This window comes from Ochotona curzoniae, unplaced genomic scaffold, assembly GCF_017591425.1.
Source record: "Ochotona curzoniae isolate NIBS_2020 unplaced genomic scaffold, NIBS_Ocur_1.0 contig_3819, whole genome shotgun sequence".
Lineage (NCBI taxonomy): Eukaryota > Metazoa > Chordata > Mammalia > Lagomorpha > Ochotonidae > Ochotona > Ochotona curzoniae.
Genome location: NW_024466004.1, coordinates 6,874,805 through 6,944,650, shown reverse-complemented (window position 1 = coordinate 6,944,650; position 69,846 = coordinate 6,874,805). Strand labels below are relative to the sequence as shown.

The 69,846-nt window shown below is 55.4% G+C and overlaps 1 protein-coding gene across 1 annotated transcript; it reads right to left on the bottom strand.

Moving 5' to 3' along the window:
- Positions 1–10,180: 10,180 nt before the first annotated feature.
- FOXP4 (forkhead box P4) lies at positions 10,181–60,078 on the bottom strand. The gene is made up of 17 exons (XM_040983351.1): positions 60,000–60,078; positions 39,876–40,108; positions 28,059–28,154; positions 22,710–22,832; positions 22,201–22,287; positions 20,756–20,903; positions 20,411–20,624; positions 20,121–20,225; positions 19,266–19,353; positions 18,423–18,506; positions 18,122–18,326; positions 17,884–17,960; positions 16,769–16,870; positions 13,431–13,552; positions 12,692–12,758; positions 12,173–12,342; positions 10,181–11,931 (listed from the first exon to the last, which is right to left on the bottom strand). The coding sequence occupies exons 2-17, from the start codon at positions 40,089–40,091 to the stop codon at positions 11,784–11,786; spliced, it is 2,052 nt and encodes a 683-aa protein (XP_040839285.1). The 5' UTR covers positions 40,092–40,108; positions 60,000–60,078; the 3' UTR covers positions 10,181–11,783.
- Positions 60,079–69,846: the final 9,768 nt, after the last annotated feature.

Here is a 69,846-nt window from a genome sequence, read left to right as displayed (position 1 = left end):
GGCTCTATTTTCCTTCTTTCTGCGATCTTGTTTTGTTAAGTTTCTGAGCTCTCACTCTGTCCTCAGGACGCTCACTGGTACAGCAACTTGTTTCAAGGAGGCAGGATCACACTGTTGAGGTGGCATCCTCCGAGTTGCTTACTGTCTGTTGGTTGGTTTTGATCCGGGGGGTGAGGGAGAAATGGCAATTTTTGTCCCAGTTTGCTTTATTTATTTTTCATTTGGTTTGAAAGGCAGAGTGACACAGGTCTTCCATTTGCTGGTTTGCTGTCCCAAGTGCCCTGTGCAGCAGTGCTCCGGCCAGGAGTCGAAAACTCCAGTGAGATCTCAAGGACTTGGTCTCCTCTCCCCCAACCTCCCGGCTGCCCAGCGGAGTGCTTCAGCAGGAAGCTGGGTCAGAAATGGAGGTGGGCCTCATCATGGTCTCGTGATGCGGTGTCCAGGTGGCAGCTTCACCTGCTGGGCCACTATCCCTGCCACCATCCCTGCTTTTCTTGCTTTCCTTATCTGTCTGGGGAGCCGTGTGTGTGTGTGTGTGTGTGTGTGTGTGTGTGTGTTAGCAAAGCACGATTTATTGTAAGTCAGAAAACCCATGCCGCAGCAGCCCGGGGTGGGGTTTCCAGGAGAGGATGGCAGGCTCCACGCAAGAGTGAGACTAACAGCTCTGAGTCCGCAGGGCCAGCCTCTGGGAACCCCTGCTCCCACTGGTGCTCAGTGCCCTCCAACACTTGCAGCCCAGGACCCTCTGCTCACTTCTCCAGCATGGCCACCTCTTGTCACCAGGTGGGCTAGTGACAGGGTCAGCAGGGGTGGGAGGAAGTGGGGCAGAGCCTGACCGGGCATAGTGGAGGAGGCTGCTTCAGCTGACCTCCACTTGTGTGCCTGACTTCTTTTTGCAGACTGGACTTTGGGTTCTTCAAGCAGCTTTCGGTGAAATTGGCAGGAAGCAGAGACAGCTCGCACGTAGCCCCTGCCCTCTCTCCACTGTCCGCTCCCTGCCTGCCCCAGACCCGAGCAGCACGTTTGTGACAGTAGCTGATCCTGGCAATCCTAAAGAACACATGATTGTCACCCACATGCATGGTTCACGCTGGGGAGCCCTTGATGTGGCACTGTCCTGGGTTTGGGCCAAGGAGTAACAACAGTCAGTAACAACACAGGAGTGTGTTACAGGAGTAACAACCACAGTCACAGTCTCACAGAGGAGTGTGCATCTTCTTCCTTGCTACAGATGCACCTGCGCCCCCATCCCCCACACACCTCTCAGCTCTCCTCACTGCTGGGCCAGGACCCAGCTCCAGGCTCAGCCCCTCTCCAGCTTCTGAAACTCGCTGCTTTTGTCAGCTGTTGGGTTCTGCTTGTGGACAAGTAAAACTCCCTCCATTGCAGCTCAGCGGGACTTAAGGAGGCAGTGAGCTCAAGCCACCATCTTTAATTAGAAGTTGCTCCAATTGGGCTCTCTGTTGTCACCTCAAGTTCAACGTGACCCAGGCCAATCCTCTCATCTTCAACCTCAAAATAAGCTCCTTCTCCATATAACCCCACAGCTGCCCGTGACTTCCGCCCCCTCTGCTTGCTGGGATTTAAAGCCATAGGGTCCCTTGGTGCCTTGTTTTCTTGGCTCCTGTTCGTGCAGCGCTAGCCAGTGTGTTCTGCTTCTCGCCTTACCGTGTACATGTTCCCTCCCCTCCGCTCTCGGCTGCCACCCAGAGCTGGCCTGACGCAATGTCCAGTTTCTGAGCTCTGAGCTTTCCTTCCCCATGTCTACAACAATTCTGTTTCCAAGGAAAACGCTGCCATCAGGTTTTTCCCAACTCAAAAATATTTTGAGAATTGGTGCTGTGCTGCTGTGGGTAAAGCTGCCACCTGTTACAGCCTGCATCTTATATAGTCACCAGTTCGAGTCCCTGCTGCTCCACTTCCCACTCAGCTCCTATTCACTAGCCTAGGAAAGCAGGAGAGGATGGCTCAAGTTTGAGATCCTGTGCTCATGTGGGAGACCCAGAAAAAGCTCCTGGTTCCTGTTTTCAGATCGGCCCAGCTCTGGCCGTTGTGACCATTTGGGGAGTGAATCAATGAGTGGAATATATCTGTGTCTTTCCCTTTCTGTAACACTTGCGAAAATAAATCAATCTTTAAAAAGTATTTCCTCTAGAATGAAAAGTCCACATTGCTGAGTTGGGCAGGCACCTTTCCATAGTCCGGCTCCAGCTGCTGCCTGCACTGGACTCGCCTCACCCCTGCTGGTCAGATGAGCACGCTGCCCTGCAGGTCTTCACGTGCCCGTGCTGCCCTCGGCGACTCTTCACAGGTTGATTATTTATTTATTTGAAGGTGAGTGAACAGCAGAACTCTCATCTACTGGGTGGTCCACTCTTCAAGTGCGTGCAACAGGCGTCAAAGCTAGGAGCCTGGTGCTCCATGTGGGCCTCCCCCAGGGATGGCAGGGGCTCAGCTCCTTGAGCCATCACTGTCACCTCCCGGGAGGCCACAGTCAGGAGCCAGATCTGGGGACTGAACGCAGGGAATCCAGTGTGGGACACAGACTTCTTAACCAGTGTCTTACCTGCCTGGCAGGCTGCGCACCTGCCCCAACCTCATTACTTTTCTATTTCTATTCTTTTCTCCACTTCTGCCTCCACTGCACCATATTAATAATCATTTCTGCAGGAGGCCTTCTGAATAATTGAACTCCCTGTAGGCTCATAAGCAGCAGCTTCGCTATATTGAAGAGTACTTGGAGTGCACAGGAAGTGGAGTAGGTTCTGCACGTGGCTGTCCCTTGGCTTGTTCCCTCACTCCTTCACCCATCAATGCTCTCAATCCTGAACCATTCTCTTAGCCCTAGGGGGCAGGGCCTGTGCCAACCTACTGCTTTCAGGATCCCCCACTGCACCCTTCGCCAGCCTGGGCGTGCATGAGATGCTGATAGATTGGTAGTTTGTGTGCTCCACGGGCACATTTGGGATGGCTTGTTGGTGTGGCAGCAAAATCAGAAAGCCAAGCCAGGCCTGGGTGAGGCCAAGGTGTGACGGTTGGACAGCCAGAGACCACAGTGGATGGTGGGAGAGGGGTCTTGTGTTCTTTGGGAAGCAGGAAGCAAGAGAGAAGGAAGCGGGTGGGTGGAGAGAAATGCGTGTGGATGGGGAAGCAGCCCAGTGGGGGTGGCAGGTACAGTGGGGGAGCAGTGCGGGAGGTGGGCCAGCCTCCTGGGCTGATGTCTTAGGAGCAGCTTCCTTGTGCTAAGCCCACCAGCCTGTCCTCTCTCCTGGTCTCTGGCCTTCCAACCCCCTGGAGCATCTCCAGCCCCTTCGTGCTATGGTTTGCATGTTGAAACTGCTCCCCGCCAGCCCCCATCTTGTTCTTATAGTCTTCGCCCAGCCCCTGCCCTGGTCTGAAGGTCCAGGCCCAGACCTGTGCTTCTGCTTGCAATTCCCAACCCCTCCTTGTTCCCCGCCGCCAACCCCAAGTCCCATGGCTGTGTCCCGGTCCTCCTAGCAGAGGGGGTCCCCAGCCCTCTTTCTGAGTACCTTGGATGGAGTTAGCTGCTGAGTAGCGAGCGCTCTGTTCTGTCTGCTGCAGGAGGGGCTGGTTCACACACACCCCTAAGTCTCATGCAATGCCCTCCCCATGCTTGTGGAAGGTGCATGGCATCACCACAGGGGGCATTTCAACAATACAAACCTCTGCCCCTGCGCTAGGGCTGAACTCATGGAGACAGCTCTCCCCTCCACTCTCTCCCCACACCGCAACACCTCAGGAACCCTTCTTGCGCCTTCCTGGTTCTTACACATCACTCAGGCCCAGGAGGTCAGAAGCCCGCAGCTGCTGTATCCACAGGGTTGTCTCCCAGGCCTACCTGCCTTTGCCTTGGCCACTGTCCTCCTAGTTCTTCTTCCTATTCACCCCCTGACCACCTCTGCCAGCCTCCAGAGCCAGAGGTGGGACTAGATGGGTCACCAGTGTCTTTCTCTCTACCTTCTGTACAGGGGACAGCTGATGCCCCCTGCAAGCCTGGGTTAATATTTTATTCTCTCCTTTGCCCTGGCTGCAGTTGGGGGAAACCTGAAAGTCTCAGAATTTTCCCTGTGTTTGTGAAGCATTTGGGGCAAGCCCATGACACAAAGGGCAGCAGGATGAACCTGCACGCCCACAACACGTGCCTGATGCCTCCTGGGCAGCCGCTTCTCACCACATGCCCACTGCCTCTGACAGGTGGCCATGGGCTTTACCATTCTGATGTGTTCTTCAGATGCTATGTTTACAATGGTGCTTCCAAGCACTCCTAGGAAAATGGGGTTCAAAGGTAAGTTTATTTGGGGACTAAAAGGATGGTGAAGTCTGAGGCCAGTGTTGTATGGTGCAGTTGACTAAGGTCCCTGCCCAGGTGCCTGGGAAGGCGGTGGTGGATGATCCAAGTACTGGAGCCCTGGTTACACACAGGGCTTCATCCTGGTCCAGCCCTGGGTGCTGCAGCCTTCTGGGGAGCGAATCAGCGGGTGGAAGATCTGTCTTTGATTCTCCTCTCTCTGCCTTTCAAGTAAATTAATTTGGGGCTTGGCACCGTAGCTCAACTGGCTAATCCAGCCTTCATGCCCCAGAATCCCATATGTACACTGCTTCATATCCCAATTGTTCCCTTTCTGATCCAGCTCCTTGCTCTTGAGCTGAGAGAACAGCAGAGGATGGCCCAAATCTTGCGGCCCTGCACCTGCCTAAGAGACCCAGAAGAGGCTCCCGGCTCTGGATCAGCTCAGTTCCAGCCATCGTGATCTTTTGGGGAGTGAACCAGCAGATGAAAGGTTTTTCTCTGTCTCTCCCTAAATCTGCCATTTAAACAAAAGGGACAAAACTTGAAATAAGTCAGTTGTGAGATTAAAGACCCTGTGTTTATATGCCTGTGACATATAACATCTGCACACTCTTAGACAATACAGGTTTGGGAATGGAGACACTATTTATTCCTCTTCCTTTTTTTCCCCTCCTTTTTGCTCTTCTATTAGGAGTGCCTATGTATTTGCTTTCATTGCTGCACAGTATTCCACTACAAGCCGTGTTGTGCTTGGCTGCCCGCCTGCTGGGAACAGATGCTCTGCTCACAGTAGTGGAGCTTATTCTGGGCCTTCCTTCACAGCTGCAGCCACCCATGCTCTCAATGCCACCTGTTTAGAACTTCATTGTCGCCTGGACCACTCCCAGGAGCCCCTTAACCACTCTTACAGCCAGTAGCACCCCATCAGCCCAGGTTGCAGTGGGCTCCATGCCCCCCAGCCCCGGCTCCCCTGCCTGGCCTGCAGGGCCCTCACCAGCTGACCTCCTGCACTCCTTCCGGGGGCTCCAGCTTCTCTAGTCCTTCCTGCTTCTCCCCAGATGTCCTGTTTAGTTCCCCTAAGCTGTCCTGCCTTCTCTTGGTTGCTCCCTCACCTTGTCAAGCTCTTCTGCTAAGCCTGACCTTTCTGTCCAGGCCTGCTTGGAGCACCCCTCAAGCCCTCAGCCTGTGGCACTGGCCCTGGCCTTGACTATGGCTGCACCCATGCTGTACGTATTCAAGTTCAGGCACCTGACCAGATGCTGGCACCTGTTCCTCACAGCCAAGCAGCCTTGGCTTCTCCCTCTTAAACAGCAGTTACAGCTCTCACGGGCACAGACAGACTGGGCAGCTCCTGGCACTGTCTTATGTCAGCCTCCTGCTCAGGGCCCTGTGCCGGGGACCGAGGAGGGATGGGTTGGTGACAGTCATGCTGCCTTCCCTTCTCATTGCCCTGAGCCTGACCTCAGCCCTCTGCAGGCCGGGAGCCTTTCTGTCTACTCCTTCCTTCCCAGGGCTCTCCTACAGAATCCTCAGGCACATGGTTTCCCCATGACCAATCCGGTCCTCCCGACTGGCTGCGGGTAGCTGGCACCCAAGCCCACATTTGATCGGCACCAGCTTTCCATGTGCCAGGCATCATTTTGTACATCACAGCACTGATGTGCACAAGCTAAACCACGCCGGGGTGATCATGCCAGCCCACTCTGCAGATGAGAAAACCGAGCCCCCAGCTAGGTCAGCAAGCTTGGCCGGAGGCAGGACGCAGGAGTGACAGAGGCAGGGTGCTGACACTGCTGGGGCTGACTCCCTGACACCCCCGAGCACTTGGCCCCCTCATCGGCCCCCATCTGTCACCTGGTGGAGAGCCGGCTCTCTGGTCACCACCCCTCTTTGAGCCCAAGCAGCCGGAGGACACAGCGTGGCTTCCTAACCATGCCATCACCTCTGCACTGTCCATCAGCCCATTTCTTCTCCCTTGTGGGTGGCCAGCTCAGCATACTTGCCCCAAATCCTCTTGACTACAACAGGAGTCTTCCTGTCTCAGCCTTCCTCACTGCCACAATCTCTTTTCAAGGGGGGATCTTTTGCTAAACTTCTCATCTTGCAGGTCCAGGACCATCTTGCAGGTCTCCTCTGGCAGGATCCAGTGCTTGTGTGATGGGATGTCTCTGTGATCATGGTGAGGCTCAAATCCCTGACCTGGGATCCCACAGGCAAGTTGCCTAAAGATGAGTTAAAATGAACTTGGCTGAGTGGCAGTGTGTGTGTGCAGGTACACCTGCGGCTGTGCAGATGTGTTCACGCGTGCCTCTGCCCATGCAGCGTGGATGTGTCTGCCGTGCTCAGTATTATGTGCAACACACTTGAGCTATGCAAACGTTGTACACAAGGTTGCTGAATGCATGCACGCATGAGCAATGTTCAGTGCATCTTCATGTGTACTTGTGCACCTGCTGTGTGCATGAGCTTCCCAGCCCACACAAGGGCCTCCCTGATTTGGCTTTCCATTAGAAGGGCCTGCCTGGTGAATTTTTACATTTTGGATCTTTCTCCTCGGGCTCCCTCTGTCCTTCCGTGACTGTCCTGAGTCCCCGCTTACCTCCTTCTACCTAAAGGAAAAGCAGCAGCCGGCAACCCTGGAGCCAAGTCCACAGCTCCTGGCTCTGAGGTGCTGGGCACCTGCTCCGCACTCAGAGTCGCCGCGGAAGCACTGGGGGCTGAGGGGCCTCAGAACTAAACGCAGGGAAGCTAGGAGCCCCTGAGCTGCCTCTCCCACCCCACCCCACCCCAGCTGAGTTGCAGATGCCGGAGCGCCAGCAGAGGGCGCTCCTGTCCAGAGCTCACTCCCCCAGTGCCATGATCCTCCCCTGCTCCCCAACGCCCCACCCCTACCCGTGGGAACTCCCCACGCAGGTGGCAGGAGCTCAGTCCCTCAAGCCGTCAGGACTACCTCTCAGGGCTTGCAATGGAGGAAGTGGGAGTCAGGGGCCAGTCTGAGTTTCAGACCCAGCAGGGGACTGCAGTGAGGGATGCGAGTCTCTTAACCACTAAGCCAAACCCTGTGCCACATCCTAATTCTTAGTGCTTTTTTTTCCTGTTAACCACTTTTGGTTCTCTGCACCTGTTTCCTGGTAAGAAGAGGATAATGATATCCAGCTCAGAGTTGCTGTAATGGTGAAATAAGAAGCTTCTAGAACAGTGCTGCACACAGAACTTAATAATAATGAATTCCTACTGTTGATGGTGGGCACACGGCATGGTGGATTGCAGCTTGGAACACCAGGACTGCCTGGCTGGAGTCCTGTCTCCACATCCAAGCCAGTTTCCACCTTGTGTGCATCCTGGGAAGTGGCACGAAAGGGCTGAAGTCATGGCTCCCTGCCGCCCACATGAGAGATCTGGATTGAAATCCAGGCTCAGCCCTGGTTGTTGTGGGCTTAGTTAAGGAGGCGAGCCAGTAAACAAAGATCTGTGTCTTCCTGCCTTCCAATGAAATGCAAACAATAAAAATTTGTGAAAAATAATTATTACAATGGAGAATGGCTGCCTAGCCCTGCCTCAGGCCCACTAACTATGCCGTAAGGTACCACCTCGGCACTCAGGCCCTTGCCCTGTGTCACTTTAGGGTGCTTCACAGGTCACACATGGGAAGGGCCCATGACCAGGTTCTGCCCAGGCTAGAGACAGAGAGAAGTGTGGCTGGAGTCCACACCGCAGGCGCACACAGCAGTTTGTCCAGAGGAGCGGAAAGTTTGCTTTGTCTAAAGCGCCCTCTGCTGGCCATTGGCAGAAGGCCTAGGGCAAGGCTGGCTACTGAACGGCAGAGTAGAGACCTTCCCTGGCCAGGGTCAGGGGCTTCTGCCAGTCCCCCACCCCCTCCAGAGCCCAGAGGGCCACTTCTACTCTCAAAGTGTCCATCTAGAAGTAGTGCTCATTCTTTCTCTCTCAGCCTGATAATAACTTCCAAAGATAGCTTCCCCGTTGGGGTCGACAGGCGAGTACAAGTTAACAGGCAGCAGGCTGCTCTCAGAAGCTACTGAGTAAAAGTGGGCAGGGGGGAAGTTAGCACGCAGGACAGCCCTATGCAGTGTCCAGAGCCGGGGGCGGGTGGTGGTGTTTTCTTCCTTAGGCTAGGGGGAGGGGAAGGGCACCCCAGGCGGGCTCTGTCACACTGGGAAGCACATTAGCCATGTTGCGGAGAGCTCAGTGCACGCGCACAGATGGGCACAACCGTCTCCCCTATCCTCCATCACTCAACTCCACAAATGCACAGAGCAGACAAATGCCATCACCCAGTGAGAGACTGGAGCAAAACTGCTGGGAGGACTGTCCCCAGAGTGAGGCTAGGGGCCACCGTGGCCTCTCTGGGTCTCTGGCGCGGGAAGGAGGGCGGAGCAAGGTCGCTGGGAGCCTGGCACTTTCTGGGCCCTTCTAGAGGGCTGGGAGATGAGAGCAGAACCACGGGTCATTGTACTGTAGAGGCTGACAGTGCCCAACAGCAACATTCCAGGGCACGGGGCTCCAGCAGCGTCCGCAGAGGCCCAGGAGGGAACAGGATGACGCTCAGTGCCTGGTGGGTCAGGCTGGCAGCAAGAAGGTGGGGACACTCACCTCCTTCGGGTGAATGCTCACCCCAGGTTCTGCACGAGCGTCCACAGGCTTGGGCAGGGAGGGCGGAAGTCAGCGCTGGTACTAAGGGTCAGAACCTGAAGCCATGGATCCCACCTGCAGATCCTGCCCATCTCTCCCTACAACCTGGCCTTGGAAAGTTGCAGCACTTCGGCACTCTTCTCTCAACATCATGCTCCCTGCCACCAGCCTCTGCCACATTCCATCCTGGCATCTACCCCCAAGGAAGCCTGGGAACAAAGCAGCACTGAGTGGATGCCAGGAGGTTCCCTGTCCGGGAAAGCAAGGGTGGGCGCCCAGAATGGGTCTCGTGTGGGCTGGCGGTGCACAGCTAAGGAAGGGGTAGGGCTCAGCTTTGGTTTACTAGCTCGAGGGCCTGCTGCCTCCCTTCCCTCCCCAGATCCTCTTGGCACATGGAACCTGTCGGTAGCAGGGTTGCAGCACACACGCATGGCCCAAGGGTGACATTGTCACCCAGGAATGGCCTTGGCGCAAGTGCTAGGATGCCACCCCCATTTGTGTACACAGGCACACGCTCCCTTCCCTGTCCAAGTATCTCCCAGGACAACATGCATGATACACACCCAGGTTTGGGGGAAGGTGTCTCCCAGGGCCACAGGCAAGGCACGTACGAGTTTACTCCATCTGTGAACAACCCAGACCTGAACCCCATGAAGGATTTGGGGTGAGGGACTGAGACACAAGGAAGAAGTAGGATCACAGAGACCTGGTTTACCAGTGGAGGAGGAGGAGTGGGCAGGCTCATGGGGATGCCCACCTCATACCTGGGAGTGCCTGGTTCTAGTCCTGGTTATTCCACTTCCAACCCACATTCCTAACCTTGTGCCTGGGAGGCAGCTGGTCAGGACCCAAGTACCTGTGTCCCTGCCAGGCCCATGCGGGCAGGCCCAGATGGTTTCTGTCTCACCTCAGCAAATGGGGGCATTTGGGCATATGAACCAGTGGATGGGAGATCCGTTATTGTGTATATCAAGAAAATTAAGAAAAGAGTGGAGGGGACAGAGCGATTGGAGGGAGACCCAGTCCCAATCTTGGGCATAGCACCTAAGGACCTGGCATCTATGGTGCCCATTCAGTGTATCCACGCATGCAGCAAAGCCACCCCCGCAGGAACCCGGCTGTTCCCTGCCCTGGCTCAGAGCAGAAAGAGGGAGTCATGCGCTTTGGGGCCCAAGCCCCTGGTGAGAGACACAGGGCCGGGTGAATAGAGGACGTTTAATATTTCTGTGCTGGTCAAACGAACACAGGTGGGGGGTACACGGGGTGGGGCGGAGGCCCCGCCTCTCAGGAGGGGTGCATGGGGGTGGGGAGGGTCTCGGGCAGTGTCCAGGAGCCTTCTCGGTCAAGGGGCCTGGCCGGGTGTTCCGAGCACCTGATAAACCCCGTCTCAGCCTGAAGTCGGGGAACGGGGGTCCCCCATAGGGGGTCTGGGGAGACTCACTTCCTCTTCCAGCCCTTTCTGCTGGAATCCACATTCCCAGCACAATGGGGGACTTGTTCCTGGAGAGTCCCCTCGGGAAGCAGTCCAGGGCGTGTGGGACCACCGTACCCCAACCCTCTCTTTTTTCCTTAACCAACCCACCCAAAGCTGGACAAGAGCCCAGAGGAACAAGGCCTCTCCACCCCTACTGAGTCCTACGGGGGGGGAGGGTCCCTGGGTCAGGTGGAGGAAGGATGGAGGGAGAGGGTCTTGCCACCAACAGACACTGTAAACTTTGGTTTAAAACAATAACTTAAGTGGAGGGAGGGCTTCCAGCCGGCGGGCAAGGGGTGGGGGGATGTCTGGGGTGGGGGACAGGTGTCTGGGCAGGGACGGGGGAGTCTGGGAGGCGACAAAGGAAAAGAGCCAACAGAAAGTTTTGGTTTTTGCTTCCGGCATAAGAAAGGTCTTTGGTCATCCGTTTAACTGGGGGACAGGGAGGACGCCGGGAACCTGCAGGCTGGAGCAGCCAAGCTGGGTCTTGGCCCTCTTTCCCTGGGCGCATCCCCACCATCCAGGCACTGCCCCGGCCCCAACCCCGGCCCCAACCCCGGCCTCCTGGGCATTGGTCCACCTGGCACGGGTTTCTCTGTGCAGAAGATGGGCATGGAGCCTCCTTGGTGCCCAGCGTGTGGGGGTGTGAGGAGGGGGTGGCCCAGCTCAGCCTGGGTCCCATCTCAAGTTGGGGAGATGTCTGCAGGGCACACAGCTAATCCCACCCCAACAGCCATGGAGTTGATTTCTTCCAGGGCTGGTCTGAAGTCCCCATCTCCCGTACCTTCTGGCTCCCCCCTCTCCACCCTGTCCCTCTGCAAGGTCGGGCAGGGGTAGTAGTTGGGAGGGCCGGGGGCAGAGTTCTCTCTTCACAGTACGGAAAAGGCGGTGGAAGGGGGCACACATCAGGGAAGTCGGGGGGCCTCTGGCCAGAAAGCACTGCTGGAGCCAGGTGCCAGGGGCTGGGGTGTGAGGGTGACTTAGCCCCGCCTGCGGGTCTCCATGGCGCTTGAGGGGCCCTGTTGGGGGGAGAGCTGGTGGGGGAGGAGGGCCCTGCTACTGCTGGTGGTTGGGGGCGGGGGCAGGGATCAGACGTGGGGGAAGGTCTGAGAGGGGTTCTGGACCCTCCGTGTCCTCGGTGTCCCCTCGGGGGTGGGGGCTTTGGGCAGGGTCATGCCTGTCCCAAGTGTGTTCCTCTGTCAGGTCACACCCTGGCCGGGATCTCCCCCAACTCAGTTCTGGAAGTGCCTTGAGGTTCGGGAGGGGCTGAGGAGTGGGGGGTGGGTGGCCTGGGTCCCGGGTGGGAAGGGTCTCACCCCTGCCCTGCCCGTGCCTGACGACAGGCCCTTAGGACAGCTCCTCTCCCGGCAGCTCCTCCTCCAGGTCCCTGTCTTCTGGAGGCCCCACTGGACTGGGGTTGGGAGGTACGAGGGGGGGCCCAGGCCGTCTGTCCTCCTCCGCCTCGGCTGGCTCCTCCTTCACCTGTACCTGGTGGCTGTGGCAAGAGGGAAGATGATGACCTAGTTCCCTGGGTGCCTTCCTTGGACTTCCTGTGAGCCCCTGGAGTGGGCCAGAGCTCTAGGCAGAGCCCAGCACCCATGCCTCCCCGCCCCATCCTAAGGAGCAAGGACACAGCACAGGAACTGGTCAGCAATGAAAGGGATTGAGGGCAGGGAGGAGGCAGGGAGGACCAGGAAGAGGAGGACCTGTAGGGCTGGGGGTGCTGGCGTGCTCACCTGTACTGGGGAGGGGAGAGGCGAGGGGGACTGCTGTTGCCATTGCTGGGCAGCGGCTCCACCGGGGCACCCATGTCCTCGTGGCTGAGGGGCAAGAGGCTGCTGGCCGAGCCGGGGTTCAGCACACCCGGGCTGTTCAGGAGGGGGAAGCTGCTCTCGGCCAGGGCGGCCTGTGGGGCACAGGATTGGGCACACCACCCCTCTGTCAGCAGGCCCCATATGGGGTGGGTACACCTGGTGCCACTGTGTTCCTGGTCCCATCCCTGGGTGACCTCCACTGGGTCCCGGACCCAGCCTTTTGGATGTGCACCCCTTCACCCCTCCCAAGGCTAGAATGCTGAGTCCTAAGCACCGTCCCTGTCCCTCCCCTCTCCCCTGGAGGACTAGGCCCTGGCTGATTGCACCTTGGGCAGCCAAGGACAGGCTGGGGGTCTGGACACCCAGAGAGGTGTCTCCCTCCCTCCCGCTTCGTGCTCCCCTCCCACAGGGACCTGGGGGAGGCTCTGGGGGTGCAGTCACCTGGTAGCTGGCATTAAGTGCTCCATAACTGAGGCCTGACAGCATGTTCTTCACCAGGGTGGGACTCCTGGGGAAAGATGGGGCACTCTGGCTCTCTCACCCTTTCCTAAGCTCACCCCTGGCCTGTGTTGGGGACTTTGTTGATCTGGGTTGGAGGGGAAGAGGTCCACAGAGCCGTGACTTCGTCCAGCGGGTGCAACAGCCCCTTCCCAGGAAAGGGTGCTGAGCCTTGCGGCTGACCCCAAGCCTCAGGTCAGGATGGAGGGAGCGGGATCCTGCCCTCTCTATCTTCCTGCTGGACTGGGGGTGGGGACAGCTGGAGAACCTTCGCGCTTTCTGGTCTAGCATCCTGTGTGCAGTAAGGTCTCTGCTGAGATGACAAGAGAAGCCGGCAGGACAGGGCATCGAAGCCACGGATCTGGCTCGACTCCACCCACCCGCTATGTGGCATCCCACCAGCCACCTGCCCTGTATGGGCCCACTCCCCAGCCCCCTGTAACGCTGGCATCTGTCCCTCTCTGCTTCTGGGTCTCTCTCAGCTCCTTCTCTCAGTCAGCAAGGACAGAAACCTGACTCCGAGCACTGGGTTCCTGTCCCCTGAGGCTCCTCCTGCGAAGGAACTGGTGGGTAGCACCCAGCACCCAGCAGAGGTATGGGCTAGGCCACAACTCTCACGCTGAGGGGGTGGACGGGGTAGGGGTGTGAACCCACCCCCTCCCCCAGGTCTGGACCTGCATACCCCGTCATCTTTGGCGGTCTCCGCTTCTGATACTCTCGCTCATCCACGGTCCACACAGCACCCTTGACGTTTTCCACACGGACAAAGCACTTGTGCAGGCTGAGGTTGTGGCGCACAGCATTCTGGGGGGGTGCAGTGGAGACAGACTCAGAGGCGGTGGCTGGGGCCTCTCTCTGCACCCAGGCATGTCTCTGTCCAGTCCCATTTCCTGGGCAGCAAGTACATTGGCCTTGTCCCTACCCAGGGCCAAACTGAGGCAGAGAACCCCCCTGCCCGGCCCTGGGAGTCAGGGGCTGTTGGCCTCCTGCGTGCCCATAGCCCACTTGACTCTTCACCTCTGGCTGGCGCTGATACCCTCAGGGAAACAGCCCATCAATGAAACACCATGGGGTTGGTGACCACTGGCTTCCCCATCATCACATATCAATGCTACAAGCAGCTGCAAGGCTGGGCTTCTGTTGGGCTTGGGGTCACACGTGGGACATGCAGCCTGGGCATATTCCCACTAAGCTTCTTCAAGTTCACAGCCCCCACGGCCATCTTCTCCAACCCCTGGGGATTCTGACATTGGCTTAGAGCCGACAGCGAGATGCTCCAAGTTGAGGGAGGGAGGATGGCAGAGCCATAATACCTATGTGCTACAACACATAACCCGGGAGAAAGAAGATGAAGGAAGGGTTTGGTGGGAGAGCGGGAGAGCGAGAGAGCGGGAGAGAGAGAGAGAGAGAGAGAGAGAGAGAAGCTGAGTTACCTTGTCATTCTCCCTCCTCCCAGCAGGGGAGCATCAGGAATCGAGGTTGGCTGGTTTGTAGGACACTGGGTGAGGGCGGGGTGCTCGGCCCCACCCACCCATGGGAGCCTAGTAGGGGCCCTAAACGAGTCCTTAGCCACAGTCCTGCCCCTGTCTGCTCCTCTCTCGGTTTCCCAGTTCTGCCCTCCCTGCTGGCCCCAGCTGCCTCAGTCCCTGTCCCTCTTACCTGTCCTGCCTCAGCCTCCCCTCCACTGCCCCCCAACCCTGTCCTCATCCTTGCCTCCTCTTTACATTTCTAAACGGGAAAGAAAGCGGCCAGGGCGGGCAGCCCGTGCCCCTGGAGATCCCCTCTCCCTCTCTCCCTTCCGACTCTTGCCACTTGCAACTGGCCCGATTTCATTACCAATTTTAATTTGCCTCTAATTAAATCCTGTGTATTTTTCCGACTCGCTTGCTAATCCACGAGGGAGGCGGGCGGCTGGAGTGGAATCTCTTGGAGCGATAATTACAAAGGGCCTAATCACGCCGGGGCTCCTGCCTCGGAATAAATTTGCCCGCATTACGGGGCTCCGATCCTCCGCTTTGCAAATGAGAATGACCCCAATTTCCGAAGATGGCCTCACCGGGGCTTTTTTCCCTCGTTTCGAAGCCTGATTCGTGATGAGAGACTAATTCGTTACGCTGAAACATTAACGGCAATTTAAGGGGTCTGGCTGGGGCCGCGTAAACAAAAGGATGGGCCCACAACACAGGCCCTGGGAGGGGACGGACACAGGGGGAGGGCCAGCGAGGACCATGGGCTTGGCAGATGGCGGTGCTGTCCCTGGATGAGCGGCAGCTGGCCTGGCCCACCCACACCCACTCTTGGCCCTTCTGTCCCAGACCAGTGGCGCTGGTGCTGGCGTCTCCTGGTGGGAGGTGGGACAGGACAGAAGCCAACTGTGATCCAGCGAACTCGGGATGGACGGTGCAGGTGGTAGAAAAGTGTTAGATGGAGACGGGGCAGAAAGAGTAAGAAGCACAAAAACATTCCAAAGGTCCAAGTGGCCCTCAAGTCGAGACAGATTGTGCCTCGGCTTCAGATGGCGGAGATGGCAGGCAGCAAAGATCCGCTCATGGACAAGGTCACACACCCACTCACCCACTCTCCCCCAGCCCCACCAGCTTCTTCCTTGGACCCAGACTAGGAGAGGGAGATGGAACAATTAGGAGGGAAAGGCATAGATAACCAAGGTCTAGAGGGAGGGATAGAGTGGCTTCAGGATGACTCAGAGAGAGAAGAGGTAGGAGGTGGGCAGGGGGGTACGGGGTGCTCGGTGGGAAGTTCTGCACTGCCACCCCTTAAGGTCAGGGTGTATCTGCAAAGTCAGACTTTTTGCTGTAATAGCGACAATCCCTTAGGCTTGCACAGATTCTTAATTATCAGTTAGAAAATTCAGTCCAGGAGGTGGGAGACATGGCCAGGTGGCCACAGATCGGCCTTGCGAGCTCAGCAAAGGGGCAGAGCTGTGCTTGGCAGGAAGTGACATCACTCAGAGCCAATCAGAACAGCTGTTCTAGCCTCACAGGGTCTCTCTGCCAAGTTTTGGTGAATGGGCATGAGGACACAGAAGGTCATGGAACCATCCCTCCTCTTGCATCCAACACACAGCCCAGGCAGAAGACGCCAGGCCCTGTGGGGACCCTATCCAGTCCGGGCCGCTGGCGGGAGTGGCACTCAGCGCCACTTGTTGAAATCTGATGGAAGCGGTCAGCCCTTTGAACGGCAGTTTTCATACTGGCCAGTAGGGGGACTCGAGAGCCAGAGATCCAATTAAGTTTCTAATACGGACCCCCTCGTTATGTCTAACCTTCCCACTGGGGCCAACACTCCCTCCTCCTTTCTCCTACCCCTTTCCCAATTTAGATGTCACCTTCCCATCTTGCCGCACGCATGCGTAACCCAGCTCAGCTATGCAAAGATACACGGCTCAGTTTCCCAGCCCATTTGCCTGTGTCCCACTTTCCTGGGGTCCCCCTCTTGCCTGTCTAGTCTCCCAGGAAAATGCTTTATGGCTGAAGGTGCTGAAATGACTAATTGGATAGAGACAATTATCTTCCCCATCACTGACAGCAAGCCAGGGCAAACCTGCGCGTACCCGTGTGTGGGACTCTGTGCAGGGGTCCCTTCAGTCTGTCCATGTGTGCACCCCAGCACACCCCCTACAGCCACCGCGGGCTTTGGAACATACACCGTTGGCCACAAGAGCCTTGGGGTCTCTGCATGAAGCCCATACCTCCTATGTGGTACCCCCGACCTCAGGCATCACCTGTCAGAACCTGGAGCACTGCCAGAACCTGGGACAGCCCCTTCATGGGGCTAGAGCCTTTGGGGTCAGAGGGGAGCAAGCGTCTCATGGCAGGAGAGCAGGTGTCATGGAAAGGCCATCATAGACACTCTGGAGTACATGCTCGGGTGGGGGACGGGAGGGGGCAGCACGAGGTCCCCCAGAGCCGTGGCCTGCTTCTCTAGAGCTAACCGTTCAGGAGGCGAGTTGGTAGGCAGGGCTGCCTGGGGCCAGGACGAGGGCCAAGCAGCCAAGCTCACCTTCCAGGTGGCAGTGTTCCTGCGGAAGTAGGCAAACATCCTGGTGAACCAGTTGTAGATCTCGTTCAGGGTCAGCTGCCTGTCGGGGGTTTCCAGAATGGCCTGTGGGCAAAAGCAACCAAGTCCACACTCCAGGTGTGCGTTCTCACCGTTCTCCCTGCCTCCCCACTCCCAGCTAGGGAGCTCTCCCTTCTGCCTCGCTGGGAGCAGAGACCCCACTGCAAAATGAGAGGGGAGAGCGGCCCTGCAGAGGCTGGGAGCTGTGCGCTGAGCATGGGAGCCTCCTCTAGGGGGGAAATGCCTCTGAGAGCTCCTCAGCCCCTGGGCTGCCGCTATAAGCAGATGGCCGGAAGAGAGCTGTCTTCACAGGACACAGGCTGACCTTGGCCAAGGACATCTGAAACATGAGACAGGTTGTGTGTGTCTGTGGGGTACCAGAAAGGACATATGTGTGAACAGATGTTCGTGTGTGAGACAGGGGGAGGAAACACAGAGGGGAGAGAGAGAATGTGGGTGGTATGAGAACGGAGACTGACTTGAATCAGTTCATTGAAGTACAAGTGCACAGAAATGAGCACACAGTAGATTGTGAGTCATGAAAAACAGTCACAGGGGCAGGCATGGTAGCATAAGCCACTGTCTGTAGTGCTGGCGTTCTATATGGATACTGGCCGGAGTCCCGCTCACTCCATTCTGATCCTGCTCGCTGCCAACGTGCCAAAGAAAGGAGCAGAGGATGACCCAAGCGCTTGGGCCCCCGCACCCATACGGGGGACCTGGATTAACTACTGGATCCTGGTTCTGGCCTGACCCAGCCCTGGCCATTGTGGCCACTTGGGGGGTGAAATCAGCAAATGGAAGATCTCTCTCTCCCTCTGCCTGCTCACTCCAAAACCCTGCCTTTCCAATAAAAGATTCATAAACAAACAGGGACACACATACACAAATGTGCTGAAATGTGATGGAGATCAGATGCTGAGAATGGAGGCAGGACAAGAGAAAGAGGACCATGATAACGTGGTGGGGGGACTATACCCCAGGTCCCATGACCCTCTTAGGGGCCAGGACCTGGTATATGAGGGGCACCACCGGAGGGCCATCCCTCTTGCACTCACCTGGCGGATGAGGGAAGCATAGGTGAAAGGTGGCCTGACGTCAGCATTCTTATAGAACTCGTGATTCTGGGCCAGCTCTGGGGGAAGACAGGAGGTGGTTCAGGCAGCAAGATGGGGAGTGGAGAAACAGAGGTGGGGGGATTGGGAGGGTTGGGGGGGTGGGGGGTGGGCCCAGTCCCAGCCCAGCAACAAGCTGCCCCTCCCTCCTTACACCAGGCTGCTGACCCCCTGCCCTGACCTGAGGAGATGGGGGAGCAGAACTTGTCGCTGCTTCTCCGGCGGGCAGGGCCCCCGCTGTGCAGGGAAGCAGAACCCAGGCCTGGAGGTCGTAGGGGGGTAACAGGGGCGGCGGCTGAGGTCGGGGGGTGCACAAGACCATCAGGGAAGGAGTCTGTTGCAGAGACGGTCACCTTGGAGAACGAGGAGCCAGGGACCGGGTTCAGCTATGGGCAACAGAGTGAGGGGGCGGAGGGAGGGGGGGGCTGGAGGCTGAGACCTGCGCCCAAAGGGGTGAGGTGTTCCGAGGGGCAGTCACTCACCGGCTGGCTGAAGGCCTTGGGTTCCGAGGGCCGCATGTGCAAATGGGCCATCATGGCCTGTAGCCGCTCACTCTCCTTGGCAAGCTGCGGATGGAGGGGCAGGTGGTGGGCAGGAGGTAGGGGATCTTAGGGACCCCCTGCTCCCATCCTGCTTTGCCTCCATACATCAGCATCCTGGCCTCTCTGTTCTGCCCTCTGGCCCTCGATATCCTGGAGGCCAGCACTGGGGGGTGAGGGGGAGGCTGCTGGAAGGGGTATTTCTCTTTCTGGCTAGTGCCTGGCTCCTTCTCCTCCTCCCTGGGGGCCTCTCTCTCTCAACTTGACCTCATCCCCATCCTCTGTGTCCCCGTGGAGGGCACAAGCTGCAGCTGCACAATAGCCTTGTGGCGTGTGTACGCAGGGGGGTCTGTCGTCGCCGGCTGAATGGAGATGTGGGAGGGGATGAATGATTCATTTCTCCCCCATTCATGAATTCCAGGGCTTTCCCGCCACCACCCTCCCAGGCCAGGCCACTCTACTGGGAGCACAGGGAAATGAGGAAACAGCCTCAGGGCCAATTGGAGTGGCCTCTTGGGTGCCCCGTGGCAAGCCCGGGAGCTGGACTGCCTGGGTTCTGGCTCCAGTTCTGAGAGGCCACAGGCAAGCTAGTTTTCTTCTGTGCCTCCACGTTCCCCATCTGTCAAATGGGGTAGCAAGCACAGCCTAAAGCAAGAGGACTCCCGTCGCTGCGACCCACCCCCTAGCATCTGGCTATCCTAATTACCACACGAAGCTAAGGTGGTGGGCGTGAGGTCCTCCCCCAAAGACAGCCCGTGCTCTGCCCCCACATCCTGCAGGCCACACCTGGATCTCCAGCTGCTGCACCACCTGCATCTGAACCCTGCACTGGGCCGTGCTCCGGTCGTCCAGGGCGTGCTCGGTGTTGAGGTGTCTTGGGGGAGAGGAAAGGCAAGAACCAAGACAGTCAGTGTCAGCCAGGGCTGTTCTCGTTGCCACCACCAGCCTCCCATCCCAGCCCCTCAGCCCGGCTGTGGCCTAACTGGCATAGAGAAAGACAAAGACGAGGGAGAGGTGGGGGAAAATGGGGCGAGGCAGGAAGCCTTCTCTAGGCCTCCCAGTTTGATGTCTTTGCTAAGATCCCCGCTACAGAGAGATCTAATTGCAAATGAACTAATTAAGTAAACCTCTGACGAAGCGTGAAAACAATTTGTTTGACCCTGATGCTGCAAGGGTCTGGGAGACAGCGGAGTTAATCAGTCAGTGACAGAGCCTGGCACGGCGGTGGCAGCTGGCCGCCTGCTGCCAGCCGCCTGTCCGCCTCCCACCCTGCCTGCCAGCGGCCTTCAGCGGCCCTCAGCCCGTCACGGGGCCGTCACTCCGGTGGCTGAGTGGGAAGGGACGGCGCAGCGGGCTGAGAGGCGAGCGGAGACGCTGGTCCCACTGCTCCTTCTCCTTGCCCTCTATCCTCTGCCCCTGTGTTGGGGGTTGGGGAGGTGAGAGGAGTTGATGGGAGAGCCCCCCTAGAGTAAGGAGAGTGGGACAGCTGGTGACAGAAGGCCCCAGAAGCGACAAGCTGGGTGGCTGGCTGAGGGCAGAGGAGGGGAGGGGCGGGACTCTTGGGGGAAAAGGCTGCTGGGAGAAGCAGCTAGGCAGGGATTGGCGGGGGGAGTGGCAGGGAAGGCAGGGTGTGACACCTACTTGATAAACTGGCCCAGATCTTCACACAGGGTCTCACAGCCTGGCCACTTGCACTCTCCGTGTCCATAGAGGGGGTGGGAGCCAGGGGTCTCCTCGTGGGAGGAGCTGGGAGGGCAGGAGGGAAATGCTGGTCAAAGACTAAAGGACTTCAGCAGCCCCGGGGCCAGTTCCCCTGCTGGCAGCACTTCTCTGTTCCTTACAGAGGATGCCTTGGAAGAGAACTTAGAAAGCCCTGGTACCCTCCCCACCTCCCCAACAACAAATGCCATCCCTGGGGCCAGTTCCCGTACCTGTCTCTCCGGGGCGCAAGCACAGTGGGCTGTCCGTTAGGCAGGGTGTGGTGGGAGAGGGGAGGTGAGACCTTGGGTGGGGCGGCGAACGAGGTAGTGGTGGCGGCCGTGCCAGTGAGATCCAGCCCCTCCTGCTTGACGCTGTCCTCGGCAGGCTGCCCAGAGGCACCCTCGCCCTTCCACAGCTGGGGCAGGTCCGATGGGCACACAGCTGCTGTAGGAGAAATGGGGGTGGGGGGAGGGAAGCTGGCAGGATCCCACCACCACACAGCCTCCCACTTGGCCGCTAGGCACAAGAAAGGGGCTGCCAGTTCTGGGGTGCAGGGAGGGTGGCAGGCGGCTCACCTTGCGGGAGGGTCTGCAGGGGCCCGGAAGCCTGGCTGGGCTGCAGGCTAACCAGCCCCTGCCTCTGCAGGTTGAGCAGGTGCTGTTGCTGCAGCTGTTGCATTTGCAGGAGCTGCTGCTGGAAGGCCAGCTGCTTGTTCCCCAGTGCCTGGTGGGGGGCCCGAGGGGGCACGCAGAGAGGGCTTCCATCAGCCTCGGGCATGCCATTGGGCCCCCAGCCCGCAGCCACCCCTTCCCAGGGCCTGTCAGCTCCCGGGGCTGTCGTGGCGGTGTCTGCCGCTGCTGCCGCGGCTTCTCTGCTCCCAGCCCAGCTTCCATAGGGCTGCATGCCGCCTACAGTCAACACACGCATGCACGCACACACGCACACACGCACGCGCACACTGCCAGACCCAGACACGCAGCACGACGCCAGCCTGCCCCCTCCCTCCGTCGCCTCCGCTCCCGCGCAGCAGCAGCAGCTGTGTGCCCCTGGGTAGGGGGGCTTGTGGCTGTGATCGATGAGCCTGTCACGCTTCCAGGGGCCCCTCCTGCCCACAGGGCACCCTCCCCACATGCCTGGGGAGCCCCCCTTCTGCTTTGCAGAGGGAGAGCTTGCTTTTCAGACATTGGCACTGAACAAGATCTGCACCTGCTGGTCAACGGGACCCAGGATCAGGGCAGTGACAGCCCCACAGCCCCGGTGATTGCACCGGGTGCCTGGCTCCTCTACCTACCTGCGTCCCTGCCCCCTCCTCAACCCCCAACCCCCAACACACACACACACACACACTCAGTTCCTCACACAGGCACCAAACAGGACTTTGCTGAACCCTAGGAGCCAATGTGTCCTGGGGGGTTGCTAGGCAGGGCCCACTCTGTCTTCCTGTCCTGAGTGGGTTGGCGGGTGGGAGGGAAGGGTATGGGGCCAGATGTTCAGTAGGGAGATCCTAAAACTTAGACAGCCTAGTGACTGGAGACCTGCAGGCACATCCCATGGCAATCCCATAGCGGGGGTGAGGGGATGGGTGTTGGAGAACAGTTGGGCAATCAGGGCAGTCTTCTGGGAGGAGGTGACTCAGGGCTGGTGGATTGGGGGCAGAACTCTGTGGCACACATGGGGTGCAAGGGAGTTCTGGGAGCAAACCCATAAAGTATGAGAAGAAAAGACGTTGCTGGAGGGGGCTGAGTGAGACGGAATGAGGACAACAGAAACTGGGCAGGCAGAGGTGGGTGGCATGGCTTGCTGCGGGACTGAAGACGGCACCAACCAGAAGGACACTGGTGGACCACCAGCGTCTCACACCCTCCACATCTGTGCACGGGGGACAATGTGATGATATGGGACACAGAAGGCAGTGAGTGGCTTTCCCCAGTCCTCTGGCCGGCCGGGGGGCGGGGGGGGGGGGCTGGGAGGGTGCTCTCGGGGCTCACACATTGTCGTGGGGGCCGAGGCAGCCTCTTACCTCTTTGGGTTGCTGTTTCCCAGCCTGCTGCTGGGTGAGGAGTTGTAGATGGAGCTGCTCTTGCTGCTTCTTATAATACTCTTGCAGCTAGGGACAGGGACCAGGGGACGGCAGGAGGGTTACTATCCCATTACCTGCCGCCTGCCCCACACACAGCCCCAGTCCTGCCCTCTACTGCCTGGGAGAAGGGAGTTCGGGGGCAGGGGAGAGCGGTGGTGGTGTTACTGAGCAGGGACTGGTGAGGAGGGGAGAGGCCTGAATGCTGGAGGAAGAATGCAAGGGTGGGGACAAGGGTGAGGATGAGAAGGGGAGGGGTGGTCGGCTGAGCCATGACCTTTGGCCTCTCCCAGCTGCCTGGGAGGAATGCAGACCAGTCCAGCCTGAGCCAGCGGTCTCTCTGGTTTCTGTGACAACGCTGGCTCTGGGTGGTGTTGGCAGCAAACAGGACAGCAGGCCAGAGGCCAGGGGCTGCCTCAGGAGGGATCTGGCTGCCTGGGAGCCCGCCTTACCTGCTGCAGCATGAGTGCCTGCTGCTGCTGGAGCAGGGCCTGCAACTGCGGGGGCGACAGGATCTGCTGCATCTGCTGGGGGGTGAGCATCTGTGGTGACATCATGGCCACTGACACGGGCACCTACAAGAGTCACCAAGTTAGTAGGCTCCACTTGGTCCCGTCCATGGGTGCAACACACACACACACACACACACACACACGCGATGGTAAAGCAGCTCCCAGGGACACAGCCCCTAGGCTCAAATCATGGCTCTGCTCTGGCTGTGTTTTCCAGATGGATGACTGACCTGCTCTCTTGTTGCTAAAATACAAATGGCAACAGTGCCCTATCTGAGCCCCCAGGAGGACTAACACATTCACTCTTAGGACAGAGCCTGGTGCATGGCAAGCGCTTTAAGAGTAGGCCATAGGCCATTATGGTAGGTGGCACTGTCCATGGAATGCTGGGACACAAAGTTGCACTCAGTCTCTTCTGAGACCAGCACCTGCAAGGGTGCCTGGCTAAGAGGGCAGTCTGCAGCCATGAGGAGGAGGAGTCAAAGAGTGGCCCACATGGCATGAGGCGCTAGACGTGGACTGGGTTCACATACATCACACACTCCGGCACACCTGTCAGGCGTCCCTCATGGTGGCCCGGTGCTGCAGCCCAGGGGGTGTATACTGATGCCAGCTGTGCAGCAGAAAGTACAGCAGGTGGGGAAAGAGGAGGGAGACAGGCTTCTGTCCCGGGCTCTGCAATCCACCTCGAGGAAGTCACCTGCCCTCTGTGATGTCCGAGTCCTTCCACACATGAGGCAGGGACTGAACCACAGAAGAGGATTCCTTCCTGGACTCTCAAAGCCCAGCGGCAGCTTTTCTGCCCCTCACCCAAGGGGAGGCCTCCACAGGAGGCTCCAGGGATACAAAAGCAGAGAAAAAGCAAAGATATCATTTTTTTTTCTCCAGCCTCATCTCACCTGAGACTCCCAGGCTTGCGCAGTCATGGTTAGGGACGTCCAAGCCATCCTACGGTCCTGACTCCATTTCAACAGACCACCTGCCACCGCTATCTGTCCACTCTCCCCTCCTTTCCTACAACCAAGCCCTGGCAGAGTGCCAGAGCACACAGCAGGCATTCAGTGCTTGCTTCCCCTGTGCTGACTCACCTGTCCCAGCAGGAGGACAGCCCTGGGGCAGGAGGGAGGGGTGCAACCAGACCAGCCAGGGAGGAGTGTCATGCAGCAACTTGCTTTGCACAGGGACAGGCTAGGTCCCCTGGGGGAGTCCTCTCCCAGCCCCAACCCCACCCGTGGGGCTCCTTCCTATCCTTGGCAGGGTGGGGGTTCCTTACTCTACCTGGCAGGACCAAGATCCAGCCATGAGGCACTCCCTTAAGCCACAGGTACAGAGGTCCCCAGGTAGAGGAGCAAGCAAGCAGATGCACTGAACCCTGGAACCCTGGAAAGTCCCAGAGGCAGCCCCTTCTCACTCAGTCCTGGGTTCACATCCTAACCCTGGCCCAGTTCTGCCCACGTGTCCCTAAGAGGGAGACAGCTGTGCTTCCGACTGGACCTCTGGGCCCTGCGGGAACTGAGGCTCAGCATTTGGGAATTTCCCCCCGTACTGCCCTGTAACCCTGTTTCTACCAAAGAGGAGATCAGACGTGCAGTGGGACTAAAGCCCAGGTGCCCACGTGTATGTCTACATGCACCCACTACAGCCTGGAGCAGGGGCTTAGTGCAGGTAGGGGCAGCAGAGCTGGATGCGGTCAGGTGTTCCCTTCCCACCTGCACCTTAGACGGACTCTGAGGAAAGCTGGGCTGCTGGCGTGGCAGGACCCTCAGTCTCTGGGCAAGCCTGGGGTTGAGGGCAGGCAGCGGCTCAACCCCAATCCTTGCAGAGCCAGACCCTGCGCCTGCCATTGAGCGTTCAGAAGTAGCCGAGGCAGCTGCTCCAAGAACTCCAGCTTTGCTATCTAAAGACGTAGGTAACAAATGCTAGACTGGAAGCATTTGTCATCAAGCAAGTACTTGGCCTGTCCTTGCTTTCCTCCACCCATAGCACAGAGGTGGGCTGAGAGAGAGCTCAGAGCCCTGGCTGAGCAAATGACCCAGGTTTGCTATCTTGAACCTGATATCGACTCTTTGAAATCGCCAAGCCTCCTCCTCCTCCCTGTCTGCCCTCCTCACCCCACTTGGCTGCACTGGAGTGACACAGACTGCCAACAGCCTGGGGAGAGCAGGTGCTTGATACAGATCTTTGTGTGAATTGTGGCATCCTCACTGTGTTCCCTAGCAGGGGGAGGGTAGAGTAGCGGATGTTATCATCACTTCCCATTTCCCAGATCAGAAGGCTGAGGCCCACAGTGTTTCAAGAAGCTGCACTGCCTGGCAAAGGTCACTTAGTACCAAAACCTCTAGGGACCACTCCTCCTGATCAAAGGCCACAGAAAGAGACTGGACCAGACATCCAGCTCTTTGCAGGCACCAGGACTGTGAGCTGCCGGAGTAGCACACAGAATGGAGGTGGCATGTCCTCCCTTAGAGGCTGGGGAATGGGAGAGGTTACCCTGGCTCCTGCCAACCCTGCCTATGGGGCTGCAGCCACCACCTGATGTGTGCTTGCCTCAAGGTGGCCCAGGAGAGCCAAGCAAAGAACCAGGCTGAACTTCCTGGATGTCCCCACTGACTTGTCATTGGGCTGGATGTGTCAGGCTGGGCACCCTCCAGCAAGTAAGCTCAGCGAGCCCATGAGTCACCATTCTGGAGTGGCCAGGGCAGAGAGATACCTCTTTACATCCTGGCGGTGTAAGCCCTGGGCCACATGCTGGCAGCTACCTCCAGTGACTGGAACTAGGGGATGATGGGAGCAGGAGGATCACTGCTCAGGCCCTTGAGATTTCCATCCAAGTACATGCTGTGTTAGGTCGCAGGCCTGACCAGCAGGTGCAGAATCTTGCCCAGCATACAGGATGCTTCTTGAAGGCTGAGGGCTAGGAATAGATGTGATGGAGTGCTGGAGTCAAGGACCCAAACTCAGCCACCTGGGTTCCAGAGGGAGTGGGGAGCAACGTGGTCAGAGCTCAGCTCGGGTTCAACTCCCTTGCCAAAGACAGGAAGGAAATTCTCCAGTTAATTCTGGGCTGGAGGCACAACAACAAACCTAGCAGTGGGACATCAAGAGCAACGTCCAGAAATGTCCAACAGGAGGCAGACAGGGCCAGAGGCTCTGACTCCAGCCATTTCCCAGCCCACGCTCACCTCCCGGCTACCTGCGCTGCCTTCTGTGACACTCCTTCCTTGTTAGAACCCCAGGCTCAGCCACGGGCAGGCGCTCTTGCTAGGCTACAGCCAGAGACCTAAGGACACTTTTGGAGGTGTTGGCTGTGGCTCAGATGGGAGTGGGTAGGCAGGCCTTCTGGGGACCAGTGTCCTAAGGGCCTCTTGGGGTGGACATGGCTGCTACTGGTCTCATCACCCATGTTGCTTAAGTTTCACCTTTTCCCCAAGGGAGCAGAGCCCAGCCCTGGTTATCCTGTTCCTTCTGGGGTCTGTGACCTCAGCAGTGGGGCTGGGAGGCAAAGGAAGGACTGCGGGGTAGGAAGAGTATGAGAGGGATGGGCCACCAGGCTTCTGTGTCCAGACACTGGTGATGGTGCTCACAGAGCATGAAGCCCAGGGAGGCCTCACGGGGAGGGAAGTTGTGGACCCAGTTGTCAGGGTTTGCATGCAGGCTATGCCCACTGTGTGACTGTGGACAAGCCACTTAGTCTCTCTGGGCCCTATGTGAAAGACAGGACCCTGGTGAAGTGCCTGAGGCAGGTTTCACAGCTAAATGCTCCTTAATAAACAGCAGCTGCTGATTCAGGGCCAACTTGGTGAGTGTCTGTGAGTTGAAGGAATGGGTTGTTAGGAGGCTTGGAGAGGCCCAAGAAAGTGGCCTTGGTGTCTGCCTCTATCACTCCTTGCATTTCCAAGAGGGTCTCCTAGGTTGGAGGCCACTATTCCAGTCCAGCTGGGCAGGTCCCTCTTGGTGCCTGGCCACTGTTCTTCCAGCTGCCACTGAACTCTTCCCTCCTGCCCACCTTAGTCGGGGTGGGATGCAGCAGACCCTTTCTGACTTTGGGGGACATTGCTCTTCTCCACCTTTGCCTTGAGTACTAAACCAGGCTGAGCAAAGGGAGGGTTCAGCAGAGGCCAGAGGGGCCCCATAAAACCCAAAGAGCAGCATAGGTGGGAGTCCCTAATTCAATCAGACCCAGGATAGGACACCACAGGGGTGTGGGAACTTTTTCTTCCTCTCTTCACTGACTTTCCAGCCCTCCCAACCTCCACCTCAGGCCACGCCCCCTCTCTGCCCAGCACCGCCCCCTTAGAAGGTAGACTCCTCCCAGGGCTACTGCTGGGGCTGCACATTTGTCCTGCACCTTGAGCAAACTTGATAAACATAAGCTCATGTCTACAAAACCCTGATCCTGCGTCAGGTCCTCCAGGAGCAAGCTTGGGCCCGGGGCTTCCTTTTAGCACCCAATACCCCTCCTCACCTCCCAGCCAGCTAGGCTGCAGATCAGCTCCAGAGCAGGCTCACCCTTCCTCCCTTTAGATAAACTTCCTTTCAAAGCCCGTTAATCCTCTCCCCAATTCCAAGCCCCCCTGCCCATTGCCCGTGCAGCAGTTGCTTCTTCGGGAGGGAAGGGGAGGGCAAGCCTGCTGGGCTGGGGGAGGGGGAGGGGAGTAGACTGTCCCAGTGGTGACCCACCCTGGACTCAGACAGCAATTCCCCAAGTTCTTTGTGACACAAAAGGTAAACAGAAGGCCTGGCTCCCCCCACCACCCCTTCCTCCCCCTCGCGTCTCCCCTCCCCCTACCAGCCAGATGGGCCGGCAAGCTTGGGGGAAGGGGAAGGAGAGGGGGAAAAGGGCAGATTGTGTAAAGAAAAACAAAAGAGACAGAGAGAGAGAGAGAAAAAAGAGAAGAGAGACTTACAGAGACAGGAAATGCTGACAGCCTAAGAAGTGGAGGCGGGTGAAGGGGGCTCTGGGTAGGGGGAGGGGGAGACCCGGAGAAGGACCTGGGCTAGGGGGTGGGGGCAAAGAGAGCGACAGACAAACAGACCACAGAAGTGGCTTGAGTTGACAAGGAGAGCTGTAGCCAGAGGCCGGGACCAGGCAGGCCCTGCCGGACTGATCAGGGGAGCCCAGAGAGAAAGTGGGAGTTTCTTTGCCCTGCCCCTGAAGATTGTTCCTTCTGGAAAGCAGCCCACATTTTGGCCTTGGTGGCTAGCAAGAGCCATTCTTCCAGTGGGTCCCGGAGGCCCCGTGTGCCAAGCCCACCCTCCTCCAAGACGCGGCCCCACCCTCCTCCTCACCTGCATGGCAGAGGCGGACTGCTTGCTGTCGTTGCTGCCCGGGGAGCCCAGGCCTGAGGCCTGCTGCAGCAGGAACTGCCGGGCCACCTGGAGAGCCTGCCAGACAAGGGGTAAGTCAGTCAGGGCCGGCTGCAGCCAGCCAGAGCTAGCAGGCAGGCTGAGTGGAGGGTCCAATGGGGGAGAGGGGAGGCCAACTGTCAGGGTTCAGGCAGCAGAAGCTGTGGGGACACCCTCGTGGGACTCAGGTTCTGCCAGTATTGCAAATGGAATGGCCAGTGGACCACAAGGACTCCAGGGTGGGCTCAGAGAACTAACATAATAGCAGGTGCTGTTAGCTGAGCATCTATTATGCTTCAGGCATTTTCCAGACAGAATCACATTTGATCTTCCCCTCTAGGGCAGTGAGGTAGGGATATGAGTGTCCAGGAGGCTGCAACTTGCTCTACAATCATACAGCTTGAGGGGAAGGTGGTATCAGAGGCAGCAGGAGGCCCCAGGACCAGCCTCATTCCAAGGGCCTCTGTCAGCCTCTGGGTGGCTGCTCTGGGGATTTGGCTGTCAGAGGACACAGCTTGGTGAGACATGGGGCCATGGTCTAGGGGTTAAGGGGCAATAGGGTGCGAGACCTGGTAGGGTGGCAAATGAGATCATGTCCTGCAGGGTGTGTGTGACCTGCTGGCGGGGAGCAGGGGATCTGGACCTCTGAGCCGGGGAGGACAGGACTCTGAGCCACAGAGGTCCCAGAAGCAGGAAGAATATGGAGTCTTCAGGGGTCAAGGAGGTGGGACCGGAGAGCTGGCGGGAGCACAGGATAAAAGGCTAAGCCCTGTAAACCCACGGACTCCCTCACACAGGGTCAAAGTGGAGCTCAGCATTCACATTCTGTGAACACAAAACCTGCCTGTGCCCACACAGACCCCTTGGGAGCCAGGACGGCAGCTGAATCGCAGGTCTGCCCATTGGCCAGCCATGACCTTGGACAAGTCATTCCGTGGCTTATCTGCAGAACTGGGACCCCACCCATCTCCGAATTACTCTGGGGATTAAAGGGCCCGTGCTTGGCACCTCGTTGGCATTCAGGGAGTGTTCCCTCCCTCCCTTTCTCATTAATCTCCCTCTCTCAACGGCTCTCCACCTCTCCAGTCACCACCTCCGGCCTCTTTCTAGCACTCCTGGGGTGGAAGGTGCCTGCTCAGGGTGCCCTCTCAAACCTGTCCGCACTCCGACTGATACTTTCTCACACTTTCATTGCCCTACCCTATCACACGCACCTTCGAGGGAAAATCTTTCACGGCAGGATCTGGCTGGGTCAAATGCACCCGCCACTCAGCAAACACCTGCAAAGGCCCGCTGTGTACCAAGCATATAGACACACACACACCCACACCCACAGCCCTAGTCACCGACTGGACTGAACGGCCAGCCTCCCCTGGGGCCCAGGTCTAGTTTACCTTAAGCTGGCGTCTATGCACACACAAGGGGTATCTCTGGGAACATGTGCTGCACCGCTCCCCCACCTCCCCACCCCAAGCAGACCTGGACTTCACATTGGCACGTTCCTCCCCCAGCCCTTCTTCTGGATGAAAGGATTTAGTGGTGGGTGGAGACAGGAGAAACAGGGAGTCAGCCAGGAGGTGCCAGGAGGGAGCCCCTGCCTGTCTCTTACTGACTAGCTACAGGTGTCATGATAGATGCTCTTGGTCCCCCAAAGACAGAAGTGCTGTGCAAGCAGGGCATGGCCCAGAGCAGAACACTGCATTGTGCGTGGAGTGACGGCGGAGGGGTTCTGGTGTCAGGGGTCTGTGCTCCAGACACACCGGCACACTCACTGTCTCCTGGGTTCACACACCTTCACCATCACCTTGCTTACATCCTCCTGTGCCTGCAGGCATTCTGCTTAGTTTGCTTTCAACCCAGCCCTGACTCAACATGGGCCCTGGCTGCACCCAAAAGACCACCCTGGATATGCCTATCGTGGGGATTTGGGACAGATTCTAAATCTAAATCCCCTCCCCAAGTAGCCTGGACATGTCCCTGGATGCTCAGCATAACTTCCACTACTCTATTCCCAAACACTGCTCTCATCTTCCATGTACCCATTGTCCTAGCTGAACAGAGGTCTCCTCTAGAGTGGTCTGAAACCTCCTGGAGTCCTAGGTGGGTCACAACATCTCTGCAGGGCAGGGAAGGTGGACTAAAGAATCACAGGAATACCCTCCCCACAGAGAGATGGAAATTACAGCCCCCAACCGGCTTCAGCTGCCACCAGCAGCCAACATAGCACAACTGCCACACCTAGGGACTTCAGGAAGTTGCTGGAAAAACAGAGTTCAACTTGTTTTGGTGCAAACATTTTGAAACCCATACCCATGAGAAGTCTTCCAAAACAAGCAAACAAACAAACAAAAACAAAAGTTCACAGAGAACCCACATTCCAGAAATGATGGCAGGAACTTCAAAATTCTCTGCACAAAAATAAACTGATTTCACATTCCATTATTCCATGAACTCTCTGAAGCATCTTATGCCACCTATTTATTTTAGGTGGAAAATGGAAAGCAGGCACAGGCTCACACCGAATCTAAGAGCTGACACATGGAGCCAGGGTAGTGACGGAGTTAAGGTGCTCGTGACACAAGCATCCCCACATCAGTCCCTGACTGCTCCACTTCTGATCCCACTCCCTGCTAAGGAACCTGGGAAAGCAGCAGAGAATGGCACAAGTACCTGGGCTTCTGCCACCCATGTGGGAGATAAGAGCTTCTGTCTCTCCCACTCTCTGTTGCATTGCCTTTCAAGAAAGTTGCTTTTTTTCTTTTTTTAAAGAAAAGATTTAGTTGGGCCCAGCGGCGTGGCCTAGCGGCCAAAGTCCTTGCCTTGAATGCCCCGGGATCCCATATGGACGCCAGTTCTAATCCCGGCAGCTTCACTTCCCATCCAGCTCCCTGCTTGTGGCCTGGGAAAGCAGTCGAGGATGGCCCAAAGCCTTGGGACCCTGCACCCGTGTGGGATACCCGGAAGAAGTTCCTGGATTGTGGCTTCGAATCGGCATAGCATTGGCCGTTGTGCTCACTTGGGGAGTGAATCATCGGACGGAAGATCTTCCTCTCTGCCTCTCCTCCTCTCTGTATTTCTGACTTTCCAATAAATAAATAAATCTTAAAAAAAAAAAAAAAGATTCAGTTTATCTTATTGGAAAAGCGGATGTACAGAGAGAAGGACAGACAAAAAGATCTTCTGTTTCTTGGTTCAAGTGGCTGCAACAGCCAGAGCTGAGCCGTTCTGAAGCCAGAAGCCTGGAGCTCTTTCTGGGTCTCTCCTGTGGGTGCAGGGGTCCCAAGGTCCTGGCCCATCCCCTACTGCTTTTCCAGATCATAGCAGAGAACTGGATGGGAGGTGGAGCAGCCAGGACACAAACTGGTGCCCAGATGAAGGCTGGTGTTTGCAGGTAGAGGATTAGCCTGTTGGACCACATCACCATGAAAAATTTTTTTTTCTAAAGAGCTTATATTTGCATAGAACCTTGATATCTTCAAGCATTTGTTGAAGCTTCAAACACTGAAAGAGGCAGAGCTGCTATCACATGTCCACCTTATAAGCAACGTCTCTGAAGCCCACAGCCCCACGGCCAGCAAGTAGAAAAGAGTTTGGACACCTCTGCTGTCAGCCCCCTGCCACTTCCTGCCCCAAGAGCCTCGTGTTACCAAGGGCAGCCCAGCGAGGACAAGGTGGCAAACCAGGAGTCCCGTAACCTCTTTGATCTCATTTGTCCCCTCGGACTGATATCAAACACCCAGCCCTGAGGTCCAGGGTTATGGTCTTGCTTCCCCCAGGGAGGCAGAGCTGGAAAGCCTTAGCTCTATCACACACACAATGCAATCTTGAGTAAGTCACTTCCCTTTTGGTGAGCCTTTGATTCTTTCTCTGTAAGCCACGACTACACTAGCTCACACAGTGTGCATGGAAGTCCCCCTTGCAGTGTCCACTCCCGCTTGAACCTGGAAGGACACTCAGTACTGTTGTTATGAAGCTCCTGTGCCCAGCGCCACTGGAAGGCCTTGCTCACCAAAGCCTCTTCTATACCCTCTTCCTCCCCCCTCAGGTTTGCTAATGAAGCCGAAATCACCCCCCCCCCCATTCCCCATTCTGAAGTCATTAGTAGGATCTCCACAATTAGGCACCAATGGCTTATGACGGACAGACGAGGGCAACCAGCAAGGAGGGGAACGAAGCTGTAGCTGAGGGCAACGGGGAGCTGCTATCAAAAGGAAAACAAGGGGCTGGTGCTATGGTATAGTGAGTTAGGCTGCCATCTGCAATGCTGGTACCCCTTTTGAGCACCCCAGCTGTTCCAGTTCTGATCCAGCTCCCTGCTAATGTGCCTGGGAAAGTAGATGGCTCAAGTCCTGACTTGGGCTCCTGCATCCACGTGGGAAACCTGGAAGAAGCTCCTGGCTCCTGGTTTAGGACTGGCCCAGCTACAGGCATTGCAGCCAGTGAGTGTATGAACTGTATGGAAGATTTTTCTCTCCCCCCACCCATAACTCTGCCTTTCAAAAGATAGAAAAGGAAAGAAGGAAAGAAGGAAAGAAGGAAAGGAGGAAGGAAAGAAGGAAAGAAGGAAAGAAGGAAGGAAAGAAGGAAAGAAGGAAAGAAGGAAAGAAGGAAAGAAGGAAGGAAGGAAGGAAGGAAGGAAAAAGAAAAGAGAAGAAAAACACAAGTCTTAGAGTAAAGGGTTCCTTACTTCCTGTTTTGAGAATTTGGGGGTAGGGACTGGTAATGGGGGTATATTCCTAAAAAAGGCATATGCCAGGTCCCTCAGCAGTCCCTTCACCTGACAGGTGTCTCCTCGTGCCCTATGTGGCTCAGGGAGAGAGCTGGGAGTGAGAGGGGACTTGTTCAGGGTCACCACCTGGCTGGCCATGACCCCACAGCATGTTATGCCAGTGTAGCGGTTCCAAAGGCAGGACTTCACACACACACACAGTTACACTGTTCTGGTTATGTTACACATGAGGACAGCGGTCTCCGGGAGACAAGGCGACGGTGGTGACAGGCAGAGCCTGCATCCAAGAGTGCCTATGTGGAGAGGCGACGGATAGCTACCAGGGCAGCATGGAGGAGGCACCACAGACTGTGCCACTACTGGGATGGTGGTGTGAGACAGCTCCCTGTTATACACAACGCCTCTTCTGGTTGCCTCTGGTGAGTTCTAGAAAAGCTGGGCTTAACTTGTCTCTCTCTCTTTCCATTTCTTCCTCTTTTTTCAAACTTATTTATTTTTACTTGGAAGTTGAAATTACCGAGATCTTTCATCTATATGCTGGATCACTCCCCATATAGGCAGTAAGTCTGGGGCTGGGCTGACCAGGAGCCAGGAGCTTCTTCCAGGTCTCCATGTAGGTGCAGAGGCCAAAGGCCTTGAGTAGGAGCAGCCAGGATGGACACTAGCACCTTGGGCAGAGGATGAATCTCCTACACATACCACATCCCTCCCATCCCCAACTTGTCTTAATAACGGGTTTTCACTAGTGTTGGCTGCAATGCAGCCTGGAAGAGTGCTGGAGGGGACTTGCCCACCTGACTCTATCCCAAACCTGAGGCACGTGCCCAGGGCCCAACACCTGTACCTCCAATGACTGACCAGTAGCATGTGAGGCACACGCAAGGTGCTGGACGCTGACCAGGCAGTCTTCGTGGGGGCCTCAGGCTGACCGGCTGAAACAGGCAGTAGGCAGATGGGTAACACAGCATGCAAGGCGGGCAGCACAGCCAGTGGGCTGCCTGCACCTACCACGTGGCCAGGAAAAGCCTCTCGTGGGGGATGCTAAACATCAGAAGGAGGTGACTTTTCCAAGAGGTATTTTCAAGGTGAAGGAAACAGCTGGCGCATTATAGGTGACTATCTGGGCATATGATTAAACTGGAGAGACCAGCAGAGTGGCCAAGGGCAGAGGCCCAGAGCGGGTATGAGAGCCACAGTGTACAGGAACAACTTTTTAAAAATTTCATTTTACTCTTGAGGAAGAATCATTGAAGACTCCTGAACAGAAGTGATAAAATTGCCAAGGGTAGACACTGACTCACTGCTAATAAATAGTAGGTACCTAATAAGTACTCATTGATTTCAATTAAGCAGAAAGCAACTCTTTAACCACCTCTCAACATGGCAACTCTACAGGGACCAGAGAGTGAAGGACCAGGTCAGAGGTCAGCCAGCCCTGGCCACCAGAGGAACTGACCTGGGGAGAAACAAGTTCTTGACCAGACAGACTTTGTCCTCAGCAAAGAGAAATAAACACGAAATGACACAGGGAAGGGAGATGAGGAGAGGGGAGAGGAGACCATAACAACCCCAGAACTGATTCCACACTTTTTTTTTTTCTCCTTGCAGGGGGGAAAAAAAAGCTTTTTGGGAAAGGCTGTAAATTTTTTTTACACCAACCTCGTAAAAACGACATCGGCACATTCTCAAATTAGAACCATTAAAATGAAAACCAGCAATGCACAAACACAGGCGGGCCCACGTGGGTGGGAGACACGTCCTGGGTACAGTCCTGGGTTCTGGGTGCTTCCCTGCTACGTACCTTGCCAGTGCCTGCACTCTGCAAGGAACTGGCCACAGGAGACAAGGACCTGCAACTGACAATGTCAGGGAGCAAAAATCACAGGGGCTGGGGGTGCACGGGCAGAGGTGGGCGGCTCCTGGGGGGGACTTCCTTTACTCCTGGGGTTCAACCTCAAGTGCTGAGGTAAGGGACGGGTCCGAGGTCAGGGACAGGATGGAGGAGTCAAGCCATTTATTCTGCAGGAACAGTAGGCCCAGATCTAGGGTGGGGACATGGAGGGGGCCTCAAGTTCCTTTCCAGGAGAATCCTGCTAGTCTTTTCTGAATCAAGGTGTCAGCTCCCCAATGATGAAAACCAGGTCACCCACCCAGGTTTCTTAGGCCAAGCCCTGCCCTGGGGGCTTCAGCCCCGCCCGCCTAAAAACTCACCTCCTCGGAAGAGGAATGCTGCATGGACTCGGTCCCCAATTGTCTGATGAGCAGGGACAAGCCCTCTGTGGGGGAAAGGGAGTGAGGGAGGGGAGGGGATGGTCCATGGAGACCCTCCCCACAGCCAGGGATTCCCTCCCTAGGAGTATCTCCCACCCAGAAATGGGGAGAAAGGGTGGGAGTTGCTGTGGGGAAGCTCTGGCCCAGACCTGGTCTCTTATAATCCCACTCCCATTCAGGTGGAGGAGAGGACAGCAGCTGGTGTGAACTGGCGTGGGCTGGTGTGAAGCCACATCTCCTCTCTAGAGAGGTCAGTCCACTTCCTCCCACAGCCTGGAATCTCGGGCTGGGGACTGACTGCTTCTCCAGAAGGAAGAGAAGAATCCAGAAGGACTGGACCCTGAGATGAAAGGGCAGGGTGTGGGAGAGAAGTGTGAGTGGGGGCGGGGCCCACTGACCACCACCAGTCCCTCCCCCTGAGCTGGGCAGAGAAGGGAAGGGGAAGAAAAGTTTCTTCCATTCTTCTGCTCCCCTCCCCCACCTCCCTGACCACTCCCCCCATCACCATCTCTTTGGGAGTTGGTGGGGAGAGGGAGCTAAGAGCCCATTAATGTGCAGAGCCCCCCCAGCCCTTTTGAATCTCCTCACAGGATGTGAACAGGGTGGGATTTGGCCCTGTTGCCACAGCAACTGCAGTGGGAGTTCCCCGACGCTAGGCAACCCTCCGCTGACCCTCACTGACCTGTCACCCCTGCAACCCGTGGACAATGGCAGTGCCCGCCCTGGAGGCCCCCCCCACACACTTTTCAGAGTGGCCGCCAGCAGCTCTGCCCATCACCCTCTCCACAACTCCTCCTTCCCAGGCAGGCTGGCCAATGCACCCACTAAACCTAAGACCAGACACCCCCCCAACCCCGCTTCTGTCCCCAGGCCCTCCACCTCCCTAAATTCGACTCATCCTTCCCCTCTGCTCTCACAGGCCTCCATGAGAGAACTCAAAAGGGTGCTTGCGGGGAGACTGGGGGAAGCACCCCAAGCTGGGAACCTTCTCAGACAGGTGACACCAAAGCAAGGTTAAGATGCAGAGGCAGTTTTCAAAGATCACCACCATGGTGGTAGACAGTGACCACACGAGCATGCAGGTGCTGCCTCCATGGAGGAGGGGATGGAGGCAGGACTGACACCTGCATCTGTCTGGGGGTCACCAATTCCAGCATGTCATGAAGCAGGTTCCATGTGTGTCTGCCAAGTGTGACTGGCCACTATGGGCATTTGCAGGCCCTTGTGCTACCTCCTCAGGGAAGATTCCCAGAGGGGTTGGGGACGGGGCAGACCACAGCCTCGGTGAAAGGCCCAAGACAGCCGAGATGCGTGTGGCTCTACCACACTCTCACCAAGGAAGCTGGACGCTGGGGTGTTGAACACCGAGCTAGGGCAGCCAGTCAGGGAGGGACCCTGGTTGGAGTGGGCCTGGCAGTCCAGGTCACCCCTCGGCCTGTGTTTAAACAAACTCCCGGCTGGCTGGTTGCATGGAAACCAGCGCCAGCTCTTGTTCTGCAGTGACGCGGAGCCCTCTTCGGCACTATTTGTCTCAGCCTAGAGAACAGTGGCCGGCCTGACTTGTGACTAGCCCTGTCTATATCTCCTCAGCCAGCTCATTACACCCAAAGCCCAGCACCGCTCTGCCCAGAGCACAGAGATGGAGACTGACACACAAAAGCAGAGGCACCTGGAGAGCCTGCACAGCACACAGCAAGGCGAACACACAGCCCCACGCCCACCGAATGCCACGGTCACAGAGATGGGCCAGTGGGCAGGGCTGCTTTGCGATTGCTTTGTAGCCTGCTGAGGTTGGAAATGACAGTCTCACTTACTCACCCAGACATTGATTTAGCACCTACTGTGCTCCAGGCCCATGGTGGCTGGGGTAGGAGCCACAGGAAGATGTGCTGAGTCCTAAGCTGGGAACTAGGAAGCTGAGGTGCAGCTGCAGCCTTTGCATCAGGTGCACAGATCGGGGTCTCCCTCTCACTGCCTCCCCTGTACGATTGATACAAAGGGGACAGGGACCTCCTAGGGACAAGGGTGCTGCCACATGGAGACCCAAGGCCCCAGACGAAGGCATCTGCTTGTCCTCTAAGGACTTCCTGGCTGGGATTGAGGGAAGACGAGGAAACCCCAAGAGCCAGGTTTTCCTTCCCACAACTGCTCACCCCACAGACAGGACCTGTGGCTGCTGGGACACCCAAAGGAGGTGTCACTCAACAGCCCCCTCCTGACATGGAGGGGATGGGGCAGGGCCTCCAGGCAGCTCCCTTCTCCTGGAGAAGCTGAGAAAAGCTTGTCGTTTTAATTTCGCAGGGATCTTTTCATGGTTTGGAGCCAACAAAATCTTTCTTTCTTTCTTTTTTTTTTTCTAAGTCTCAAATATTTTCCTTGGCCGCGGGCACTATGCCCATCGTGAGCCCAAATGGATAAAACAGCCCTCTGCCTGCCTCCAAGTTCCCCACCCCAGTTTATTTGTGAAACAGATATAGGATTTTCCAGGGCTTTGGGATAGTCCCCAAAACAAACAGGAATAACTGGAATGCAGACTACAGATGGTGCGACACGGCTGGTGTGTGCACGGCAGCCCCAGGAAGCCTGCAGGGTACAAGCAGTCCTGTCCCTCCCCACCCCAACGGCACCCCTCTCACTCTTCCCTTAACTCATTTGCCTAAAAGAAACCTTCCAGCTTCGGTCTCCACCCCAACCTTCTCAGTTCCACTCCAAGTTCTTCCTAGCTCCTGGAGCGCGCCATACACAGGCAGGGAGAGGGGGAGCTGGCCTCCTTGGCTCCTGGTGGAGCTGATTGTTTTGAGGAAAGTTTGTCTTCGCATGTATGCGAGCTGAATGGGATGTGGGACAGACTGGACTAGTCCACTACACATGCTGGCAAGCATGAGAACCAGGGCAGGGGGCAGGCCTGGTGGGGGTTATGGTGGGTTGCTCTGACTAGGCTGCAGCTCTCACTGGTTCCAGTGGAAGACAGAGCTGGAAACAGAACCGACCCAGCAATTGCAACCACCAGCTGATTGTGGCGATGGACTGTACCGAGCCCTGTACCTGCAAGAACACACAAGAATCTGGTCTGGGATCACCTCAGACAAAGTTTCTTTTGGGATCTCCCCAATCAAACTGCTGGACTCAGAAACCATGGTCTGCCATGGAGTGCAAGCACCAGAGCCGAGCCTCCCCAGAGGCTCAGACGGAGCAGTGGAGAGCATAACCAGCTGCACATGGAGGATATGGCAGTCTATCAGAACCTGCAGAGGATACCTGGCATCACAACAGAGGACAGAACTGATCAGTCAACTACGCCAGCCAGATGTTGGCCGTGAAAAACTGAGCAAACGGAGACTCTAAGGTGGACTATGTCAATCAGTGGATTCTGCAGCAACTTCATTATGCTTGGAATGACAAGATTGGCAGCAATTCATCACTGTTGAACTATCCAAACCACTTGAGCAAGACCCTTGGAGCATGCCCTACATCAGGGACCTGGGATGGGTGGGAGACTGGGGGTGGGGCTTCTTCCTTTATGTCCCCCTTTACCCCAGATACAGGAAAAAAACAATGTGGAAATAATAGTCTTACCCACTTTCCTGTAGCCCTTGAACCTTTTAGCCCTAATTAACTATGTAAAGATTGTCAAAAATAAAGGGAAAAAAAGTTTGTCCTTCGGCCTTCTGTCTCCCAACAGAAAGCACTGGTTCTGGGGGGTCTCCTCCCCAAGGGAGTGTGGTGAAGGAAGACTTGGGAAAGGCCAGTGAGTTCCAAGGACCCTTAAGATCCTCTCTGACCCAGCCTCCACTGTTGGCAAGAGGAAGAGACTTTAAAGTCCTCCCTTCTAACAATAGGCACAAGTCAGGGTGTAGGGAGAGGGTGTCACTTCCAAGCTGCACCTGAACCTGACTACCCCAGAGATCATGAGGCTGGAACTTGGGGAGGCTAGGCTAGAGATGCAACCCAAATCACCCTGCTGGCAGGGATTTAATCCTGGTATTCTGCAACTGGCCGGCAGTCCCACTTCCAGACTGACAGCCAGGTTCAAGGCCAGGACCCTCCAGCGGTTACAGAATCAAGTGGGGGCGGGGGGACACAGCAGGTACGTGCATCTGTACATGCCTGTGGCTGGGGTGTGGGTATAGGGAGGGGAGTGGCGTCCAGGGTCCTGCTTCTCCATTCCTAGCAGAGCCCCTCTTGGCCAGGGCATCTACGACGGTGCAATTTCAGCAGCAGCCTCACAGGAGAGGAGGGGAATCCCAGGCCAGGCTGAGCTGGTTCTCCTGAACTTGCCAAGCATGATTCCCCGTTCTCCCCCAGGGGTGGAGCCAGGACCTGGGGCCCCTGCTGTGTCATCACCCAACCAACTCCCCACCCTGGTGCCTCTCAGAGGCTGGGCTTGAACTCCCGAAATCTTCCCTTCAGGGATGATGGGGGGCAGAAGGATACACAGACAGGGGTTCCCAGACTGAATCCCCCAAACAGAGGCCCCTCTTTGTATGCTTTATCTCAGTTGTTCTGACCCCTGGTGCCTGGACATGTAAATCTTCTCACTGCTTGGATGGAGGGGATTTGAGAGGGGGTGGTTAGAACTGGAGGCGTCTGTCCATCCTTTTGGCACATTGGGACTGTTCCAAGTTCTACCATCTCAGCACCCCCCCCCCCCCGGGCTCAAAGTGGCCACTAAAACAAGAGTGCGGCTGTGAGGAAGTGGGATGTAGCCTGGTGTGCCCCCTCCTGCCCCAAGGCCAGCCAGGAGAGGCATCTGCTCCTACCTGTTGCTGTTGGAAGTGCAGCAGTTCCGCTGGGCTCATCTCACCATTGCTGTCTCCGCTGCCAGGGGCTGCGTCCCTGCCCGTGCTGCCTCCAGCCGTCCCTGTGGTCCCAGCCCCCGTGCTGCCACCACCATCAGCCTGCCCAGAGAGGCTGCCCACACCGTTCTGACCGGATGGTGCCGACCTGATTGTCTCCGAGGCAGATTCCACCATCATGTCGCTCTAAGCGGGACCTGGAGGGGACAAGGTAAGGAAGAGGCTGAGGCTGGATGGACGGGTAGTTGGGCAAGTGACAGGTTCTATCCAGTGTAGCAATCAAAGCCCCTCACAACACAAGCACTACCTCACAGCCTACTTCCATTCTGGGGTGCTTGCTGCTCTTCAGCTTTGTTGAGCCAGCTCCTGGGCACCCTATGTGGGGTGTAGTATCCCCCTAAGGCCTGGCGAGGGGCAACTCCAGACTGGAGCCTCCCCATGCACCTCTTCCCTACATTCCCACTCCCTTGGCTTCCAGGAGAGCAGAGCATGGTAGGGACTGCATCCTTAGCCTGTTGGGGTGTCTCCATCTAGCCATCCAGGTCAGAGTGTGAAGGGGAACCAGCATCAGCTGGGAATTGGTGGGGCAAGGCAGAGACAGGTAAGTGCCTCCCACCCCCGCCTTGTAACGGTCCCCATCAAGATAAGGGAGATCCCCAGGGCACTGACAGCCCCCTGGCTAGTCCCTCCTGGGACCCAGGAACCCAGCCTGGCCAGGCTTATCGGCTAGAGCCTCCCACCCCACTTCCCACCTCCCATTTTGAAGAACCTAAACCTGAGGCACCTGGCCCAAAGTAGCAGCTCAATGTCGGCTGCTATTACCAAGCCAGTCTTACAGATGGAAAAGGTGAGGGTTTGGATTCAGGGTGTCTGAGCTAGAGCTGATCCCTATCACACAGGAAATGGTATTCAAGCAGCAGCAGCAGAAACTACCCCCAGAAACAGGTTATGCCTGGGAAGGTCAAGGGCAGTGAGGCAGCTCACGGGTAAGCCCCAGCACCACATCCCCTGGAGGGGAACACCGTGGATTTTGGTCAAACAGCATGTGGTTTTACAGCCACCACTGACTTTCACACATCTAAAAACTGCCCTAACCTCAGGAGCCTTGTTTGTCAAATCATTCAACTCCTACCTCTTTAAAAAAAAAAAAAAAAGATTTTATTTTCATTGGAAAGTCACATATACAGAGAGGAGGAGAGCTAGAGAAAAAGATCTTCTATACGTTGATTCACTCTCCAAGTAAGTGGCTGCAATGGCTGGAGCTGTGCTGATCCAAAGCCAGGAGCCCAGAGCCTCTTCTGGGTCTCCCACGCGGGTGCAGGGTCCCAAGTCTTTGGGCAGTCCTTGGCTGCTTTCCAAGGAACTGCGCTGATCTGAAGCCAGGAGCCTTGAGCCTCTTTTGGGTCTCCTACGTGGGTGCAGGGGCCCAAGGCTTTTGGGCCATCCTCAACTGCTTTCTCAGACCACAAGCAGGGAGTTGGATGGGAAGCACGACCGCTGAGATTAGAAACGGTGCCCATATGGGATCCCGGAGCATGCAAGGCGAGGACTTTAGTCATTAGGCTACTGCAACAGGCCCCAACCCCCACCTTTCAAGAGTCCTTTAAAGTCAATCCGTAAGCCAGCAGTACACCTGGCCAGTGTGCTGCGTCTCCCTCCTACCCTGACCAGCCCCTTTCTCCAGCTTCACCAACTGGAAGATAAAGGCCTGGGATGAGTGGGGTGGGGGGACAGCACTCACCTGGCCCAGGTTGCACAGAGACATCAGGGGCCAAGGCCAGCCAGGTCCTGAAGTAGCAAGGCCCAGTGACTCTGCCAGCGGTCCTTCCTACCCTTGTGACCCTGTCCAGCCCAGCCAGGACCAGAACCTCAGGGTTTCCCTGAACCGGCGGGGTGGCAGATTAAATACCACAGGAGGAAGCTGCTGTGCTGCTCTCCCCCCAAGCTATCCCCATAGTCTCTCTGCTTACTCCCCAAGAACTCTCTTTGCCCAACCTCCTGGGCCACTTGTTCTGGTCCCTTCTAGCAGCAAGGGGGGGCAGGCAATGTGAGGGTAGCCCCTTGCCTTCTGTGATTTGAGTGTTTCCTGTCCCAGTTCCTCTCTCTGGCCTCCGAGAGCCCCAAGGGGCAGGCTTACCTCCCACTACCTCACTTCCACTCCTGGGTTCATAAGAGGAACAGGGCCAGGGGTGCAGGCAACGATGGGGGTGACAGTTCAGAAGAGATTGAGCACTCGGTCTTGGGCCTTAATAGCCATGTCAGCCTAAGGGCTAGTGGCTTCCCAATGATGGATGGGGTGGACACCATGCTCCTCCCACCAGAGCCCAAGGCTCCAGCCCCCTCCCCTGCAAACTCCCACCACCCCCCTCAACTGGGGTCTGGATCGCAACTCTGCGAGGGGAATGGTGTGGGGGGTGGATGGCAGGAGCCCATTCTGCTCTCTCAACCAACCTTGGCCCTGCTGGGGTGCATAGCAGTTATGGGGGAAGGAGGAGGTGTGATTCCAATGGGAGCCACTCTGAGATCTGAGAATTCCTGGGACCCAAGGGACAAAGACCAGAGTCTCAGGGGGTTCCTGCAAGCACAGGAGAAAGGGACTAGACTGGCCAGCCACTTCCCCTGTCGAGAGGGTTGGGGAGGGGAGTGTGTCCCTTCCAACATTTGCAGGAATGCCACAAAGTTACACTTGATGGGGGCAGCAAGTTTGGGGAAATGCAGAGAAAGGACGGCCCAGGATGCACACACACATGTCCCTTTCTTTCCTGTCTTTTTATTTGGGAAGGGGGTCCAGAGTGACGCCCAGTGCACAACATAATTGCTGCAATGTGGCGTGTAATAATAGCTATTCAAGGGCCGATCATTCATATTAAACAGGGTGAAGCAAGCCTCTCATTTGCATGCTTGAGATTAGATGCATTTGAAAAGTCATTTCCGCAGGGTGTATGAATGGCATTAATTCCCATGTGGCACGCTCTGTCCCCTCCCGGGGGCCCTCAGCCTACACACACACACACACACACACACACACACACACACACACACACACACACACACACACACACACACACACACACACACACACACACACACACACGAGTCCACTTCTTTCCTTGCTCCTATCTGCCCACCCACAGTCCCCCATCCCACCTTAACAGCCCATGGTGGCAGGCTCTCCCAAGCAAGTTTCACAACCTCATCCCTCTATTCCCTGTATTGTGAGTACACAGACTGCAAGCGTCTGGGGCCCAGCCAGCTGGGGAGAGTGTTGGGGGATTGCAGAAGGCAGGCCTAGGTATCTGTGTCCTGTACCTTTGAGGGTGAGGGGTAGGGTCCGTGAGAAGGTAGGCACTGGGCTCAGTTATAAACCAGCCTGGTGGCAACCCTGTCCTTTACTGTCCTGTGGACCTCTGTTCCCCTCTGCCCACATAGTGAGATGGTCTCAGCTCCAGCCAGTTCAGCCATCTGGCCAAGCCTGTGCCGTGAAGCCACCAGTCAGTCCTCCAGAGTCACACCTGATGGACCTTTCCCAAAAGGCCTTACCTGCTAGAGTACTGGGCCCCCTGCCCTGTTCCTGGGGTGCAGCTCCAAGAGCTCCTTCCATAGACACCTAGGTGGCTCAGCAAGGAGCAGGAACACAACCCTGCAGAGAAAGGAAGCAACTCCAGGAATCAGATTGTCTGGTCTCAAGACCCAGGTGTGTGACCTTGGCCAAGTCACTGCTCCTAACCCAAGTTACTCCTTGGGCTGGCTGCTCCTTTTTGTAGACAAGCAGGGGAATCAGGTTCACTGAGACTGCTCTCCTCCTCCACGCAGCCTTCCCTGGCTGCTCCAGGATTTCTGTCTGCGGCTCTGGTCCAGCACCTGGGCAGGTCCTGGTCTCCCATTCTGAGCCGGGGCATGTAGGAGGCTCCCACAGGCTCCCTGCTAAGGAAGGAAGCTGGGTCAAAGCCACAGCTGCTCTTCCACTGAGGGTGCCTGTGGGCTGCTGGGAGCGCCTACTGCCCTCAAGGCTCTCTGCTCTTCATACAAGGTGGGGGATGCTCTCTGAGCTAACCCAGGCCTGCCCTTCTACCCTAGGGGGAAGTGTCCAGCTCTACCTACTATGGAGCTAAAACGGGGACCCCCATAGTAAGGATGCCTTGCGGGGAGGGGACAATAAGAGGAACCCCACACGCTGAGAACCCTTTTGTGCCTTTTCACGGGCCGATATGGTGTAGGAAGTATTAATTCCTGTAGCTTTTTTTTTTAAAGACTTATTTATTTTTATTGGAAAGTCAGATATAGAGAGGAGAAGAGACAGAGAGGAAGATCTTCTGTCTGATGGTTCACTCCCCAAGTGACTGCAACAGCTGGAGCTGAACCAATCCGAGGCCAGGAGCCAGGAGCTCTTCCAGGTCTCCCACGTGGGTGCAGGGTCCCAAGACGTGGGTGCAGGGGCCCAAGGCTTTGGACCATCCTCGACTGCTTTCCCAGGCCACAGGCAGGGAGCTGGATGGGAAGCAGGACCGCCAGGATTAGAATCAGCGACCATATGGGATCCCAGCACGTGCAAGGCGAGTACCTTAACCACTACACTATCACGCTGGGCCCAATTATCGTAGCTTTTTAATTAACAATCATTTAATCTGAGCCGTAACATTTGCCACGACACCCTGCTCCTTGCCGCGAACCCATGCCGCTGGCACTGCCAACTCATCAATTAATTTTTATTGACGTTTTCTTCCCCAAATAGGCACAATACCAGGGTTTTCCAATTAACACCTCCACGATCTCTAATTAGTGTAATTAACAGACTGATGGATGCCTGGAGTTTACCCGTGGGGGAAGGAGAGAGGGAACGGAGGGAGCAGCCCTCAGTGTGCTCCGGGACATGTACCCCCACTGGGCACACCCATGCATTCAGCAGCAGTGGCCACAGGTAACCTGTGCCCAGAAGGGTGGTGATAGTTGCAATTCAAAGAAGCAAGCAGCTTCCAGCTCTCGTTAAGCCTAGGATCTATTGGAAGGGAGCAGAGCTAGGAGCCTGACACCAGAGGCTGATACACTGGAGTCCAGCCTGAACCTCCAGCACAAGCTTATCTGCACCCTGGACAAGGTGGCTGCTCCTTCCCTCCTCCTATAATGAGACCTGAACTATAAACAGTTATCATATGAGGACTTCAGAACGTTTGTGGAAAGTGGCATCAAACAATAAGCTTATTTTGGTGCAAAACAGTTTTAAATCCATGCATCTGAGAGGGTCTTCCTAAAATCTATAGGGAAAAGAATGTGCATTATGAAAAACCTTTGTGTAGTTCAAGAATTCTTGGGGGTGAGGCAAAGTAGGCATTATGGATCCATTGGCTAATCCTCTGCCTATAAATTTTGGCATCCTATATGGGTGCTGGTTCATGTCCCAGCTGCTCTAATTCTCATCTAATCCCTACTCATAGCCTGGGAGAGCAGCAGAGGATGGCCCAAAGCCTTGGGACCTTGCATTCACATGGAAGACCAAGAAGAGGCTATGGCTCAGCTAGGACTGTTGCGGCCATTTGGGGAGTGAACCAGCAGATGGAAGATCTTTCTATCTGCCTCTTCTCTCTGTAAACCTGCCTTTCCAACAAAAATAAGTAAATCTTATTTAAAAAATATTTTTTGCATCCAGACAAGCTTATTTTGTAAATTACATTTTCTATGGACTTTCTGAAGTACCTTCATGGATATAATTTCTATCTCCAAAAAAGATTAGGATGCAGATTGCAATAACAGCCAGATAGAACTTCTGAAAACAGAATAGGAAGGTGCAAAATGGGCAAAAACTTAGACTGGGGCGGGGGGAGATCATAAACTTCAGAGCATTTCACCTCTAAGCTGCTGAAACACACAGCACAGGTGTTGTGACATCATGGGTTAAGCCACCACCTGTGATACCAGCTTCCCACAGGGGCACCAGTTTGGTTTTAGTCCCAGCTATTCCACTTCCAATCCAGCTCCCTAATGCACCTGGGAAAGCAGCAAGAAATGGTGCAAGTCCTTGGGTTTCTGCATCCACATGGGACACCCAGATGAAACTCCAGGCACCTGAGTGGGGCCTGGCACAGCAAACCACATAAACAAACACACCAAACAAACAAACAAACAAAAATCACACCCACACACATCACTGGATCCCAACCCCAGAGAGTCTGGCTGAGTAACTGCAAGACTGGGCCTGAGAATGTATTTCTGAGCAGTTTCTAGGTGATGCTGATGTTGTACTTTGGTCACAAGCTTCTTGGTGGCCTCAAACACCTGATTCCTCTCCAAAAGCTTTTGAGCTTTGTGTAGGGTATCCCTGAGCCCAGTGGAGGTCTGCAAAGTCATCCCCCTCTCTCCTCCAATGGTTGGCCAGGAGCACACATCATCAGCAAAGAGCCTGCCACCATCCAGGGCTTCAACAAATACTTGAATATCTCAGTGCCCCTAATTCTGTGAGTGTGCTAACCTGGACAGCACAGGGTGCATGCCCTGCTCTGGTGGAGCTTACATGCCCAAGGGAAGAGCCAAGTGATACATCAGGGCACAAGTGAATGAATTCGCTTAAAAAAAAAAAAAAAAAAAAGAGTTCTATCCCATGTGAGTTCAGGAGATAAATGGGATAGCATTTAGACGGAGAAGGTCCAGGAAGGCATGCACTCTTGAGCCAATTGCAGTTAGGCACAGAAATACAGTGAGTAGGCGTGGGCCAGGCAGAGGGAACGCAAGGGAAGCAGAATTGTGCAAATGCCCATAGTTATGAAAGAGAAGCCAGGAGTTTCAGGATTTGCAGAGCTGAGCCTCAGAAACGGACCTACTTCTGGATAATATAGATTTGTAGGATACTACATAGGACAGAGCAGGAATGTCTTCCATTCTCATTTCCTTTTGCCTCTTCTTTCCTTTCTAGTCTTCTTGTTATCAGCTTTTTATTCAAGTCAAGGAACAGAAAGCACAGAGCTTTTCAGAGCCATGAGCAGTGACCCTCCCTGCAACTGGAAGGCTGCGTCTCCCTACGGAGGCCTAGGAACTGCTCTCCCATGTCAGCTTGGGCCCAGAGGTCCACGGGCTCCCATGGAAGGTCCATGGGCTGCAGCCACTTGTCCTCCACCTTATTTCGCCTGCCACTCTCATGCCATCCTACCTGCTTCCCCATTCCCTGGCCTTCTCTGATTATCTTGGTAACACTGAGGTCTGAGGTCACCTGTCTGAGTCTTGCTTTCCTTATCTGAAGCAAGGGGCCTAATACCAATAAGCTTTTCCTTCAAGGTTGCTTGGAGGGAAGCAAGACGCTGCATAGGCGTCCTGCTCTGCGGCATAGCAACTGAAAGCTTGCACTTGTGGCATCAGCATCCTATATCCAAACATTGGCTGAAGTCCTTCCCAGCTACCCTGCTTCAGTTCCAGCTGTTTGTGAACACTCCTGGGAAAGCAGTGGAAGAAGGTCAAGTGCTTGGGTTCCTGCCACCCATGTGGGAAACCCGAATGGAGTTACTGGCTCTTGACTCCAGTTTGGCCTATACTTGGTTGTTATAGCCATTTGGGGAGTGAACCAGCAGGTACAAGATCTCTGTTTCTTCCTGTCACATTTTCAAATATATATATATATTAACTGCATGAAAAAGACATTAGTTGCTCTTGGTAGTCTGAAAATTCAGCCTAATTCTGGGCTATGGTTTCTTTCTAATTTTTTAGGATTTATTATTATTTTTTTAATTGAAAAGTCAGATATACAGAGAGGAGAGACAGAGAGGAAGATCTTCCGTCCGATGATTCACTCCCCAAGCAGCCGCAATAGCCAGAGCTGAGCTGATCAGAAGCCAGGAACCAGGAGCCTCTTCCAGGTCTGCCACATGGGCACAGGGTCTCAAGGCTTTGGGCCATCCTCGACTGCTTTCCGGGCCACAAGCAGGGAGCTGGATGGGAAGTTGGGCTGCTGGGATTAGAACCTATGCCCATATGGGATCCCAGAGGGCATGAAAGGCCAGGACTTTAGCCACTAGGCCATGCACCAGGCCCTGGGCTATGGTTTCAAAACTGATCCCATGCCTCCTTCCCAACCCTGTGCCTGGCACTTGAGGAGTGTCAAGGGGAATCAAGGGTGAACACGTGGCTACTGCTCCTAGCCAGTTCTGGGGATGAGAGTACCATCGCTGCTGGGCTGTCTGCCGAGGCCAGAAGCTTCTCTCCCTAGTCAAACATTATTCTCCTCCTTCCTGACGTTACCTGACCCTTCTCTGAATCCCTGCCCTCCCTGAAGTTGGGGATCCACTTTGCAGGGGTCAGAGGCTGATACATTAGCCCACCCAACCCTCACTCTCATCTCTGCCTGTGTGGCCAAGCCTGAGGATCTTCCTAAATGGCTTGTAAGGTCCTAGGAGCCACCTGCCCCAACTATTGGGGCCACTCAAGACCTCTCCTGAGCATGGAGGCTGGAGGGCTCTTAGAGCTTAGAACAAGGGGCAGAAATAAGACACCCCTAATTGCAAGGCCACTACAAAGCCTTCCATCTGGGAGGGGAAGCTGCCACTGGGCACTGTCCCAGGTTCTCTCCCAAACTTCAAGCCACTTCATTTTTTTCCCTTTCTTTCTTTTTAATTATTTATTTTTAATGGAAAAGTAGAACAGAACTGAAGCAGAGCAGCTGGGACATAAATCGGTGCCCATATGGAAATCCGGTGCTTACAAGGCAAGTATTTTAGCCACTGAGCCTTTGCACTGGGCCCGAAGCCCCTTCAACTTCTTTTTTTTTTCAAGATTTATTTACCTTTATTGGAAAGTCAAATTTACAGAGAGAAGGAGGGTGAAAGATTTTCCATCTGCTGGTTCACTCCCCATGTGGCCACAACAGCCTGAGCTGAGCCAATCTGAAGGTGCAGGGTCCCCAGGCTTTGAGCCATCCTCAACTGCTTTCCCAGGCCACAAACAGGGAGCTGGATGGGAAGTGGAACAGTCAGGACACACATGAACTGGTGCCCATATGGAGTCCTGCACATGTTAGGTGAAGACTTTAGCCACTGGGTTATCGTGCCATACCCACCACTTCATTTTCTAATTCTAAAAGTTACTAATATTTCAGTAAAATATTTTGGGAGGAAAAAAATACAAAGAGTGCTTACACTCTTAGCAAGCAGTGCTCTAGCCTTCTGGTGATCTCTCCCTGCAGTCAACCCCCTTTCGCTCGCATATGGTACATAAACATTTAAAAATGAGGCTGGGGTCATAATCTGTGTGCAGATTGAATGTTCCGACTTTTCCACTCGCCACTTACTATCACAAGCATTTCCACATGACTTCAAATAATTTTAAGCATCGGCATTTAATGGTCATATAGTTGCTTGGTGGGCTGCATGTTCCAGAAGTTATTTAGCCTATCCCCTTGAGTAACATCTAGGCTATTACCTTATTTATTTATTTGCTTACTAATTTTTTTTTCTATGACTCTGCAGGTAACTCGTTTCTGGGAAGAGGATGCTCTGCATTTTTTGACCATTTGCCTAGGATACAGGTTTAAAAGGTGTAACTTACATTACTGATGCTTTTGATACATTTTTCTCTGATGTGTATAAAACTGGTACCTGTCTTCCCCACCTACAGCAGTGCACCTGCGTCTCAAGAAAGCCCACAGGCCCTGGCCTTCCTATTCACTTCCCTCCACTCCTCCCAGCTCTTCCTCCAGCATGGTCCTTGGATCCCGCAGGGAACACTGAGAATGCAACCAGACATACTCAGTCAAATCTGGGTGAGTGCACTGGACACATGGCTGGGCCTGGGGACCTTTCCCTGCACTTGACTCTCAACATGCAGGGTCCTAGGGCCTGGACAAACACCGGATGAATAAAACAGTACTTGCTCTTAGGTGACTCATGACTGGACGGAGGAAAAAAGTGACACGCAGGTGAGAAGCATGCTGATAGGTAAGTGCAGCTTCTACAAGGAGGCTTTTGCTCTCAGTTCTGTATCTGAGATGCCCACCTGGTCTGTCAGGTGCATTCTCTTCATTAAACTTTGCTAACATGCTCACTGTTGGGAAACAAAACGAAAACACTGAATTTAAAAGTTTACTATAGGGCCAGCAGCCTGGCAAACTGAACTTCCCATACAGGTACCAGTTCAAGTCCCAGCTGCTCCACTTCTCTGATCTAGCTCCCTGCTGGTGGCCTGGTAAAGTAATAGAGTATGGCCCAAACACCTGGGACCCTGCACCCTTGTGGGAGACCAGAAGTTCCTGGTTCCCAGCTTTGAACTGCCCATCTCTGATCATGGAGAACATTTTTGGGGGCTTGAAGCAGTGCATGGAAGATCTTTGTCTCTCCTCTCTCTATATAATGTGCTTTTCAAATATAAAGTAAACATACCTTAAAAAAAGTTTATTACAGCACAAAACATTTTTGAGATCCATACCTTCAAAAAGCTCAAGAAACATGCACATTAGGAGTAAACTATGCATGGATTTTAAGTTAAACTTGCCTTTAAATTCCACTTTTCAGAAACTTTCTGAAGTTGCCCCAACACAGCAGACTCACCTGGGAGAATGCTAAAGAAAAGCACCGCCATTGTAGCTAATCTGCTATATCTGACAAGGAGTTGGACCTGGGCTTGGATATGTGAAAAAAGCAAAGCTTTCTCAAGTGTTCTGAAGCTCAAATGCAATTAGGGTTGAGAAGCTCTGCCCTTACACACCAAGTGCAGGTCGGTGCAACCTGCATGGGAGCAGGCCCCTGGAAAGCCTGCCAGGGGCTCCAGCACACCAGACACGAACCTGTTCAATTCTCAGTGACAGAGTCCTCAGAGCTCCTTCCCACAGGCCTGTGCTGAACTGACAGGCAGGAATCACACCTCCAGGGATTTGCTCCGGAATTTGACAAGGTCACTTGGCTGCAAAGTGGCTGAGCCAAACCCAAACCAGGTGGCCCTGCTGACCTCCAAACCAATGTTCTTCCCCTGCACCTGGCCTTAGAGGCGGCCGGCCAGAGGCATGTGCCCCGCCATCCTCACATCCTCACAGAACGCACATATCCCTCACCACTACCCACCAGTCCACCTTCGGCTGGCCCTGGCCCCAGAACACCTCTACCAGGCCCTGGAAGAGGGGCATCCCTCCTCATGCCTTCCTACCAGAAGGAAGACTTCACCACAACGTGGAAAGAGCGAGCGGGAACCAAAGATCCCACTCCATCTCATTAAGAAAGTAAACATAAGAGCCATCTAAGTGTCTAATTAAGCTTCTAATTAGTCCCTGCTTGTTACTAATGCAAATTAGATTACTCCGCTTAACTACAGCATGTCCACAACACCCTTGTTAATTGCGGCCTTTTGAAATTAAATTACTCCCTAATTAGCATATCAAAGCCATTGATTCGGAGCTGGGAAAGATGAGGGCAAGAGAAGCCGAATGCCAAGTTTGGTTAATCAGAGATGGCTAATTAAATAGTGACGTCTTCCGTGGGGGGCCTGCCGGCGAAGGGGGTAGGAGCAACTTGCCCAGGGCCTGGATGGCCATCTGGAGCCTGGTTGTGAGCCTATGGGTGTCCTTGGCATCAGGAACTCCCATGGGCACAAGAGAAAAAGCTCCAGCCAGCCTGCTATAGAACACTGGCCTGGCCCTCCCTGGGCCCTGGAATTCCAAGGGGTCTTCTTGGGCATGACTCAGAGGCACCCAGAACCCAGCCACAGGACAATCTGCAGTGGTGCAGGGTCCTCCCCTGGCTCTCCTCCTGTTCCCAATGAGTCCCTCCTTGAGAGGAAGTGGCTATCACCCCCAGCAGAAAAAGTCCACAAAGAGGGCCCGGCGCGGTGGCGCAGTGGCACAGTGGTTAAGGTCCTCGCCTTGCACGCCCGGGATCCCATATGGGCGCCGGTTCTATCCCGGAAGCCCTGCTTCCCTTCCAGCTCCCTGCCTGTGGCCCGAGAGAGCAGTGGAGGACGGCCCAAAGCTTTGGGACCCTGCACCCGCGCAGGAGACCCAGAAGAGGCTCCTGGCTTCGGATCGGCACAGCATCAGCCATTGCGCTCACTTGGGGAGTGAATCATCGGACGGAAGATCTTCCTCTCTGTCTCTCCTCTCTGTATATCCGCCTTTCCAATTAAAAAAATAATAATAAAATAAAATAAAAAAGTCCACAAAGAAAGAAAGGTGGGGTGGAGACTGATGGTTTTTACAGATGGGCTCACCAGGCACAGTTGGTTTGCCTTCAGTTGGAATAGGCTCCTGGAGTCCCAAGGCCTCAGCATTCCCCCCAGGTCGGCTGCCCAAGAGCACCAGTTCTCTGTGGCATCTGATTTGGGTGGGGGGCAGGGTGGTCCTCACAGGCCTTCTGAGTTCTTATTGCACCTTATCCTAGTCTTTCAGAGGAGGGCTCGCTAGGTTTTCCTTGGAGAACACTGGAGCTGGGAGGATGACCCTAATAAATGCCCTTCAGGGCTCAGCTGGTCCCCGGGGAGGCCATGGAAGAGGCAGAGGGGCACCAAGAGGCAGTGGCTGTAACTGGGTCACAGTCCATCCTTGCCATGCAAAAAGGCCGGCTCAGAGCCGGTGGCCACACTGAAGATGTTCACCAGAGTAACAGGCAGCGTGTGTCATGCGGTGAAGATGGTACATTTGGGACTTTGGCCCTCACGGTCAGCACTTCCTCCCCAGAGGCAGGATCCAGTCACCTGTGTGGGCCTGGGTCTCTCAAGCGACAGTAACAGTGACCCCCACCTGCCGCTGTGAGGGTGAGGACAAGCACAACTCTTCTGGAGTGTCTCTGGTGACCACCTCCTTCCACCTGCCATGATTCACTCCCAGATTTCCTAAGAGAAAAGCCTTCTAGAATCATCTTCCCAAATCGCAGCTTTCACTTTCAGGGAACAGAACCCAGGGCTGCCACATGCCTGTGAAAATGCCTGCCCTGGGAATGGGGTATGCACACGCCGGCAGGTACCACACACCTATGCCCTCTGCCCTACATTGTCAGCCCTGTATGGGGCATTGCTTCCTAACCCTAGCTCTTCTAGAAAAGGTGGAAACAGAGCAAACACTGAGACAGTCAGCGGAGAACTCCCACCCCCACTTGGTCCTGTGGCCAGCTTCCTCCAAATGGAGTGTAATCTGTGCCCTCCCTACCACCACTCTCCCCAAGTTTCTCACTAGCAGCCCCTGCAGCATACCAGGTCAAGCTCAGGGCCAAATTCTGAGGGTGAGGTTTTGTTTATTTAAAGAGAGATCACAAGGGGGGTGTGCAGGGTAGAGGATTTCCCTTGGCCCTCCATCCCACAGTCTCCAAAAGTATGAGTCTTAGAGCAGTGGTTTTGTTTTAAGAAATACGTAAAATTAAAAACAAGGCAGGAGAACAGAGATGGCAGGAAAGGGGAAGCTGTCCCGGTGTGAAGGGGGAGGGGTAACGGCAAAGCACGAGGGCCAAGCCAAAGCCTGTCTTGCCTGCCTTGTGCAGCTCTCTCTCTCCCCCTACGAGATTCAATTAATTGATAACAAGAGGCATCAAATTAATTTCTGGAGGATGTGAGATTCTGATGAAGGGAAATCTCACTGATGGAAATCGGGGGGAGGGGGATAGGCAGCACCCCTTTTAATCAGGTTCCTGTGCCTAATTGGGAAAGAGGAGACAGGCAGGGGTGGCCAGGTCCCCAGCCCTGGGGCTCCACAGTGCCCCTTTTGGGTGAACCCACTGGGCAGGAGGCTCGGGATACTGCTGGAACAAAGAGGGAATGTGTGGGGCCCTCCAGGGCACTTCCATCTGGTTCCTAACACACAGCTTCGGGAAGGAGAGGTGGGGGTGATGAGAGAGGCCCACAGGTGCTCCCTCCCCCAAACCCAGAGAGGACCAGCTGGCTTAAGAAGTTGATCACTAGGGGACCAGTGCAGTAGCCTAGCGGTTAGTCTTCTTGCATGTGCAGGGATCCCATATGGGCGCAGGTTCTAATCTTGGCGGCCCTGCTTCCCATCCTGCTCCCTGGGAAAGCAGTCGAGGATGGCCCAAAATCTTGGGACCCTGCACTCAGTTGAGAGACCTGGAGGAGGCTCAACTCCTGACTCCTGGCATCGTATTGGCTCAGCTTCCGGCAGCTCCAGCCGTTGTGGCCGCTTGGGGAGTGAGTCAATGGACAGAAGATCTTCCTCTGTTTCTCCTCCTCTCCATATATCTCACTTTCCAATGAAAATAAAATAAATCTTTGAAAAGAAGTTGATGACTGGGCACTTCCTGGGGCCCCTCATGGTGTACCCAAGAAGGGTCCAGACCGTTTACCACCCAGACTCACAGAATCTTCCTGAGCACACAGCGTGGGTGGCCCACTCTGAAAGACACAGGCCAGGAGGCCTGAGCCTCCCTAGTACCCCAGACACCAGTTGGAGCTGCCTGGTGCTGCATTTATTCTCCGCATCCAGGGGAGGACCTCAAATAAGAGGCACTGCATTCCCAAGCTCAAATCTCCATGCTGCCCCACCGCCAGCCACTGTCAAGCGCACTCTGGCTGTACACTCCCCTGGTGGTAGATCAGCCCAAAGCCGCAGGGGAGGGGCACACTGAGCTGCGGCGGGGTAGCCAGGCGGGGAAGGGGTTGCAGGTGAGGATCCTGGAGGCTTCCCCAAGGAGAGGTGACTCCATACCCTGGACACAGCCCTTTCTCAGTGGCACCTGCAGCTCCCTTCTAGAGAGCCAAAAGCCTTCAGAATCCGGCCTGAGTGCTTACAGCTGCTGCCCTTCAGGCAACCTGAGGCTCCTTCTTATGCTCAGATTCTCACTAGCCCATTTGTTTCCTTCCAGGACAGGAGCTGTGTGTGCTGGAGAACTTTCCACCCTGGGAGGGGCAGGGGAAGTGGGGGATGTACTACCACCTTCCCTTGGCCCAACTTCTCCTGGAAACACCAACTACTCAAAAAAAATATAGAAACCTCCCCCTAATGGACCCAAAGCTTGAGGCCCTGCACACACGTGGGAGACCCAGAAGAGGCTGGGGGGCTCCTGGTTTCGGATCAGCTCAGCTCTGGCAGCTCTGCTGCTTGAAGAGTGAATCAACAGTTGAAAGATCTTCCTCTCTATTTCTCCTCCTCTCTGTATATCTGACTTTCCGATAAAAATAAAAGTAAATGAATGAAAGAAAAGAAAAAAGAAACCTCCTCCTAGGAACGTGCAGCCAGAACTCTTAACCCTACTTCACCACTTCCTGCCCTCCAGCCTCAGCTGCCCACTCCTCAATTTGCCTTCAGGCCACAAGGTCCTGCCCAGGACTCTCTCCAGGCCAGTATCAACATTCCACCTTACTAGCGGACATCAGGCCAGAGCCTGCCACAGACAGCCAGTACCCACCAGCAGACAGGCACTCCTGTACCTGCTCAGATTTTTCCAAACTGCGAGGGAGGCACCTGTCAGATCACCTCTTCCCCGGGTTTCTCTTACATGTCCCTGCGCACAGTAGGTACTCCTCCACGTGTGCTGAATGGATACAACTCCATTCCCTAGGCCAGCATTTCACAGCCCTTCCTCCCTTCCTGCCAGTCAGAATCCTGGATAACTTCCATTCCCATCAGCTCTGACTCCCTTGAACAAATGCCAGAAGGTCTGGATTCTCCAGACTTTGCACAGTCCAGGAAAATCCACCATTCTGTTCCCCGACCCCTCCCCCCCCCAACCAGTTCAGGTGCCATCAGAACCTCCCTGGGCGGGAAATACCATTGCCATATTGCACCACCAACTGACCCCACCCAGCCTCAGGCTTGGTGAGAGGGGGAGGTGAGAGTGGGGTGCGGCAGGGAGGGGGAGAGTAGAGGATTCAGCCCAGGGAGGTGGGACTGTTAACCAGGCTAGAAAAAAAAAGGTGAGCAGGGCTGTGCTGGAAGAAGAGCCAGGAGATTGTAATCCTGTATGCCAGGCGGGGAGCAGCCAGGCGGAGGCCCAGTGGCCCCCCGCAGCTCTGATTGCCACAGCCCAACACCCTGTCGACACAGGGACCTTTTGCTCCTGCTTTCTTCTAATGTATGTGAGCTGCTGTCTGCAGCAAAGGCTCTGCAAGAACCCAGGAGCTCTCTCTCCCTCACCGAGCCCTCCATCCGCAGAACAGTCACAGAGCATGCCAAAAAACTGGGAGGGCTCCTGCTTTGGTTCCCGGCATGGCAGAAGTAGCTGTGAGTGGGGCGCCACTTTTCCACACTGCAACGCTGGGGCAGCTGCCGTCCGCTGCCGAAGACGAGCCGGAGCCGGCACTTCAGGCTGTGGGGAAGTTTGTTTTTCCCTCTTTGACATGAGCCATTCAGGCGGAGGTCCCAGGCTGGCCGGCGACCTGCTGCATTACACCTGCCCTACAGCTAAGTAGCTAAGAGCTTGCAAACTCTGGAAACCTTCCTTCTTAAGCCAGGAGGAGCTCGCTCCTGCTTCCTCCTCCCAGCTCCACGGACAACTTTGGGAGAAGGAGCAGGAGGAAAGGGGTGAGAGGAACTGGACCCCCTGCATGCAGCAGTGACTGGAGCCCTAAGGGTTACACTGGGAGGCAGAGCCTGGGCTACAGTCCCACCTCGGCTACTGCGTCATCACAGTGTCATCATCGGCAAGTCTCCTCTCTCAGGGCTTCTTTTTCCCCAACTCAACAAAATGAAGGTGAAGAGTCCAGCATTTCCAGTACACAGTTCAACATCCAGCTGGGACAGCGCTAGCCAACCAACAACAAAAAATGACCGCACACAAAAAGTCACCCCTAGACTGGCACTCCCCGAGGCAAACATCAAGCAAGGTACTTCACATCCGTTCTTCAGCTCCCAGCCTCTCGGTGGTGGGGAGTAAGTACTGACCTACTTTACAGTCCAAGAAAATTAAGGTTCCAAGAGCTTAATTAAGCTCCCCAGAGTACCATCTCTACCACCAACCTCCAAGGCCCTTTCTACTCACAAGTACTGTTGTGCCAGGGACACCCCCGCCCCCCACCGATTCCTTGCCCTGGGCCCCACTTAAGTCTCAAGGATGCCCAATCAGCCCACTGACCCTCAGTGTCCGGTTTTAAACACCACACCTGCTTTCCCAAAGTCTGAGAGACCGGCGGGAGCAGTGCTACTTGAGAAAAGAAGGAGTCCTGCCAGGGCCCCTGGTTGGCAGAAACATGGTGGGAGCTATCAGAAGAAGCAAAGCCATTGTACCTGCTTGGGATGGAAGTGTGGGGTTAGCACTGGGGATGAGGTCCTAAGAACCTTTCAGGGCTAAGGTCCAGGGGCAGAGGGAACAGGACCAGCAGGGTAGGTTTCTAGCTCCCTGGGGAAGAGACCCTCCCCTCCCCGCTCATACTTGTACTCTGAAACAGAGAGACAGCTCCCACCCTTTTCTTTGCTGGGAAAGTCTGGCTGTCTCTCCAACCCCAACAAACTGGGATCCAGGGAGCACACCCCAGCCTTCATGGCCTGGGCATCCCCAGTACCCAGCCTAGGAACCTGCCCAGGCAGAATGGGGGGCTCAGCAGAGGTGTAGGGAATTACTGCATCAAAAGAAAGTGTCCCATCTTCCCCCTTTCCTCCCCTCCCCCTCCACCAAGGAAGAAGTGTGTTTAGAGTAGGGGCCCAGCAGGATATGCACATTCCAGGCAAGAAGCGACCTACCTGCCTGAAGCCAGAAAGGAAGTTTCTGGCCCAAGGCAGAAGGGGGATGGGGTGTCTGGGGAGGCGAAGGGGTGCCCTAACAGGCACCCACACAGAAAGCTGCTGGCCCAGACAGTTGGCCCTGTCTCCACCATTGTCCAGCCTTGGTATCTGGCCATTTCCTTCCAGGGTTCAGGGGTTCCCCAATCCCAGGGAATCTGCCCAGGACTGGAGAAAGACAGAAGTCCGGGGGGAAGGGACAACCATTAGTGCCAGGAGAAACTTGGTGCCAAGGCCAGCACCAGGAGAAAGCAGGCCCTGAGGGGCCACGAGGAAAGACTTAGATGTGGCGGGGTACGGGCTGGGGGCCTTGATGTGGGGCCAAGGGGGTCCTCCTGCAGCAACAGCACCATCTCCTCCCCCTCCACCTGGCTGCCCAAGAGCCTGGAACACCGCCAGATGGGGAGCCCCCCAGCACAAACTGTGTAGGTACTCAGAGGTCAGCAGCCAGGGGAGCCTGCACGCAGCCCAGAGGCCCCCAGTACAGTCCTGGCGTCCTCCCTCCTCCCACCAGGCGACAAAGAGCTCTTCGAGACAAAGTTTCTCAAGTTGAAAGAAAAAAAAAAAAAAAAAAAAGCAAGTAAGCCTGCAGCCCTCCCTGAGGGGGTGGGCAGAAGTTGTCCTAGGTGAGCCCTTTGGGCACCCTGGTGCAGGGCCCCAGGCCAAACTCTAAGCTCACCTGCTAAGCTCGGGGAGCTCGGGGCACCCAGTGCTGCTTGGATGCACAGCCTTTGCCGGCAGTCAGCCAAAGGGCTGGCAATGGGAATGGATGCGACCCTCGTCGGCCACCAGCAGCACTCACCACCTGCAGGGCACCTGGGCAAACCCCAGCCATTACTCCAGAATCTGCCCGCCCGCCCCAAATTCCTTCCAGACGCAACCCAGTTCAGTCCCCGGGGGGCCAAGGCGGGCACTTGGACACCCACAAGAAGATGCTCAAGTTCAGGTTTAAAAAAAAAAAAAAAGAAAACCCGCATTGGCCAAAATACACCTGGACTTCCATGGAAACCGCCTGAGGGGCTGCCTCAGGGCTAGGTTTGCTCCTCCGGGGTCCCTTCACCATAGCCCTAGCTTCGGTGTTGCAGCCAGCGGTCGTGCGGGCCTGCGCCAGGGCACTGGCCTCCGGATACCAACTCCCAGGTGCCGACAGAGCGGAGGGAGGATCCACCTGGCGACCGCTGGCAAAAGACCGGGGAAGGGGGGGAGGCAGAGACGGGAGGTGCGGGCCAAGCTCCGGCTCGGAGACCCCTATCCCTTCCCTCCAGCCAAGGCGGTGGCGGTGGGGGCGCCAGCCGGTTCACAGGTGGCCCCAGTTAGGCGGGAGAAGGCAGATCCGCCGCCATCGGGGCCTCTGTGTCCGAATCCGCATCCCGCGAAATCATTAAATTTAACACATGCAATGGCCAGGAGCCCAGGACATTCGGGGGTACCCCCGAATGCTAGCGCCAAAGGCTCTTTCTTCCGGCACAACTCAAGGAAGTTTGCTGCTGAAGGGCGCGCGAGGCGGGAGCGTCGCCGGGATCGGTCTGGGAGAAGTACAGGGGTCGCCGTGGGGCGACAGCAGAGGCCCCGGTCTGGGATGGAAGGTGAGGTCCAGTTTGGTTACGCCGGGACATTCTTCCCCACTGGACTCCGGGCACTGGCCGCCCCCTCCAAGGTGGGGTGGAAGCTCTCCCCAAACGAGGCGAGTAGTCCAATAGGGCCCCCCATTCTCTGGCGGCGCACAAAGTCCTAAGGACCATTTCCAGACGCTCCTAAGTCCCCAAGAACTTTTCCACTCGATCTCAGAGCCGTGCGAGGAATGGGGAGAAGCGGACGAAAGCTCCCGGCGCTTCCAAGGTGGGGTGCCCTCGGTGGAACCCGGGCCAAGCCTCGGGTCCCTCGGCTAGTGGTGCGTCTCAGGGTGTCCCGCGCAGATTGGAGCTGGGCGGCGAGCGTGGGGGGGAGAAGCCCGATTCCCTTCCCAGCCCCGGCCGGTCCGGCCCGGGAAGCAGTCTTTGTCTGACTCGAGGCAACGGGGTGTCGCGCCCTCCTTACACCCCATCCCCTGCGGCCAGGCAGGGGGCGGAGGCGCCGCAGTTGGTGGGGAGGCCGGCTTTCAGGGGCCCCCTCCAACGGCCCCACCACCACCACCAGCAGCACCACCACTCCTCCGGCCTCCGGGCCGCCCCCTCCCCCCTTCCCGGTCGGCGCGCCGCGGCCCCCACCTGTTCCCTGCGGAGCTCCTGCCCGCGGGGGCCCGGGCCGGGGGCGGAGTGTCGCGGCTGCGTGGGGTCAGCGCGCCGGGGCTGGCCCTCGTTGGAACAAAGTGCGCCGGCCGGGGCCCGGCTCCTCCCGGCGCCCGGCGCGGCTGCGGCGGGCAGTTTGCAAACACAAAGTGAGCCAGAAGCAGGCGAGAGAGTGCGCCGAGTGAGGGAGTTGGTCTGGGCTCCGGCCCAGCCCCCACTCGGTGCCGGCCCGACCCGCCACCTTACCTGTCCCGCCCGGTCGCTCCGTGCGGGCTCCGGCCCGTCAGTCCGCGCCGGGCATGGGGCTCGCTCGGGGCGCAGCCGGGCCCGCCGCCGCCGCCGCCGCCCGCCGGGGCTGCCCCTCCGCGCCGGCCCGCGCCGCGCCGCTCCCGGGCGTCCTCCTCGCCGCCGCGCGCTTCAGCCCCGCCGGGGCATCGCACTTTGTGAGCAGCTCGGCTCGCCCCGGGTGCCGCTTCTCCTCCTTCCCGGTGCTCCCGCGACGCTCGCTCGCTCGCTGCTCCGGCTCCTGGGCTCCAGGACCCCGGCGTCCCCGCCCCCCGGCCCAGCCCTGGTTCCGGCCCCGGGCTCCTCCCCGCCGCGCCGCCGCCGCCGCCTGCGCCGCCGCCCGCGCCGCGCCCTCTCCGCGGGCCGTGGGGGGCTCCGTCCCGGCCGCCGGCCGCACCGTCCGATCCGCAGGGCCGGCCGGCTGCACACTCCGAGGGGCTGCGACTGCGCCCGGGCTGCGAGTGGCTGCGAGCGGGCGGCGCGCGGGCGGGGCGGGCGGGGACGCGGGAGGCGGAGGGAAGGAGGGGAAGGAGGGAGCGCGCGGCGAGCAGGAGGAGGGAGCGGCGAGCGGCGCGGGGAGGGCCCACCAACTTCTAGCGCTACCATAATTCGCCTAAAGCAGGTGCAGCCGCTTTCCCCCGGCGACGCCGCCTGCCGCGAGCCAGAGGTGACCACGTGGAGCCAACTTCAGGGGAGAGAGAAAAGTGGGGCCGTGCTTGGTGGAGGGGAAGAGGGCGCCGGGCTCCGGATCGGAAAGAGAAGGGCAGGCGGGGAGAACCCCGGGGCTTCACCTCGTCCTCGGACTCAGGCTGGGGGGGTTGGGGGGTTGGGAGCGCTTTGTAAAAGCTGGCCTCTCGCTGCAGCTTGGAGGAACGGCCGAGTCCGGCTCCCACACGGTTCACTGGTTCTCGGCGGGCTTGCGCCCGACGCGGGGAGTGGCCCGGGGGCCAGAGGGGGGGCCCGAACTCGGGACAGGGGCCTACCCTACCTTCCCTGCGCTCCTCACGGCGTGGGGGCTGCGGGTGGGCTTTCTGAACCGGGCTGGGAGCGGGAATTTGCAAACCACCCTCCCTCGGCGGGCCGCCTCGCTCCTCTGAAGGGGACTTTCCCGGAACCAGAGAAGAAGGGGGCCCATGCCCGGGTCCACGCGGACCCGGCCAAGTGCAAAGTTGAAGCGATTATTCGGACAAATGAGATTGTAAACAGAATTCGGCGTCTGCTCCGGGGACTGCAGGGGCGGCGGCGGCGCTGCTGTGTGTGTCTGGGTCGGGAGGGGGTAAGGCCCTGCATCCAGCGGGGCGGGGCGGGCTCTAGTAGTAGCTGACGCCCGGGCGACCGGAGAAATCTGACTAGATCCTCCGCCCCGTGGGTCTGGGAGTGCTGAGCTGGGTCGGCCGAGCGGTGCGGCTCTCCAAAGAGCGCTTCTCCACCTCCCGCCCGGAGATGCTGGGGCTCCCTAACCAAGGGAAGGGCCCTGAAGTGCAAATAAGGGCAAGAAGGAATGCCCCCGCCTTTTAGGATAAATTTATTTATTTGAAAGGCAGAAAGAGACCTCCATTACCTGGGTTACCAGCCGAGGGGCCAAAGCAGGAGACCGGAGCTTAATCCAAGTCTCCCAGGTGGGTGGCAGCGACCGAACCGCGGCAGCATCCCAGGGTTCCAGTTCCCAGGAGCAGGAGCTGGGGATTGAACCCAGGGCGCTTTCCTGGTCCCAGTTACTTTGTGGAAATCGACAAGGGTCTGCGAGGCCCCAGTGCTCTTTCTGAGGTTGCAGCAGCCAGAAGTAGTAGTACTGTTATTGACACCTGCCTAGGTCCTAATTTGGAGCCTTTCTGCTTCCTAGGAATGAAGTTGTTGGGACACAGGCCCTGAACCCGATACTAGTGGCTAAATCCTCACCTTGCATCCACTGGGATTCCATATGGATGCCGGTTCAGGTCCCAGCTGCTCCAGTTCCCATTTAGACCCCTGCTTTGTAACCTGGGAAAGCAGTAGAAGATGGCCCAAATCCCTGGGACCCTGCACCTACATGGGGGACCCAGAAGAAGCTCCTGGCTCCTGGCTTCGGTTGGTTGTTTCACCTACAGTGGATGGAAAATCTGTCTCTTCTCCTCTCTGTAATTCTGACTTTCCAGTAAAAATAAATAAATCTTTTCAAAAATACTTTAAAAATAAAGAAATTGGGGGGAGGACTCTTAAGAGCCACTTACTTGGATATTACAGTGAGCTTTTCTGTGTAGCAATAGCAATAGCAACAGGCATACAGTAACAGCTAGCGTTTGATGAGGACCCCATGCCAGGCTTATTGGCTGGCCCATTTAATTGGCACAGTATCCCTATGGAATTGGTAGTTCTATGATCTGCATTTTGCAGAAGAGGAAACTGAGGCACAAAATAATCACGTTCCTTGCCCAAGTATCCACAGCTAATAAATGAGGGAGCATGAATCCAGCCAGGGCCACATGGGTTGAACACGGTGAAGTGGCAAGTGGCTCACAGGGTTCTCCACGTAACACTGCCTACTGCAGGCTCTCAGGAGGAGCAGGATGGTCGGAAGGAAGGCAGGCCTTGGAGGAATGACCCGATTCATGTTCTGGGAAGAGTAAGTTGGATGAAGGTCTGGGTGTGTGGACAGTCCTGGACCACGCTGCTGGGGTCAGGCCAGCTACCTGATGACCACGCATCTCCACTCCCTCGCTGCGGTGAAGGCTGAGAGTAGAGTGAGAGTTAGGGATCTGGGATATGTACAGGAGACTTTGGCATAGTGGGACACTTTGAGTGACCAGGTCTGACCAGAACACTCTCCTTCTGGTCCTTGCTCCTTCCAGGGATTCAGGACAGGAAGCAAGACCTCGGCTCAGAGCGGGGGACCTGGAGTCAGACAGTCTTGCGCAGAACTTTAGGCTCTGTCACTTGCTGGTGTTTAACCTGGACGAGGGATGGGAGCCTGGCACCTCCGGGGGTCAGCAGGACAGCGTGGAAGAGCCAGGATAGAATGTCCAGCCTGTGCCTTCCAAAAATGTTTGTGTTCCTTCTTGTAAGCCCCTCCCTGAAAATGAGGGAAGGCTGCAAACCCTGAGTTACCACTTACTAAATAACTGCCGGCCTCATTGCTTGCAGGAGGTGGCTCTGCTCCCCATTTTACAGGTCACCTGCCCCAGGGCACATAGCTGGGATGTGGTACAGCAAGAACTGGCTCCTAGCTCTTCCCGCTGTATAATAAGTGGATGCCCTTCCCAGGTCAGCTTGTTTGCTGTTTTTGTGGGGGATGAAGTGGATTAATTGCACTTGGCCTGATGTTCAGGTGTGGGGGTGTTGGACTGTGTGCCCAGAAACACTCATCTTCTTATTCCCACAATGCCATTACAGGTGGGCTCAGGTATTCCATATTTCTACTTTTTTTTTTCTTTTAGGGGAAAAGACGGAGTAAAAGCCGATCTGTTGGCTCACTCCCCAAGTGCCCTCAATAGGGTATGCATTATGAGATTGCTGCAATGGCAAGTGGAGCCTTTACTCAAACCCAAACACACTGGAGGCCGGCATTGCAGCACAATGGGCGAAGTTGCCTCTTGCATCGCTTGCATTGCCAGCAACCCACAGGTCAAGTTCCAGCTGCTCTACTTCCAATCCAGCTCCCTGCTGTGCACCTGGGAGGGCATGCGATGATGGCCAAGTGCTTGGGCCACTGCCAGCCATGAAGGATATGGGGATAGAGTTTCAACCTCCTGGACCCTGTGGCCACTTAAGAAGTGAAGCAGCAAGTGAGGAGTGAAACAGCAGATGAAAGATTTCTCTTTCTATTGGTGTGTCTTTTTTTTTTTTTATTTTTATTTATTTTTTTTTTTAAGATTTATTTTTATTATTTTTTCATTGGAAAGGCGGATATACAGAGAGGAGAGACAGAGAGGAAGATCTTCCGTCCGATGATTCACTCCCCAAGTGAGCGCAACGGGCCGATACTATGCCGATCCGAAGCCAGGAGCCTCTTCCGGGTCTCCCACGCGGGTGCAGGTTCCCAAAGCTTTGGGCCGTCCTCGGCTGCTTTCCCAGGCCACAGGCAGGGAGCTGGAAGGGAAGCGGGGCTGCCGGGATTAGAACCGGCGCCCATATGGGATCCCGGGGGTGCAAGGTGAGGACCTTTAACCACTTGCGCCACCGCGCCGGGCCCAATTGGTGTGTCTTTAAAAAAAAAAAAGCTTCACTAAATACAACAGATAGCAGGCCCTCTGATGGGAGCTGTCAGGATCTTAACTTCCAGGCCAAATGCCTGCCCGGATCTTAACTTTTTTTCCTCAAAAAAACTTTTAATATTAAGGTAGAAAACTTGATTCTCATAAAATTGCAATTCTCCTTCTAAGTAAAGGGTGCTTCAGAACATCAGGAAGAAATGGAGTTTAAAAAGCAGCTGAGGGGCACAGCAGTGAAGAGGCTGCTGGCTGGCATCCTGGGCCAGAGTGCCCATCTTCGGAATTCCAACTTTGCTTCCAGTTCCACTTCCTGCAACGCACACCCTGGAGGGCAGCATGGAGTTTGGGGCTTTGGGGCTCCTGGCTTCAGTCTAGCCAGACTCTGGCCGTTGTAGGCATTTGGGGAATCAATCAGTGGATGGAAGAGCCCGTCTCACTGATTTTTTTCACTTTCCAAAGAAGTGGGAAAATAAATAACATATTTTTAAAAAGACGCTTATATTGGTGCAAAAAGTTTCGGAATCCAGTGTTCGTAGTGTACATTTTCTATGAACCCCTTGACTATCCCTCAAATGTGTAGACTTCAGAATGTTTGGTGCCAAGATAAACTTACCTTTTAATTCCATTTTCCACCAACTTTTTGGAGTTTCCTGACACGTAGACTTCTATGTGTTCATTAAACCCTGAGCCATCTACTCATGTATGCCAACTGTTCACAATACCTATCAAGAGAGGAACAGGTAAACAGATCACATTCTCGTGAGCTAGAACTTGGCAGTGAGAATGAAGGCACTATTGCCATATGTAACAAGATGGGAGGAATCGCACAAACATGCTGTTGGCCAGAAAGGCCAGACATAAAAGGGAAAGAACAGTGTGACCACACTGATTGGCGATTTTAAAGTCAGTTGAATTAATTGATGGTGTTGGAACTCAAGGATGTCCCTAGTACAGGTGGGACAGGGATGGAGGCTTTGGGAAGGTTCTGGTTTTAATGGGGGATTTGGATACATGGGTGTGTGCACTGAGATTTAATGGAGATGCACATGCCCCTATGCTTCATATATCTTTATATTAAAAAAAAAAAGTAGGCAAACTGCTGCTCATCTACCATCCACCTGCTCCACGTGCCCCGTGCTTCCCTTGCCAGCAGTGGTTGGTGTACAGAAGCTACAGCCAGGATTTCTGCGCTATCTCAACAGCAGGAATGCAAGGTGCTCTGTGCTCCAGGGAGGTGGTGGTGGTTGGTTTTAATTCAGTTGTGTCCCTGCTACACATTCTGCTTTGTCTCTCTTGCCACTTACTTCCCAGGTTCCTGGAGAGCACCCTGCCAAGTTCAAGTCCAAGTTAGTGCTCCTCTGTCTCTTTCCCAGCTGTCCTCCAGGCACAAGGAGGCTATATGGGATGAGTGGCCCTCATGGTTTCCCCTGCAGTGGGCTTGCCTCCTGCTCAGGCAAGTTGCTTCCCTTCCCCCAGTGCCTCCTTCATTCTGGAATCTTCTCACCCAGCTTCCTGGTCTTGGCGACCCAGGGAGACCCATGGTGGGAGATGCAGGAGGGAGGGAGGAGGGGCACACGTTGCCTTCTCTGCCAAGGCCCCATACTCCAAGACAAATGACAACTTAAACAAAGAAATGTTTCATTAGGGGTTAATATCTTAATGAACTCTGTGGGAGCCTTCAAGTCACCCTTCAGGCTCCCCCCACAACTTCTGTCCAGTTTACCATATTGCCCCTAGTAGAGGACCATGCTAATGTGGGGAGCTGGGGGGATGCAGGTGCTTTGGAGATCTCCCAGGACTATCAGGGCTGGGCTCTGAAGACCAGGCTGGCTTAAGTGCTAGGGCCCTGGCAAATGCTAGAAGCCGTTGCCTGCTCAGAAACAACGGCTTCAGAAACTTAGTTTTAGACTCAGGCCTTTTCTGAGGGATGGTGGGCAAGGGCCTGGAGGCTGGTTAAAATGATTCATTAAAGATCAGGTAATGAATCACAACATGAGAGCAGTGGGCAACTTTCCACTCATTAGAACACAGCATCTTTGATGCGGTGAGTCCCCTTGGTGCAGAAAGGGAGCCAACCCGAAGAGCCTGTTCACTCTTTAACCGTGAGCCCATATCTACCTCCCCGTGTGAAGACTCAGTTTAAATCCTATTTCTGACACTTCCACTTCTGAAATCCTGAAGCAAGGAGCTTTACTTCGGGTCCTTCATGTACAGGATGGAGAGAAAGGTCATGAAGAATAAGTAAGGGTTCTACAGAGTTCTTTTCTGCATAGGTCCTGGAGAGGCTCTGTGGCTTCTGCTAGGATCCCTTGGTCACCCCAGGCCACACAGACCTCTTTCCCTTCCTCCTTAGAACTGGACACATTGATGTTACAATGTGTCCTTGCCCAGCTTTTTATGTCCTAAGCACCTTGTAACTTGTAACACATTGTATTGTTCTTTAACTTTTAACTATTTCCACCCCCCCCCAAAGATTTATTTATTTATTTGACAGGCAGACCTATATACGCAGAGAGAGAGAAAGAGCTTCCATCCACTGGTTCACTCCACTCATCCAAATGGTCTTAACTGGGCTGGTTTGAAGCCAGGCCAGTCTGAAACCAGGATCCAGGTACTTCTTCCAGGTCTCCCATGAGGGTGCAGGGGACCAAGCACTTGGACTGTCTTCTACTGTTTTTTCAGGTGAATTAGCAGGGAGCTGGATTGGAAGTGGAGCAGCTGGGACCCATATGGGAAGCTTATGCAACAAATGGAGGTTTAGCCTGTTACGCCATAGTGCAGGCTCTGACTGTTGCCTTTTAAGTCTCATTTTTCCGACTTGAGGCCAGGGACTTCCCAAAATTGCACCCAGCTTGGTATCTTTTGCATAGCAGGGGAGCAGATAAATGCATTTATTGCATGCTGATTTGATTTGATATTCTAGAGCAAAGGTTTTGTTTTTGCTTTTGTTTCGTTTTGTTTAAATAAGAATCAACATTGTGGTGCAGCAGGCTAAGCGGCTGCTTTTGAGGCCAGCATGTCCTATCTGAGCACTGGTTAGAGTCCCTGCTGCTCTGTCTCTGATCCAGTTCCCTGCAAATGTACCTGGGTCCATGAAACCCATGCAGAAGTTCTGAATGCAGTTCTGGACTCCTGGTTTCAGCATAGTCCAGCTCCAGCTGTGGCAGACATCTGGAGAGTGAACCAGCAGATCGACAACTTCATCACTCTGCCTTTTAAATATATACATATTTATGTGTGTATGTGTGTGTGTGTGTGTGTGTATGTATGTGTGTGTGTTTTAAAACACTCATTTATTTTTATTTGAAAGGCAGATTTTACAGAGAGGAAAGTAGAAACACAGAAAGGTCTTGCATTTGCTGGCTCACTCCTTAAATGGCTGCGTTGGCCAGAGTTGAGCCAATCTAAAACCAGGAGCCAGGGGCTTCCTCCAGGTCTCCCATGTGGGTATTGCTGCCTACCCATTAGCAGGGAGCTGGATCGGAAGTGGAACAACTGGACTGCATCGGTGCCCAGCTGGTGTCAGTGCTGCAGACAGAGAATTAATTTGCTATACCACCATGCTGACTCCTATAAAATAAACCTTTCAGAAAATAAAAATAGCCTAAAGTCTTAGGGCAAGTTGGCACCCTGCAGGTGTCTGCTGGGGGTACAGAACGTGGGCAATAGCTGCGTCTGCATTAATTGCCAGGAAAGCATAGGGGATGGAACGGTCCTTGGATAGAAAGTGGGACTACTCCACTCCCTGGGAGCCAAGCCATTTCTTTCTCCCAGAGGGCTATTTATGCTCCCTTCTTCAGCTTCTGCTTGTCTGCTGCAGGTGCTTTCAGAGGTCTGTGCTTAGGAAGCATTGCTTCCCAGTGGAACCTGGCAGGCTAGGGTTTGGGATTTCAGCTTCTGGACACTGATGGCTGAGGTGACAGGAGGAAAGCCAAAGGTCAAAGCCTGTAGCCACTCTGGGACTAACCACCACCTACTGAGCACCTGCTGTTCATCAGGTGCTTTTTCTTTAGTTGTTTTTTAAAAAGATTTTTCATTTATTTGAAAAATAGAGTTGCAGAGAGAGCATCCCATCTGCCTGTTCATATCCAAATGGTCAAAATGACCTGGGCTGATTTGGGCAGCTAAGACTCAAATGAGCACCCATATGGGATGCTGGCATTGCAGACTGCGGTTTAACCCATTATGCCACAATGCTGGCCAAACAAGTACTTCTTACAAGGATGTGAGGAGTTCAAAAAGTTTGTGGAGGAGGTCAGCACTGTGGCATAAGATGCTCTATCTCGGGCTGTAGGGGTGCCAGTTCAAGTCTTTAATGCTCTACTTCTGATCCAGTTCCCTGCTAGAAAAATAGCAAAAGATGGCAAAAGACCTTAGGCCCCAGCACCCACATGGGAGACCCAGAAGAAGCTCCTAGCTCTTGGCTTCAGATCAGCTCAGTTGTCATTGTGGCCATTTGGGAAGTGAACCAGCAGATAGAAGATCTCTCTGTTTCTCCTTTTCTATAAGTCTACTTTCCAAATAGAAATAATATTTTTCTTTAAAAAGAAACTGTGGAGGACCCAGCCCAGTAGCCTGGTGGCTAAAGTCCTCACTTTGCACATGCCAGGATCCCATAAGGGTGCTGGTTCTAATCCTAGAAGTCCTGCTTTCCAACTCTGCTTGTAGCCTGATAGGGCAGTCGAGGATGGCCCAAAGCTTTGGGACCCTGCACTTGTGTGGGAGACCCGGAAGAGGCTCTGGGCTGTGGCCACTTGGGGAGTGGATCAACAGATGGAAGATCTTCTTTTTGTCTCTCCTCTTCTCTGTATATCTGACTTTCAATAAAAATAAAATAAATCTTTAAAGAAAAGAGAAAGTTTGTGGAAACAATTTAAAAATAACTTTATTCTGATACAAATTTTAAAATCCATGCACAATGGTTTTTTTAATTTGCATTTATTTATTTATTTATTTAAAAGTCAGAACTGCAGAGAGAGAGAGGAAGAGAGCTCTTCCATCTGCTAGTTCATTCCCTAAATGGTTGCAATAGCCAGGGCTGGACTAGGCCATGACCAGGAGCCTGGAAGTTCATCTGGTTCTTTCGCGTGGGTAACAGGGGCCCAAGCACTCGGCTGCTTTCCCAAGCATTCTAACAGGGAGCTGGCTTGGAAGTGGGCAGTGTGGACTCTAACTGGCCGTCCTACAGGATGCTAGCATCATAGGCAGTAGCTTAGTTTGCTGCACCACAATGCCAGACTCTTCTGTAAGCTTTTAAAGGCCTTGCCCCACCCACTGCATCTTGCTGCATGCACCGATTTCAAAAATTCCACACACAAAAAAATTTGCACCAAAATAAATTTACTTTCCCATTGAATTTTCACCGATATTTTGAAGCACCTGTAAAACTGATTCTCTCGCATGGTTCCCCAAGTAGGCAAAGGGAGTGCCTATCCATAGACTGGTTTGTAACAAGCCAGATGTCTTCGGGGAACTGCCATATGGCTTCCATTCCCCGCTCAAGAAGTCCGGTTCGAGGTCATTCTCCTGGGCTTCCTGCTTTGAAAGGTAGGAGGTGAGGGGCAGGGTGGGTCAAGAGAGCGATGACTGGAAGTGGAGAGGATTCCCAGGCCAATTGGCCC

Coding starts and splice junctions, on each gene's coding strand:
- FOXP4 (XM_040983351.1), bottom strand. CDS start 40,091: ATGATGGTGGAATCTGCCTCGGAGACAATCAGGTCGGCACCATCCGGT. Junction 28,155..39,875: donor TGCACTTCCAACAGCAACAG/GTAGGAGCAGAT, acceptor CTTGTCTGGCAG/GCTCTCCAGGTGGCCCGGCA. Junction 19,354..20,120: donor GATCTGGGCCAGTTTATCAA/GTAGGTGTCACA, acceptor CTCTCCCCCAAG/ACACCTCAACACCGAGCACG.